This window comes from Bombina bombina, chromosome 5 (genome assembly GCF_027579735.1).
Source record: "Bombina bombina isolate aBomBom1 chromosome 5, aBomBom1.pri, whole genome shotgun sequence".
In the NCBI taxonomy this organism is placed as follows: Eukaryota; Metazoa; Chordata; class Amphibia; order Anura; family Bombinatoridae; genus Bombina; species Bombina bombina.
In genome coordinates this window covers 1,093,854,667-1,093,926,755 of record NC_069503.1, presented here as the reverse complement: position 1 = coordinate 1,093,926,755, position 72,089 = coordinate 1,093,854,667, and positions in this window count along the sequence as shown.

The window sequence follows — 72,089 nt, the reverse complement described above, 5'->3', positions numbered from 1 at the left end:
AATGATAAAAACACTGTTAGATGCATTCTTGAGCCTGCTTACTTGCCTTTCAACAAAGAAGCACCAAGATAATGAAGTTAATTTGATAACAGAAGTAAATCCCTTTAAACTATATTTTTTCTGAGATAAATTAGATTACTTAAAGGGACACTGAAGTTATATTTATCTGCAGCAAATATCATCCATTGAGCAATGTAATGCAAAATATCTATACAAAATACAGTTTTGTTAGCACAATTTATAAGGCTTTATAAATCAAGAGCAGTTAATAGGTATACCACTTGAAAAGTCTGATGGAATTAATGGTCTTCTTTGCTGTGTCCAGTTGCAGGAGTAGAACAAACACAATTTTCAAAAGGTATTTTATTGCAAAATAGGCTAATTAATGATTATATTGCAATGTGTGTTTTTTTTTCTTTATTATACATTTTATGCTGGGTAAATGTAAGTTTAATGAGCCTCTAAAGAGATGTATATGTCAAAAACTCAACTTTGTTTACATTGGGAAGCAGTTGTAAAATGGGCCTTCTAATAGTGGCAACAGACAGCTGAATATCTGAAACATTATTTCCCTTAATAATTTAGGTTCCAAGAGTACAGACTTAGAGCTCGTTTCCATTGAGCCGTAATTAGGTTTGCGTGCACTCGCAAACAGATAAATAAGCTGTCGGAAGCAATTTAGTTTATCGACTGCTTCCAACGGCCCGTTATAATCCAATTTCGGACTCCGGCTGCCGAAAACATTATAGTGTCCCATACAAAGTATAGGAAGCAGCTAATCTTTAAATAATACCCAGGCTGCAGATATATTAACAAAAATAACACCCAGCTCAACTAGGTGTAAAACTGGAAAAAGGTGCTCTTTGAGACCTTTTTCTCATTGAAATATAACCTGGCATGTCAAAACCCTTCTATCCGCCATCCCCCCACATCGCAACTTATAATAAATGTATTAACCTCTAAACCACAATGCCCCACAACGCAAACTAGCTATTAAAACTATTAACCCCTAATCTGCCATTAACCAACATCGCAATTAACTTAAGAAATCTATTAACCCCTAAACCGCCATTAACCCACATCACAATTAACCTAATAAATCTATTAACCCCTAAAACGCCAACAATCCATATTGTAATTAACCAAATAAATCTATTAACCCCTAAACCACCAAACCCCACAACGCAAATAACTAATCACTAAGCGCCCTAACCTAAAAACAACCTAAATTAACCTCATTACATAAATTAAAATAATCCTAAATTACAATTAAAATTAAAAAACTAACATTACATTAAAAATAAAAAATTTAAATTAAGCTAAAATTACAGAAAATAAAAAGTCTAACATAAAATAATAAACAAAATTATCAAAAATAAAAAAATAAACCTAATCCCTATGAAAATAAAAAAGCCCCTCCAAAATAAAACCCCCCTAGTCTAATACTAAACTACCAATAGCCCTTAAAAAGGCCTTTTGTAGGGCATTGCCCTAAGTTAAACAGCTTGTTTACCTTTAAAAAAAATTAAGTTCCCCCTAACAGTAAAACTCCCCACCTACAAAACCCCCCCAAAAAAAAAAAAAAAACTAACACTAAAAAATCCTAAACTACCCATTGCCCCTAAAGGGGCATTTGTATGGACATTGCCCTTAAAAGTTCAATCAACTCTTTTACTGCCCTTAAAAGAGCATGCAGCTCTTTTACAGCGCCCAAATCCCTAATCTAAAAAATAAAAAAACGCCAAAAATTGAAAAAACCTAACTCTAACCACTAGATAGGTACTCACGGTTCCTGAAATCCGGCGGTAAAGTCTTCTTCCAAGCGACGACCTCTTTTATCTTCATCTAGGACCACAGGACTGAAGACTGGCGACCACGTAACTGAAGACCGGTGACCGCGGAACTGAAGATTGGCGACCTCGGAGCCATGGAGCGTGGAGGATCCTCTTCATACTATCGCCGCCATACACTGTATAGTGAATTCAAGGTACGCAATTAAATATGGCATCTCTTGCATTCCTATTGGCTGATTTGATTTTTAGATTAGGGATTTGGGCGCTGTAAAAGAGCTGAATGCCCTTTTAAGGGCAATGTCCATACAAATGCCCCTTTAGGGGCAATGGGCAAATTAGGATTTTTTTTAGTGTTAGTTTTTTTTTATTTTGGGGGGTTTGGTGGGTGGGGGTTTTACTGTTAGGGGTAAAAGAGCTGTTTAACTTAGGGCAATGCCCTACAAAAGGCCCTTTAAAGGGCTATTGGTAGGGGGGGTTATTTTAATAGAGATAAGGTTTATTTTTTTATTTTTGATAATTTTGTTTACTATTTTATGTAAAGTTAGACTTTTTTATTTTCTGTAATTTTAGCTTAATTTAAATTTAGTTTTTTTATTTTTAAAAAATATTAGATTTTTCATTTTAATTGTAATTTAGGATTATTTTAATTTATGTAATTGTAATTGTGGCGTTTGGCGGTTTAGGGGTAAATAGTTTAAATAGATAGTTTGTGATGTGGGGCATTGCAGATTAGGGGTTAATAGTTTAAATAGATAGTGTCAGGGGTTTTCTCCTGTTTTGTTTGACATGTGCTGCTGGCAGCCATTTTACTCACCTCTCTTCCTGACTATGGTGCATTGTGGGGGATGCTGCTAATTTCCTGCACTTCCTTTAATGGCCAGACTGGTGTACATCATCCGTGTGAGAGATAGGATGCAGTCTCAGAATTGTGATGTCATCACTTATTATTTAAAGGGCCTCTGTTCAGTATGCTTTGCCTTTGTGTTGTCTCAGACCTGTTTGTGAGAAATCCTGTGTATTACCTGGCTGCCTGACGGCCTTCCTGATTCCTGATCCCTGGCTTGTTCCTGACTCTGCTGTTTTCCTTGTTGCTGATTCCGGCTCGTCTGACTATTCGCTTTGGCTCCTGACTCGGTTCATCTGACTACCAGCTCTGGTTTTGACTCCTGGCTTATTATTTGACTTGTGGACTTTTTATTACTTTTTGCTATTAATAAAGGTGTGATTCTTTTTGCACTTCTCATCTCAGTCTGATTCCTGGCACCCTGACATTACGCAAAGGCCATGAATCCTGATGGTGCTAATAATCCACCTTTACCTGCCATCATTTCCAGGATGGATGTACAGGATCACTGCTTGGATCAATTTGCACTAGCCCTGCAAACCCTGCTGACTCGCACTGCACATTTTGACCAAAGTGTCCCGCAAGTTACGGCTGCTCCTGTTTCCGCTGCTGCACCTATGCCTACCATGAGCATGTCGGGTTCTGCACCTCTACCTCAGCAATATGGAGGCAATCCTATTCAGTGCAGAGGGTTTTTGAACCAGGTGGGCATTTACTTTGGGATGTTACCTCAGGCGTTTCCCTCTATGGAAGAGCTAAGGTGGGATTTCTCATCTCGTTACTCTCTGACACAGCTCTTGCCTGGGTTAATCCCTTGTGGGAGACAAATAAACCTGTGATTTCAAATTACCCTGAATTTGTGGCCTCCTTTCAAAGGGTATTTGATGTTCCGGCTCGCTCCTCCTCTGCTGCTAAACTACTCATGTCCATTCAGCAAGGTACAAGATCTGCTGCTCAGTATGCTATTGAGTTCCGTACACTTGCTGCAGAGGTAGGTTGGAACAATGAAGCCCTTGTTGCTGCCTTCTTTCATGGGCTCTCTGATGCGATTAAAGACGAAGTTGCTGCCAGAAATTTACCAGAGGATCTCGAGGCATTGGTGTCTTTTTTTATCCTATTTGACATCAGACTCAGAGAGAGGCCCTCTTTCAAGGAGCGCTTGCAGAAGCCTCCTGTTCCATTGTCTCCTACATGTTTGCTCCCACCCATGCCTCCCTTTCCTCCCATGCCTCCTGGTCCTGAGACACCAGGTACTGCTGAGCCGATGCAGTTGGGATTCACGCGTCTCTCCACGGTGGAGAGGGCCTTTAGGAGGAGGGAGGGGCTCTGCCTCTATTGTGGGTTACAGGGCCACCTTTTGAAGTCTTGTCCTACACGGCTGTGAAACGCTCACACCTAAGGTCCTGTTGGGGGCAGACATTGGGTGGTTTATTCTCGTCCCCGGAACCGCTTAAGGAGAAACCTTTGGTCACAGTTGTCCTTTCCTGGGTGGACTCCTCCATAGTCACTCAGGCTCTTGTTGACTCCGGTGCTGCGGGCTATTTCATTGACAGTGCTTTTGTATCAAAGCATAATGATTGAACTCAGGCGCCTGACCAAATGGAGGCAAAGGTAATTCTGACAATGACAGTAAATTAATGATTGATAAATAAAAATGATTTATTTAATACAAATACTAGTTAACAACTTCATGGATCCATGCTAAAATACAAATGCTAAAATAAACACAAGTAAAATTCTAAAATTGATTGCACAATGAATAAATGATAAATGATGATAAAATCTGAATAAGTCTTTTAGGTGAATCTTCAATGCCAAACCTTGAGTTTAAGACCTAGCTGAGGTAAGGTTCCAATGGGTGGTATCCTCTATGTCCAATATAAAACTAATAAGTAAGTGATAAAACAGTGAAGGTAAAAATGTTGAAGTGTAGGTGATGCAATCCAAATGAAATCCAAGTTTACAATGTGTCCAAAAAACAGTGAAAAAAGCAAAATCAATTCAGCAAAAAGGCAAAAATAAATAAAAATAAAAATAAAAAATAAAAAATGAACCTTCAAAAAATACAATATGAGTGTAAAACAAAAGTGACCAAAAAATAATGCTAAACTGCTCCTGATATTAATCCGTGAATGCCAGGTGTACAAAACAGAAATAGATCCGTGAATGTCTAATGTGGAGAGCAGATGAATAACAAATCTATTTCTGTTTTGTACACCTGGCATTCACGGATTAAGATCAGGAGCAGTTTAGCATTATTTGTTGGTCACTTTTGTTTTACACTCCTATTGTATTGGATTTCATCTGGATTCCATCACCTACACTTCAACATTTTTACCTTCACTGTTTTATCACTTACTTATTGGTTTTATATGGACATAGAGGATAACACCCGTTGGAACCTTACCTCAGCTAGGTCTTAAACTCAAGGTTTGGCATTGAAGATTCACCTAAAAGACTTATTCAGATTTTATCATCATTTATCATTTATTCATTGTGCAATCAATTTTAGAATTTTACTTGTGTTTATTTTAGCATTTGTATTTTAGCATGGATCCATGAAGTTGTTAACTAGTATTTGTATTAAATAAATAATTTTTATTGATCAATTATTAATTTACTGTCATCGTTGGCATTACCTTTGCCTCCGTTTGGTCAGGCGCCTGGGTTCAATCATTATTCTCTTATCATTTGGTGGTAGCTAGGTATCACCACCCCTAGGCTATTAGGTACCACTAGTTGGCGCTAAGTTCACTCCCCCTTCTTTTGTATCAAAGCACTCCATTCCTGTTTTGCCTCGGTCCGTTCCGCTTGCTATTGAGGCTATTGATGGCAGGCCCCTTCAGCCCGCACTCGTTACTCATGAATCTGCTCCGTTGTCCATGGCTGTTGGGGCTCTCCATTTTGAAACCCTCCAGTTCCAGGTGATAAACTCTCCGCATTTTCCGGTTGTTCTGGGTTATCCCTGGCTCCAAAAACACAATTCCAGTCTCGACTGGCGCAGGTCCGAAATTTTGTCATGGTCCCCGCAATGTATTTCCACTTGTCTTCAGGAACCAGTTAAAGTCTTGTGCACTTCTTCGGTATCTCAATTGCCAGAGGAGTACCAAGAGTTCCTAGATGTTTTTGACAAGATGCGTGCCGGTACGTTGCCTCCTCACCAGTCTTACGATTGTGCCATAGACCTGCATTTAATAAATAAATAATCTATTAATTCATTAAATAAGCTTTATTAATAGATTATTTAATAATAAATAATCTATTAATAAAGGTGTGATTATTTTTGCACTTCTCGTCTCAGTCTGATTCCTGGCACCCTGACAGATAGTTTGCGAAGTGGGGCATTGCGGATTAGGGGTCAATAGTTTAAATAGATTGTTTGCGTTGTGGGGGGATGTCGGTTTAAGCGTTTATACATTAGTTATTGTGGTGGGGGGTTGTGGTTGAGAGGTAGATATCGCGCATGCACATGACGGGTAAAATATATACGGCGCTGCACTTGTATGTGGTGCCGTATATGTGATTGAGTGTAGTGTAAGGTCGGGTTACCATAGTAACCTATTAATGTTTTAGAAATCCGGCATCAGGTGGAATCTTAACACAATGCTAACTTACACCTACACGAAAAGAGCGACCGCTCACAAAGTGGACACCTTTTCAATGGAAACCTGGTACTAAAATGGAGCCGTAAATTACTTTTAGCTGTCGGCTGCTTCGGTAGCTTACGGCTCTATTTTTAACGGCTCAATGGAAATGAGCCCTTTAAAAGGACAGTAAACATCTTGAGATTCTTCTATAAAATGTTTAGCACTGAGTAATGAAAAAACTTTGCAATATATATTCATTATTTATTTTGCACCTTTGTCATGGAATTTAGCTCTCAAAATTGAGCAGTTTCATATTTTCAGAACTTGAAATGCAACTGCAGACTTCTTAGGCTAAACATAATACATATAGGTCCCTAACTTTAATTTATCAGGTAACAACTGCAAAGCAATTCATTTTATACTAACTATACGATAGTGAATTGCCTTATTGACTAAAGCCCAGATTTGATCCTCAAAATACGGCAAATCTTAGGTGGAGTTTGGCTATTGAAAACTAATTGGAGTAAAAAGGATTTTAATTTGTTTTAATAACGTTAAAACTTGGCTGATATGTTATTCTATAGCAACACAACAGTAATGTCTTGTAATTACAAGGTGTGCACTGTCCCTTTAATTCCTTCTTTAATTTCAGATATACATAAAAGTAGAAATAAACTTGATGTTCGATTTATTTTTCTTTCAAGAGTTAGATCAGTCTCTCTTTATATTAGAGTATGGACAATACAGAATGTGTGGTTTCAGATTTTAGATGCCATTCTTCTTTTTTTTTTTAAATCACATACAAATACATTTTTATTTATTTATCATAAAATAATAATTCTCATAAAGAATAAACCATAATTTGTGATCTATGAATGACATCATAAAAATGTACGAGCTATTTCAAGTGATTTTAACCTTTGTCCAGATTTGTAGGATTACCACTGGATCGGAGGTCTGTCAAAGTTCCTGCCCGCCAATTTCATAGGACCTGATTGTCTAAAGCTCTCTGGATTTGTGAGATCTACCCAATAAAATGTCTTAATTCTCTAACGTTTTTAGCTTGAGAACAGTGTGTCTCACAACGGGGTATTCCCTGTTTTTGGTAAGTACAATATGGCTCACAAAAAAATATCATAATTTAAAAATAGTATAAAACAAATAAAATATTGGGAAATAAAATGCATAGTAAAAAATTGTATTGTTTAATCACATATAAAATTCTAACAACATTGTTCAGCAAAAATGGTATTTTATAGAAAAATTTAAAATTGTTATGAAATTCTGCAGGAGAAAAAATATTTAAGGCTCACAGTACATAATAAAATTACATATGCAAAAAAAAAAGCTGTGAAATTTGTATTTATAATATGAAATTCAAAGCGTATTGATTACCTTTTTGTAAAATGAAATGCCCTCCCGCATTTTCACCCTACATTTTCCTGCATTTTCATCCTGCAAATCTCACGTTTTCTTGCAAACTGAAAAGTGCAGAGACTGTGTCAAAATATGCAAAACACCTATTAACATAATAGAAAAACACATTGATATGAAAATACAGGCGATTGTAAGGTACTATAAACTGAGCTCAGAGTAGTCTGGTCTGTATTGGCTACAGGATTTAAAAAAAATTGGGTGCCCCCCCCCCCCCCAATGAGGTATTCCCTCCATTTAAGTATGTGAAGACGATGCATACATTGCATAAGGGTTAAAAAAAAATAGTAAATTAAAAATCATATAAATGCACAAATGAAACATTGAAATACAAATATTTTTACATTTTTTTATTTTTAATATCATTAAAAATCGTAGCACTCTGCTAGTGGGCTGAATAGGGACGTTCCATGGACATAGCTGAAATTTCTTCACCAGGTGAATATTTCTCCCACAGATGTTTTTTATCTGTCTATCTGTCTCCTTTCCTGTATCTCTCCGTTTGTTCATCCGTTGCTCTATCGCTATATATGTGTGGTATGTGTGTGTTTTAATTTCAGTTTAGCCTTTTTATAATTAATTTGAGATGTCAGGACAGATTTATAACTCTGGGTTGTAAGATTTTCATTTATAAAACTAATCTTTACCCAAGGAACACTTGGCACACTCTGACAGCTGACAGAAGATATGTTTGCTTTTTTACCACAACAAATAAAGTTATTTGGCTTTTTCCATCTGAAGTAATTTGCCTACTCCAATAGGCAATTTTATACTTTATATATATATATATATATATATATATATATATATATATATATATATATATATATATATATATATATGTATTATTTTTCTACAGAAATCACCTTGTCATCATTTTGTAAATCTCTTAAACCAAACATGCCAATTAAAGGAAAAGGTGAGCTGGAAAATTCTGGTCATCTTCACATAAATTTTGAGAGTTCCTATAATGCATCTCATTGAGTTATTCAAAGACTGCTTTGAGCATTTTCATTTTTAATATATTTTTCAATTTGGAATCCCTGCTGAAAGATCAGTTTTTGCTACTGGGATAAAGATGAAAAATACGTTTGCATTTACAACACTGCCACAATATGAATTTTGTGATTTGTAGCATGCACGCTTTGGTGAAAGTTAGATTTTTCATTATATCAGACACTGGGATTAAACACTAAAATATCAATGAGTATCAAGAGTGTGCTTTTTAGAGAGGTTTTTCTCATGTCTGCATTAAATAAAAGAAAATTAGTTACTTTATGTTATATCAGGACAGATAGTGTTGTCCAATTTAAAGCAATATGCAGTAAGGATAGAGAATAAAAACTAAGGGCTAGATTACAAGTGGAGCGCTATTTTAACATGCGCCTGTATAGGGGCAAATTTGCCCGTTTATGTGCGCACGTTAAATAACCAGCCATTACAACTGGCTGGATAATGCTTCTGTGAGCTTGAGGTAGCAATTAGTGCTCTGAAAATGATGCAGTTAGCTCCAATTAGTTTTCCTTTTAACCACTTAATGACCACAACGTATCCTGTACGTTGCTGGTCATTAAGGGTTTTCTTGGATATAATGGCGCAGGTCCTACTGCGTTATAATGCCCTCCCTCCTTTCTGCTGACCACTCAAAGTAGCATGGTTTTGCTGCTGGCAGCGAGTCTGCACTATTAAAAATCCAATGCCCATAGAAAGACTAGGGACATACAAGGTACGTTGCTGGTCCTCAAGGAGTTAAAGAGGCATATTAGACAAACATTTTTGTGAATGAATGGCCAGCATTTAAATATGTCAAAATATATTTGCATTAAAAAAAGGAGATGCTAAAGCTGTTTACATTGATATTAATTGGCAAAATGTCAGAGTTTAGATCAAGCAAAATGCATGGAATTTTTGAAATTAAGTACTGCTCCACCAAAGAATATAATTATTATCTGTTATATCATAATATTAATTCTGTAGGGGGGAGGAATTTACTTTGAGAATTTCTTTGCTTTGCCATGGTGGTTTGGTAACAAACTCTGGGATTAACACACTTTTTGCCACTGGATGTTGTGTCTGTAATTACAGTGAGTCTGCTTTGCAAGCAATGAAAATGAAGGTGCCGTGTTTGTAAAGAACTTGTGCAGTGAGTGTGTTGTGCATGCAGTGACAGTGAGGGTGCTGTGTGTGCAGTGAAGGTGTTGTGCAAACAGTGACATTGAGGATGCTGTGTGTGCAGGCAGGGTGTTGTGCAAGCAGTAACCGTGATGGTGCTGTGTGTGCAGTGAGGGTGCTGTGTATGCAGTGACATTGAGGGTGCTGTGTGTGCAGTCAGGGCGTTGTGCAAGCAGTAACAGTGATGGTCCTGTATGTGCAGTGAGGGTGCTGTGTATGCAGGGACAATGAGGGCTCTGTGTGTTCAGTGAGGGTGTTGTGCAAGCAGTGACAATTGGGGTGCTGTGTGTGCAGTGAGGGTGTTGTGTTTGCAGTGAGGATGCTGTGCAAGCAGGGACAGTGAAGGTGCTTTGTGTGCAGTGAGGGTGTTGTGCATGTAGTGACAGTGAGGGTTTGGTGTGTGCAGTGAGGGTGTTGTGCAAACAGTGACAGGGTGTTGTGTGTGCAGTGAGGGTGTTGTGCAAACAGTGACAGTTAGGGTGCTTTGTGTGCAGTGAGGGTGTTGTGCATGTAGTGACAGTGAGGTTTCGGTGTGTTCATTGAGGGTTTTGTGCAAGCAGTGACTTTGAGTGTGTGCAGTGAGAGTGCTGTGTGCATTACAAGTTCTCTGTGTACAGTGAGAGTACTGTGTGTGCATTCAGTTATGTGTGTGCAGTGAGAGTGCTGTGTGTGCATTAAAGGGGCATTAAACCCAAATTTTTTCTTTCATTATTCAGATAGAGAATACGATTTTAAACAACATTCCAATTTACTTTTATTATCTAATTTGCTTTATTCTTTAGATATCCTTTGTTTAACAAATAGAAATGCACATGGGTGAGCCAATCACACGAGGCAGCCACCAATCAGCAGCTTCTGAGCCTATCTAGATATGCTTTTCAGCAAAGAATATCAAGAGAATGAAGCAAATTAGATAATAGAAATAAATTAGAAAGTTCTTTAAAATTGCTTGCTCTTTCTAAATCTTGAAAGAAAACATTTGTGTTTAATGTCCCTTTAAGAGTTCTGTGTGTGCAGTGATAAGGCAGTGATTGCAGTGAGAGTGCTGTGTGTGCAGTGAAAGTGCTGTGTGTGGAGTAAGTGTGCCTTGTGTACAGTGAAAATACTGAGTGCAGTGAGAGTGAAGGTATTGGGAACGTAGTGAAAATCAGGATGTCCTGTGTGAAGTGATAGTAAAAGTGCAGTCTGTGCAGTGACAGTGTGCTGCTACTGCCCTGAGTTACCCCACAGCTTCCAGATCCTGAACAGTGTCTGAGAAATGCTGAGAGGTTTGCATTGGCATTAAGTATCGGGGTGCCACTAAGGCTGGCATTCTGAGTGATGCAGGTGTCATCTGCACTAATGTTCTTGGGCTACATCTATGCTAAAGGGTCATGGGCTAATTACAGTGTTTATACAGAGTTAAAGTGTATTTATATTAAAGGGAATACATTTGCTGTGCATTAGAAGCCTAGAGGTGATAAGTATGACAAGTGTGAGCTTCCTGTTAAAATGTTATGTTACATAGTAGTCCTTAGGCTGCTGCTATACCCTGGGAACAGTAATATAAGATGCACAGGATACAGAAACAGTTGCAATATTTACATTTCTTAGGGATCCAAGTTGCCTTCATCTTGGTTGAGGGAAGCTATGGAAAATATTACTAAACATAGTTTGATTTATTGTTGTCTGGTTTTCTTATAATGGGCAAGTGCTAACTAAGACCTAAGACTAAATTAAAGCTTTATACAGTATCTTATAAATGACTGCTGATTTTTTAACCAAAGTAATTAAATTTGCAGAGGATATTAAAAAAAAACTTATGAAATTGCTGTTTTTTTTTAAATTGTAAAGACATAAATAACAACAAACAAACAAAAGTCCAGAGAAAACAAAAATGTACTTATTAGGAACATTTTAAATAATAATAATAAAAATACAACCCTCTGATGGCATAAGTCTGCACACATTTTGCATGTATTACAATAGCAAATCTTTGAGAAAAAGTCTCTAATAACGTTGCACATCTAGACATTATTGTTTTTTATGTTGTTACTTTTCAAAAACCTGCAAATTACAAAAGGGTGTGTAGACTTGTTCTATCTACTGCATGCCAGATTCCAAATTATATAAACATTGATACATTTGCTGAAGGTTAGAGTGATAATTTCCTAAACTACGGAATTACTATTTTCTTTTTTTCTTGTTCCTTCTTTAGGTAGCGCAAAATATTTTAAAAATTTAAATTTAAAAGGAACATAACAGTCTAAGTTGAAATACGCATGAGTGATAAATATATATATATATATTTATATATATATATATATTTATTTTTATTTTTTTTTAAATAATTGTAGTAACAAGAAATGTTTCCAGTAAAAGTTATCAGTGATATCACTGTGTAAGGGCATATGTACATATAATGCTGGAGGTGAGTAATTTGTCAATGCAAATTGAAAATGCACCCATGAACATTGCAGTTTTAACTATTATGCCCCTTTAAAATACCTTCCTATCCCCTAAATTACAAGTTGTGTGGTACAGTGCAGTACAGCTATACCGCTGAAAAATTGACCTTTGCGCATGGAATATGCAGGTCTCCTGTATTACAAATCGCTGCGTTACAGCTATACCGTAAGCGTTTTAGCCTTAATGCAACTCTCCATTACGCTCTCAAAAAATGGCTTTTGAGTGCAGGATTTTCATAGCGCCTGTATTACAGGTTGTGCGGTCCAGCTAAAATACTTGCGTTATAGTCTATACCACCGCAATCCCTTCCGCTATCTGAGACCAGTAGTTATGGATTTTGCAAAACAAAAATGTTTCACAAAACTCATAACTAAAATGTTACAAAGTACACTAATACCCATAAGCTACCTATTAAACCCTAAACCGCCACCCGCATCGCAAATACTATATTAAACCTATTAACCCCTAATTTGCTGACCCCCCACATAACCATAACTAAATAAACCTATTAACCCCTTAACTGGCACCTGCTCACATCGCTAGCACCTAAATAAAGTTATTAACCCCTAAACCGCCGGCCTCCCACATTGCTACTACTATAATAAACCTATTAACCTGGAAAATGCCAGCCCCCACATCACTTCTAATAAAATACATTTATTAACCCCTAAACGCCCGACCCCCCATATCTTAACTACTAACCTAGACCTATTAACCCCTAAACCGCCAGCCCCCCATATTGCAAAACACTAAAGTATTAACCCCTAAACCTAAAACACCCCTATCTTTAAATTAAAATTACAATATAACTATCTTAAAATAAATACAAACTTCCCTGTGAAATAAAAAAAAACTAAGATTAAACTATAAATTAACCTAACATTACTATATCAAAAAAATAAAATAAAAATAAACACTAAAAAAAATTAAAAAACTAAAAAAACCTAACTATACAAAACAAATACACTAAAATTACGAAAAAATAACAAAAAAACTAGCATTACCAAAAATAACAAACACTAAAATTACGCAAATTAAAAAAACACTAAAATAATAAATTAAATTATCCAAAATAATACAAATTAAACCAAATCTAATAGCCCTATAAAAACAAAAAAGCCCCCACAAATAAAAAACCCATATTCTATCAGTAAACTACCAATAGTCCTTGAAAGGGCATTTTGTAGGGCATTGTCCTTAGTTAAACAGCTCTTTTTGAGGGGGAAATTACAAATTTCCCCCTCAAAGTAAACCCCCTAAAGGGGCATTTGTATGGACATTGCCCTTAAAAGGGCATTCAGCTCTTTTGTGCCCAATAAAATAAAAAAAATCCCTAATCTAAAAAAAATCCCTAATCTAAAAAAAATCCCACCCAAAAAAACCTAAATCGAAACCCCAAATAGATACTCTCCGTTCGCAAGGTACAGCCAATAGGATGAGAGCTGCTTAAATCATATTGACTGTTCAAATTATTCAATAGGATTTAAGCAGATTTCATCCTATTGGCTGATTTGAATTATTCAGCCAATAGGAATGCAACAGTACCCCAATATAAAAGGGGTACCTTGCATTCAATCCTCAGTGTGCGGTGTCGATTGTACGAAGAGGATCCTCCACGCTGGATGGCTCTGTGGTCGCCGGTCCTGTTCCGCAGTCACCTCCGCCTTCGCCCTGGATTAAGATAGAAGAGTTCCCCACATTGGATCAAGATGTTGTCGCCTGGAAGAAGACCTTCTCCGCCAGACTTCAGGAACGGTGAGTACCTATTTGGGGGTTAGAATAAGATTTTTGTTTTTTAGACTTAGGTTTTATTATTTTGGGGGGATGGTTGGGTGGAGAGGGTTTACTTTTAGGGGGGAATTTGCAATGTTTGTAGGTAAAAAAGCTGTTTAACTTAGGGCAATGCCCTATAAAAGACCCTTTTAAGAGCTATTGGTAATTTATTGATAGATTAGGGGGTGTTTTTATTTTGGAGGGGTTTGTTTTTATAGGGCTATTAGATTAGGTTTAATTTTTATTATTTAGCATAATTTCATTTATTATTTTTTGTAATCTTAGTGTTTTTTTTATTTTGCGTAATTTTATTGTTTGTTATTTTTGGTAATGTTAGTTTTTTGTTATTTTTCGTAATTTTAGTTGTTGTTTTTTTGTAATGTTATTTTTTTCTAAAAAAAAAAAATTGTAGTGTTTTTTAATTTGTATTTTTTTTAAAATATAGTAATGTTAAGTTAATTTATAGTTTAATCTTATTTTTTTATTTCACAGGTAAGATTTATTTATTTTAAAATAGTTATATTGTAATTTTAATTTAAAGTATAAAGGATAGTAAGGTTTATGGGTTAATAGTTTAATTTAGTGTGTTGCGATGTGGGGGACCGGCGGTTTATAGTTTAATAACTTAAATTAGCGTTAGTGATGCCGGGGGGGGGGGCGGAGGATTAGGGGTATAAGACTAGGGGTTTATGTTAGGGTTCTTTTACCTTACTTTCTTTTCCCCATAGACATCAATGGTGATTGCGTTATAGTGACCGCAATTCCGCGATCGCAGGTGTTTAGTTTTTTTTTAACACTTACTCCCCATTGATGTCTATGGGGGAAAATGTGCACAAGCACGTCAAGTCAGGCCTTGGGTTTTGTGCGGTATGGAGCTTATCGCACCATACCACACAACAAAAGAAGGTTTTTCAGTAACTTGTAATGGCAGCGCTATGGATAGCGCAATACTGGTAATTTTTTTTAGTTATTTAAGCACCCGGTTTAGCGCATAATTGGGTGTATATATGCAGTAAAATTTAAATAAAAATAACTATACAGATGTAATTTTAAGTATCAAGGAGACCAAAACACAAATTATGTAACCTAGGTTTTCAAAATGCTGCAAATTGTCTAAACCAACTTAAAATGAAGCATTTACAGTTTACAGGGACCATGGAACAAACACAGGTTTTACACAAAAGCAAGAAGTGTTCATGTCCTTTTGAATAACATAATCACACTCACCTAGATTAGTTTTGCGTTATGAGTAGTGATGTCGCAAACCTAAAAATTTCGGTTCACGAACGGCGGACTCAAACTTCCGCAACTATTCGCGAACCGGCGAACTGGGCGAACCGCCATTGACTTCAATAGGCAGGCGAACTTTAAAACCAACAGGGACTCTTTCTGGCCACAATAGTGATGGAAAAGTTGTTTCAAGGGGACTAACACCTGGACTGTGGCATGCTGGAGGGGGATCCATGGCAAAACTCCCATGGAAAATTACATAGTTGATGCAGAGTCTGGTTTTAAGCCATAAAGGGCATAAATCACCTAACATTCCTAAATAGTTTGGAATAACGTGCTTTAAAACATCAGGTATGATGTTGTATCGATCAGGTAGTGTGAGGGTTACGCCCGCTTCACAGTGATAGACCAAACTCCCCGATTAAAGTGACAGTCTACACCAGAATTTTTATTGTTTTAAAAGATAGATGATCCCTTTATTACCCATTTCCCAGTTTTGCATAACTAACACATTTATAATAATATACTTTTAACCTCTGTGATTATCTTGTATCTAAGCCTCTGCAAACTGCCCCTTTTTTCAGTTCTTTTGACAGACTTGCAGTCTAGCCAATCAGTGCCTGCTCCCAGATAACTTCTCGTGCATGAGCACAGTGTTATCTATATGAAATACATGACCTAACACCCTCTAGTAGTGAAAAACTGTTAAAATGCAATCTGAAAGAGGTGGGCTTCAAGGTCTAAGAAATTAGCATATGAACCTCCTAGGTTAAGCTTTCAACTTAGAATACCAAGAGAACAAAGCAAAATTGGTGATAAAAGTAAATTGGTAAATTGTTTAAAATTACATGCTCTATCTGAATCCTGAAAGTTTATTTTGGCCTAGACTGTCCCTTTAACGCACCGCAAACAACCGCAAACAGTCCATTTGCACAACCGCAAACTCCCCATTTGCACAAGGTTGGATACCAAGCTAGCCATGTCCCGTTCCTTGTCCTCACTGATGTCATTGAAGGTCTGTTCCTCCACCCAGCCACGTACAACACCAAGGGTCCCCAAAAGGTGACAACAAGCCCCCTGGGACGCCTGCTGTGCTTGGTCTTCCACCTCCTCAAAGCCACCTTCCTCCTCTGATTGGTGGCACTAGTTGGCAAGTGTGCCTGGCACACACGCTGGCAGGCAGGCAACTGCAATTAGATTGCACTAGCAGACTGATGTTTCACAGTCAAAAAAGTTTTATTTTTAAATATTTACACTACTGTTACAACAAATATGAGTGGTGGCACTAACTTGGCAAGTGGGCCTGGCACACATGCTGGCAGGCAGGCAGGCAACTGCAATTAGATTACACTAGCAGACTGATGTTTCACAGTCAAAAAAATTTTGTAAAAAATATTTACACTACTGTTACAACAAATATGAGTGGTGGCACTAACTTGGCAAGTGGGCCTGGCACACACGCTGGCAGGCAGGCAACTGCAATTAGATTACACTAGCAGACTGATGTTTCACAGTCAAAAAAGTTTTTTTTTAAAATATTTACACTACTGTTACAACAAATATGAGTGGTGGCACTAACTTGGCAAGTGGGCCTGGCACACACGCTGGCAGGCAGGCAACTGCAATTAGATTACACTAGCAGACTGATGTTTCACAGTCAAAAAAGTTTTTTTTTTAAATATTTACACTACTGTTACAACAAATATGAGTGGTGGCACTAACTTGGCAAGTGGGCCTGGCACACACGCTGGCAGGCAGGCAACTGCAATTAGATTACACTAGCAGACTGATGTTTCACAGTCAAAAAAGTTTTTTAAAAAAATATTTACACTACTGTTACAACAAATATGAGTGGTGGCACTAACTTGGCAAGTGGGCCTGGCACACACACTGGCAGGCAGGCAACTGCAATTAGATTACACTAGCAGATTGATGTTTCACAGTCAAAAACGTTTTTTAAAAAAATATTTACACTACTGTTACAACAAATATGAGTGGTGGCACTAACGTGGCAAGTGAGCCTTGCACACACACTGGCAGGCAGGCAACTGCAATTAGATTACACTAGCAGACTGATGTTTCACAGTCAAAAATGTTTTTTTTTTTAAATATTTACACTACTGTTTCAACAAATATGAGTGGTGGCACTAACTTGGCAAGTGGGCCTGGCACACACGCTGGCAGGCAGGAAACTGCAATTAGATTACACTAGCAGACTGATGTTTCACAGTCAAAAAAGTTTTTTTTATAAATATTTACACTACTGTTATAACAAATATGATTGGTGGCACTAGTTGGCAAGTGGGCCTGGCACACACGCTGGCAGGCAGGCAACTGCAATTAGATTACACTAGCAGACTGATGTTTCACAGTCAAAATTACACAGGTAAAAAAAAAAAAAAAAAGATGTTCTAGCCCTAAAAAGGGCTGCTTGGGGTGCTGTCCTTACAGCAGAGATCAGATTAGTCCTTCAGGACTGTAGTGGACACTGAATACACTAGCCTAGCTATGAATTTCCCTATAAAATCAGAAGCAGCTACACTATCCCTCCTCTCACGAAGAATGCAGGATCAGAATGAATCTAAAATGGCTGCTGTCCAGGAGCTGGGAGGGTCTGGGAGGGAGTGTCTGCTGCTGATTGGCTGAAATGTGTCTGCAGACTGTGAGATACAGGGTCAAAGTTTAAATTTTTTTCTTTTTGAGGGGGTCTACTATCTGCAGAGACGTGGGACAGCTATGGGGGCAAAATTTGCACCCTTATATGCCAATCTCTACATGGGATGGTGGGAGCTGTCCCACGTCTATGCGGATAGTAACCCCTTCAGGAACCATATTGTCTACTTTGGTCGCTACATAGATGACCTGTTGTTGGTGTGGGATGGAGGTGAACAATCAGTGAATTCTTTTTTGGAATATTTGAATTGTAATAATTATAATTTGAGTTTCTTAGGTTGCCAAAACACACATGAGATTGTCTTTTTGGATATGAAATTATCAGCACATGAGCATGAAATTATGACTGATCTGTATAGGAAACCTACAAGTGGGAATACTATACTTAATTATAGATCTTGTCATCCCAGACATACCCTCAATGCAATTCCTAAAAGTCAGTTCATTAGAACTAAACGTATCTGTTCAAATGATACATTTTATCATGAACAAAGTCAGGTTCTCCATAAGAGACTTTCAATAGAGGCTACAATGACAAACTTCTTAATGAGGTAAAAAGCAAAGTGGATGAGATTCCTCGCGAATCGTTGTTGGTATACAAAAACAAAGAGAGGAGCAACACCAAAACTAATTCGACACAAGATAACATTATTTTTAGCACGGCATATAGCTTAGAATTTAAACAAATATGTGATATTATTAAAGAAAGCTTGCCTATTCACCAAAGTGATACAGTGCTAGAACAGGTTATTTAAAAAGGTGTCAAATATGTATCTAAAAAAGCTAAGAGTATACAAAATTTTGTTGCTCCCTCTTATTTACCTGAAATTAGAACTAGTACATGGCTAGGTAATAGAGTTGGCTTCTTTAAATGCAGGAGCACACGCTGTAAGACATGCGACTATGTGATAAGGGGGAAAATTTTGCATCACACTCTACTGGCAAGGAATATAAAATTAGATTTAATCTTACATGCAATTCGACACATGTTGTATATCTTATGACCTGTAAAGATTGCAAAATTCAATACTTGGGTAGAACAAAGAGAAGGTTAAGAGACTGTGTCCTTGAACACATCAGGGACATTGAAGACCCTGATGTTTTCACATCAGTTGCATCCCATTTTAAATTTAACCATTTTGGTGGCTCCTCTCTGACCACCTTTCAGGCCATTGATCATGTCCCTTTTTCTAAACGTGGGGGCAACAGAGAATTTGTCCTTAGCAAAAAAGAGGTTAAATGGATTTTCTATATGAATACACGAACTCCTCTTGGCCTCAATGTTGAAGCTGATGTTAACCTTTTTGTTTAATTAGACACTATACATTTTTGAGTCTCTTTATATATTCATTAGGAACATATATTTATTTGTCCCTCTAATAACAACTTTATTCTTTCTTTTGAGGCTCTCAAAACTCCCCCCCCCTCCCTTTCCTTTTTTCTGTGTATAAATCCACTGTATCTTGAGTTTCAATTTAGCAAAAGGCAGTTGTTTTTCTTTTTTCTGGGTAGTCCATAAACAAGTTATTACATCAGTACATTTACATATATCTAGAATTTATTTCTTGTATATATTTGTTAATTAATTAATGCACTTCACTAAAGTTAAAAGAAAAGGATCTCTGTTGCTCTTTATTATGTATAAGTATACATTGCATTCCTTATTCTTGTATAATATACTACAGGAAAAGTAATAGAGTAGTTATTTTAATACATATTTTCCTTGTGTACCTGTCTACACCCGGTGCTCTTGTGGGTTAAATTTATTTTACAGATGTCTTTAATTGTTAATTGATATACCTTTAAGAGCACCGGTTGGCAGACTTGCTTACTTACAGTGATCAAGTGCGGGAGACCCGCATGAAACGCGTATGCACTTATCTGCTATACAGTTGGATCAGGTCCTCTGACCAACTGACTTGTTTTTACCCTTGTGTTTGCTTTTAAGCGCTGAAATAAAATTTGAATCAGTTTTACTTACCTGGACTTGTGGATTCTTGCAGCGGTTAGCCGGAACTTCTCTGTACCTTCAAAGTTTACTCAATGATGACAAATAGGAGGCGGATCGAACATCGCATATGTTCGCCCGCCACTGCGAACGCGAACAAGCTATGTTTGCCGGGAACTATTCGCCGGCGAACTATTCACGACATCACTAGTTATGAGTCAAATAGCAGTGTTGTGGCCCATAACGCATCATTTTCCCTAATGCAGCCATTACAAGTCTTGTCGGTATAGGTGTACCGCAAGCCTTTTAGCCTGTACCACAATGTCAGTCCAGCACTCCTAAAAATTAAGTTTTTTCATGGGATTCCCATTGCGCCGGTATTACGAGTTTTGCGGTGAGGCTAAAAAGTGAGCGTTATAGCCTAAAATGACAAGATTTGTAACGCCATCTAAAGTCAATAGTTATGAGTGTTACGCTACAAAGCTGTAAGATAAAACTCATAACTAAAGTTTTAAAAAGTACACTAACACCCATAAACTACCTATTAACCCCTAGACCGAGGCTTTCCCGCATCGCAAACACTATAATAAATGTATTAACCCCTAATCTGCCGCTCCCGATATCGCCGCCACTAAAAAAAAATATTAACCCCTATTCCGCCGCTCTCCGACATCGTCACCACTATAATAAACATATTAACCCCTAAACCACAATCCTCCCGCATTGCAAACACTATTTAAATATTATTAACCCCTAACCTGCCATCTGCACACATCGCTTCCCTATACTAAAGTTATTAAGCCCTACACTGCCGCCACTATACTAAACCTATTAACCCCTAAACCGTAAGCCCCCCCACAACAAAATATACTAAACTAAACTATTAACCCCTAAACCGAAAGCCCCCCACATTGAAATAAACTAAATTAAACTATTTACCCCTAAACCTAACAACCCCCTAACTTTATATAAAAATTACAATTTCCCTATCTTAAATTAAATTAAAACTACCAATTAAATTAAACTAAATTACACATTAAAAAACATCCTAACACTACTCTAAAGTATCTAATTACAAAAAATAAAAAATAACAAGTTTCAAAAAATAACAAACACTAAATTACAAAAAATAAATAAAATTATACAAAATAAAAAAGAATTACACCTAATCTAATAGCCCTATCAAAATAAAAAAGCCCACCCAAAATAAAAAAAAAACATAGCCTACAATAAACTACCAAAAGTATCAGCTCTTTTACCTGTAAAAAAACACAAAGACATCATCATCCAATAGAATGAGAGCTTCTTAAATCCTATTGGCTGGTTTGAACAGCCAATAGGATTTTAGCATCTCCAATTCCTATTGGCAGATTCAAATTTTTCAGCCACTAGGAATGCAAGGGATGCCATCTTGGATGGCGTCCATTGCATTGAAGATTCAGTGTATGGCGGCGACCGTATGAAGAGGATGCTCCGCACTGGATGTCTTCAGGATGGACCCGCTCCGCGCCTCCGTGATCAAGATAGAAGATGCCGTCTGGATGAAGATTGAAAAGGCCGCCTGGATGGAGACTTCTCGCCGCTTGGATCAGGACGTCGCCGCCGGGATGAAGATTGAAGAGGCTGTCTGGATGAAGACTTCTCGCTGCCTGGATTAGGACTTCAACTCCGGGATGAAGATCGTTCAAGCGGGACTTCAAAAACTGTAAGTGGATCATCAGGGGGTTAGTGTTAGGCTTTTTTAAGGGTTTATTGTGTGGGTTTTATTTTTTTAGTTTAGGGTCTGGGCAGTAAAAGAGCTAAATGCCCTGGGCACTGCCCATACAAATGCCCTTTTCAGGGCAATAGGTAGCTTAGGTTTTTTTATAATTAGGTTTTTTTTATTTTGGGGGGTTGGTTTTGTGGTGGGTTTTACTGTTGGGGGGTTTTTGTGGTTTTTTTACAGGTAAAAGAGCTGATATCTTTGGGGCAATGCCCCATAAAAGGCCCTTTTAAGGGCCATTGGTAGTTTATTGTAGGCTAGAGGTTTTTTTTATTTTGGGTGGGCTTTTTTTATTTTGATAGGGCTGTTAGATTAGGTGTAATTCTTTTTTATTTTGGATGATTTCATTTTTTATTTTGAGTAATGTATATTTTTAGGGGGTGTTTTATTTTTTGTAGCAAAAGAGCTGTTTAACTTAGGGCAATCCCTTACAAAATACCCTTTTAAGGGCCCCCCAAAGGCCCTTTTAAGGGCCCTTTGTAGTTTGGGGGTGTGGGGGTTTGTATAGTGTTAGGGGGTGTTTGTATATTTTTTGGAGCAAAATAGTTGTTTATCTCAGGGCAATGTCCTACAAAAGGCCCTTTTAAGGGCCCCTCAAAAGGCCCTTTTAAGATTAGGCTTTTTTTATTTTGGTGTGTTTTTTTTAAGGGTTTTAGAATAGAAATAATCTTTATTTTTTTGGATAATTTTGTTTGTTTTCTTTGTAATGGTAGGTTTTTGTATTTTTTGTAATGGTAGGTTTTTTTATTTTTTGTAATGTTAGGTTCTACTGTATGGCAGGTTAGGTTTTATTTGACAGTTAAGTTTGTATTTATTTTAACTAGGTAGTTAGTAAATAATTAATAACTATTTACTAACTAGTCTACCTAGTTAAAATAAATACAAACTTACCTGTGAAATAAAAATAAAACCTAAGCTAGCTACAATAAAACTATTAGTTAAATTGTAGGTAGCCTAGGTTTTATTTCACAGGTAAGTATTTCGTTTTAACTAGGTATTATGTAGTTATTAATAATTGTAAATTTAATTTAGATCTATTTTAATTATTTTAAAGTTAGGCGGTGTTAGGGTTAGGGTTAGGTTTAGGGCTAGGGGTTAATCGTTTAATTTAGATTGTTGCGATGTGGGGGGCTGGCAGTTTGGGGGTTAATAGGTTTATTTAGTTAATAATTGTAAGTTTAATTTAGATCTAGCTTAATTATGTTAAAGTTAGGGGGTGTCAGGGTTATGTTAGGGTTAGGGCTAGGGCTACTTTAGGGTTAGGGTTGCGTTATGTTTAGGGGTTAATAGCTTAATGTATGTTGTTGTGATGTGGGGGCTGGCGGGTTAGGGGTTAATAGGTTTATTTAGTGGTAGTGATGTGGGAGGCCAGAGGTTTAGGGGTTAATAGCTTTATTTAAGTGGCGGCGATATCGGGGGAGGCGGAATGTTGTTAATAACTTTAATATAGTTGCGGCGATGTTGGAGTGCGGCAGAATAAGGGTTAATAACTTTAGTATAGTGGCGGTGATATCAGAAGTGGCAGATTAGGGGTTAAAAACTGTAGGCAGGTGTCAGCAATGTCAGGGGCAGAAGTTTAGGGGGTGTTTAGACTCGGGTTTTATGTTAGGGTGTTAGGTTTAAGCTGTCTTTTCTTTTTCCCCATAGACATCAATGGGGCTGCGTTATGGAGCTTTTGTTTCCGCAATCGCAGGTGTTAGACTTTTTTTTGCCAGCTCTACCCATTGATGTCTATGGGGAAAGCATGCACGAGCACATCAAAACACTGCTGCTTTTGTGTGCGGTATAAAGCTCAACGCAGCCAGTTTTTTTAAACTTGTAATGGCAGCGCTATAGGGGGTTAAATAACGCAACTTTTATGGCGTTCTTTACTTTTCTTATAGCGGTCAAAACTCGTAATCTAGGTGAAAGTGAATAAGGCACTTGAGAAGTTGTCCGCACACCTTTGCTGCATACGGGTAGCAGATCTGTTTATGCTCTGGCCCATATGCATCATTACACAACCAAACGCCTGAGAGAAGGGTCTGTCAATCATCCCAAGTGAGAGAGTTTGTGGTGATTTCTTTTTGCCACCTCAGAGGTGGTGAAGAGTGTAAGAAGCAGCGGTCTAATAAACGCTTCTTACAATTTGGGAGCAGGCTTGCACGTGTCAACCAGCCCCGCACGTGCTCCTGGGAAGCTTACACTGCTTCATACATGGAGCCCTCAGTGTAAACTGGTTATATAAATATTATATATGCATATTTTATATATATTTTTATATATAAGTATAAATACTATATATAAGGGCTATGTAAAGACCTATATATAGCGAGGGAATACAGCACTCTTTTAAATAATCAAATATATTTTATTAAGTACAACGTTTGATGCATGATGTGTGAGACTTAATACATACACACATTCACACACAACATGTTAAAACAGTATAAACTTGCTGGCCAGCACATGTAGGGTTATTGATGAACATCTTTTTAAAGCAACAGGGGATAAGAATAATCATGAACGTGATAAAGCAGGACTGGGATAGTGTGGATACTACCAAGGGTTAATAAGCACCAACGGTATCCCTGTCTATATCCAAGACAGATACTAAACAGTAGCAAAAAAGTTGGCTTATAAATACTCCCCAAATATTTGATGCATTAAGTAAACAGACAAAAGGCAGTTTAAACTTGCGGTTTCAGCATTGGCTCTTTTCCAAGCCTAGGCCAAACGTATAGCCGGCAACAAAGTATGTTCATATGAGACACAGTTACTGTAACTTATTGCAAAGTATCCAGAAACAACTGTTGTCAATTAAGAAACTGCTTTTTTCGTCTTGTGCTCTGTGGCATTGACCTTTAAGACTCATGGTTAGCTTTTTTGACAGTCTCTCCACTGCAGTAAGCATGTCAGGCTTCCACCTTTGGCGTTTCACTTGATGCCGCCTCTGTACATCACAAACACTGTTGTCAGACCAATTACCGGATTAGCTCTCAAAGGACCCCAGTTTCACAGGTCGTCCTCAGCTGCCTGTTCTCCTCAAATCGTCACTCCAGTCAGACGTAATCACCCGCATGTCACAGTTCTCCTTCCTCGGTACACTTATGATCAGTAGGTTGTGCACAAGTCAGCATACAGGGAGTTAGGATTTCTCCTTAGCGGTTAGGTCAGGGTGCACTAATGATACACCTGGCAGCAGCAGAGATACTTTCTTGATCCAATGCTTTTGACGCTTTTGTCTGTTATTTCAATAAAGTACTATAATGCAAATTCATACTGAGATCAAAAGGAGCTTGCCAACACACGCTTCTCCCCCATTTGCTCCAATATACAGGGGCTTCGTCATGGCTAATTAGTATGATACAATTTAAAATACACATATGTCACAACTCATGTATATGCAAAACATATAAAAAGAACAACCTTTATACAATGCTATATACAAATGTGCGTATATACTTTCAGCTTTCACTTTGTCTGGGTACGAACATAGGGACATGTTCTTAGAATGTATACTACTCAGCAGGATACTAAAGTAACCTTCTAGGATACCTTTAAAATGTATTGTATTTCTGCTATAGTTAACACCAATGTCTAGCCAAAATTAGAGCCCTATCTTGACGTGGTGAATTCTAACATCTAAGGGGATCTTTACTTTTTAGATATTCAAGCAAAGGAGGGAAATTCTAATTTCTCATTTAAACCGCTAGGATATTTTGTTTTTAAAGTAAAAATCCAGCGGTATTCTTTTTTGTAAAAGGGCTATATCATTGTTAACTCCCCTTCCATTGGCATTTCCTCGGTCTATTGCCATCACTTTTAGGTAGGAGGTACTGGAGCCATGACATGTCAGAAAATCCCTAGCCACGCTAGTATCTCTACCATGTAGGATATCAACCCTGTTTTCCTGGATCCTATCTTTCAGAACCCTTTTTGTTTTTCCTACATAGAACTTGGGACAGAAGCAGTGTAATAAATACACTACCCCTGTCGAGTTACAGTTAAAGAAATACTGGATATCAAACATCTTTTCCCCTCCTGCAGAATTTTTTTTAAACTTTTCTATATAGGGACAGTATACACATTGTCCACATGGGTAGTTGCCGTTTACTCCCTTATCCTTTCACAGCCAATCAGCCATAGATTGACTTTTTTGATACATGCTTTTTAATAGTTTATCTTTCAAATTTGGAGCTTTTAATGCTACCATTAGAGGATAACATCCTACCTTCTCTTTTATCCTCTCCTCAAATGTCAGGAGATGCCAATGTCTTGAATCACCATTTTGATGGCATTCCATTGACAGTTGTAAATCGAAATAATCCTAATTTTCTCATTCGGGGGTGGGGGTGGTTTTCTGGTTCTTTTTATATAGAACATAATCCCTCTCTGTTTTCCTCACTTTGTTCATTGCCCTTTTTATGCATTTTTGAGAGTATCCTCTATCCTCAAATCTTAATTTCATCTGAGCTGCATGTTTATCATATTTAGTGTTGGATGAACAGGTCCTCTTAAGTCTGAGGAACTGGCCATAGGGAATTCCTTTCTTTAAATTCTCAGGATGACTACTGGTGGCAAGCAAAATGCTATCTGTAGCTGTTTTTTTTTTTTTTTTTGATAATCTTCAGTTACAATACTGTGACCCTCCTTACTGATAAAAATGTCTGAAAATGGTAAACTTTTCTCACTGACTTTTACACGTCAAGAAAATATTTTTTGTAATTTTTATTTAATTTCTTGACAAATTCCATCAAATCGGATTGGGGACCATCCCACAGAAGAAGGATATCGTCTACATACCATATTCATAAAAAAAATATTTTATTAAAAAATGTTGCCAGATTGTTAAAAAATTTCCAGTTCCCATGCTTCAAGATGGAAGCTGGAGCACACACTGCCCCCATTGCTGCTCCTCTCAGCTGACTGTACATATTGTTCTCAAACATAAACAAATTATTATGCAACACAAAGTGGAGTGAAATCTTGATTCTAGGAAGTGTCTAGCAGCCTCTATTTCAATCATATGTGGGATAGAAGAATCCAATGATACCAGCAGTGTGTTACTCCCAATACTTATTCCATCAAGTTTTCTGAGGAGATCTGTGGTATTTTTGACATATGAAGGAAGAGTCAGAAAAAAATGTCTTAAAAAAGATCAATATAGTTTCCTATACCTTCTGTGACAGTCCCTATCCCCGACACTATAGGGTGTCCGGGGGGACATTTCATATTTTTTTGCAATTTTTGTATGGTACACACAAATCTGAACTAAAAATATACCCTTTGATTACTAGTCCTGAGGAAGAAAAGCTCCTTAACCCCAGACATGGTAGAAATAATGGAAATTCAAACCAGAACCAAATAAAAATGTTCCCTGTTAAGAAAGAGATATGTCTGTAATTAGAAATCATGTCAGCAGACAAGATTCTAATTATAATGCGCTTCTAGAAAGAACCACTAAAGCCATACTCTAGCATTAATGAGTGACAAAAATAGAAAACTTTTGCACATTTAAACAACATCATAGGTTAAAAAAGTTCTAACTGGCAGAATCAAAAGAAAACTGCCCTGAAAGATAAAGATCAAGCAACAGCCACATGAGCAATATATCACTGGACTGAAAATAAAACTGGCTGCAAATAAACCCTCTTAAAAATGAAATAAACTTCCTAACTAAAAGGACTATATAGGAAGTACTGTCTTCCAAAGAAATGCTACAATACATAGCCAGAGTAAAAATGGCCCCAACATTTTTTGGACTAGCTTCCAAAAACTCATTAATAGAAGCCTTGAGAAGAAATAAAAGGATTACCTTACTTAGTCCAATATCTGGACATAATCTCAGAAACTATAAAAGAGACAAGAAACACACCAAGGAATTAAATAGTATATAACAATTAACTGGTATATCCCCATCTACTTTTGGATCATGCATCCTCTAAAGTAAGTAAGAAAGCAAATATTCCCATAAAAAGAGAATGAATATGCTTAACATAAAATAAAATAAAAGGACGTCAGTAAAAAAAATCTGAGTAAGACTCTTTCTTGATCAACAAAGAAAAAAAAAACCTTTAAGGACACAGCGGCCTCATAACTAAAAATAATAACCTTAGCAGGCTAAGAATTTTGAACTGATCTTTTACAGTTGAAAGAGGTGTGGCTACCATCATTTCAGCATTGTTGTTCGAATGAAGTTTATAATTCCAGGAGAAAAAGTAGTATATTCTTCAAAGAAAATGAGCAATTATGCCATCTGAACCAAGGACAGTAGTAGTAATTACATGTATTGCATAAGATTTATAAAGGAAATACTGTAGCATATAATAGCATATAATAATATAAAAATTTAATACTGTAGTAAAATGTTTAAATTACTCAGCTTCAAAGGCAGATTTAGGGACAGAATTATAAGGCTCCATAAAACTGTCCCAAGGCTTTGTACGTAAATAACAATATATATATATAGTGATAACCTAAAGGCTTATAGAGTGCCAAGTGAATAAAAATATACTCACATACCTGCAGAACTCAGGCTCCAGATCCTACCCTGATGCCTTCTTCAGTGTCGGCACACACAGAGGGAGAGTCAAGTGCTTGGAGACCACCTCGTCAAAGCGGCAACAAACTAGATACTGTAGTAACTCTGAACTCAGGAATAAGCCGCGATCTGAAACCACCAGTTATAAAATAGCAAGGCTTTATTGACAATCCTTAAAAGCATATGATCCTTTACAAGCATAACAAATAGTCATCAAGTGATCAATCAAAGCATAGCTGTATGCCTTTCAGGCTCCGCCCAGCCCTTGCTCACAGAGCGTACAGCTATGCCTCAATTGATCACTTGATCACTATTTATCTTTGTTATTCTTTTAAAGGATCCTATGTTTTAATAATTGTCAAAAAAGCCTTGTGGTTTTATAACTGGTGGTTTCGGATCACGGCTTATTCCTGAATACAGAGTTAATTTGCTACAGTAAAAAAAAAACAGTACTTACCTAAAGATACCCTGCTACTGGAGGAAACTAGTAGGAAGCCAAGACCAGTGCTGAAACATAACCGTAGATGAATTGGAATAGGAGTATATTTGCAAAGCTACAAGCAAAGGCAAAGGACAAGTCCCTGCGACCCCCATGGTAAAGCTTATGACTAAATCCCCACTGGTGAAATATATTGTCATGATTTTGTCCGTTCATCGCCGTGTCACCGCGGCTCCCGGATCTTCTCTGTGTAAATGACGTCACGTTGCTTAGCAATGTGACGCATCCTCTGACACACCCCTCTGATGACGTCGCCGCTCCTGCCTTTAAACCACGGCGGGAGATCTTACTCGGGGCCCGTTTGTTTGTTTCCCTTGGAGTTTGTGAGTACTTTACCAAGATCTGTTTTCTATTCTTGTGTACCGACTACTGCCTGCCTGACCTTGCTTTTGCCTTATCCCTGCTACTGATGTTTGGATACCGACTTCTGCCTGCCTGACCTTGCTTATGCCTTATCCCTCAATCTTTTCTTGGATATATTTTCCTATTTACTACCTGCTTAAAGGGACATTTACTTTTACAAGCTGCAAAAGAGAACTTTGCCTTTTTGTTTGTTACAAGCCTGCTTAAAGGGACATTTACTTTTTCAAGCTGCAAAAGAGAACTTTGTCTTTCTGTTTGTTACAAGCCTGCTTAAAGGGACATTTACTTTTACAAGCTGCAAAAGAGAACTTTGCCTTTTTGTTTGTTACAAGTCTGCTTAAAGGGACATTTACTTTTACAAGCTGCAAATAAGAGCATTATCTTTATATTTTCCTAACCTGCTTATAGGGACGTTTTTTCTTTTGTGGCTTTCCTGCGTACTGGAACAATTATTATTTTTTGTAACCAATCTCATCTGTTTCCTGAGTGGGTCACGTCCTGGTTATTTCTCAGTGTGCTAGCGTGTGTTTTACTATTCACGCTAGCAGTTGGGTTGCACCCCGGACTGATTCCTAAACGGCTGGCATTACAAACGGGCCATAAATGGACCCCACTGAATTATCCATGGCCGTGGCTCACCAGGGACAGCTACTGGGATCTCATGCCACCCACTTGCAGTCTCTGGACACTAAACTTGATCAAATAACTGCTTTATTACAAAATTTGGTTGCTACTGCACCTCCCAATCCTAATCCCAATCCTAATCCTTTTGATGCATTACCTCCTTCGATTCCTAACAACCAGTCTCAGGTACAACTGAGTCCCAGGATACCTCTTCCGGATAAATATGATGGGAATCCTGAAGAATGTAGGGGCTTTCTGAATCAGTGCCGTCTCCATTTCCGAAATAGCCCTACTCTTTTTGCTACTCCCTCTTCTAGAATCACATTTATATTTCCTTAATGAAAGGAAAAGCTTTGGCTTGGGTATCACCTTTGCTAGAAAAGAATGACCCTATACTTTTGGATGTAGATACATTTCTCTCTGTGTTTTCAAATGTATTTGATAAACCTGGAAGGTCATCCGCTGCTGAAGCTACTCTCTTGGATTTACGCCAAGGTAGTCAACCAGTTTCTCAATACGCTATTGAGTTCCGCACCCTTGCCTCTGAAACTACTTGGAATCAGGGAGCACTTAGAGCCGCTTTTCGTAAAGGACTTTCTGAGCGCCTCAAGGATGAATTGGTGTATCGGGAACTTCCAGAATCCTTGGAAGCCTTGATAAATCTTTGTATCAGTCTCGACGCCAGATTTCGTGAACGCCAACAAGAAAGGGATAGAACACAGAGGTCTTCAACTCGAACTCCTTTTCGTTTGGCTCCTCGTTTTTCTAATCCAGTCACTCTTGCCTCTCCTACTCCTGATCAGGCTGAACCCATGGAAGTGGGAAGTATAAAATTAACAGAGACTGAACGCTTGAGAAGACGTTCTCTTGGCTTGTGTTTGTACTGTGGCCTTAAAGGGCATTTATTAAGGGATTGTCCTACCAGGCCAGTAAAAGCCAGGGCTTAACTCTTGTCTAGGGAACTGAGTTAAGCCAAAAAAGTAGTCATTCCCTATACAAGAAACTCTTTGTTCCAGTAACCCTTCAAATTGGACATAGTAAGATTCATACCCAAGCTCTTATCGACTCTGGTGCTGGAGGAGTGTTCATTGACTCTACATTCGTTTCTACTCACTCTATACCCTTACTAAAGAAAGAGTATTCAATTTCAGTCTCTACGGTCAGTGGAGATCCTTTGGGTTCCGGATATATTCAGTTTGCTACTCAACCTTTACTTCTCACCGTAGGAATACTTAATTCCGAGACAATTTGTTTTGATGTCATTCCCACTATTCAATTTCCCATTATCTTGGGACTACCCTGGCTCCAAGTACACAATCTTACTTTTTCTTGGACTTTCGGTGAACTCACCTCCTGGGGATCTACATGCCAGACTAAATGTCTTCAAAAGATCACCAAGTTACCACTCACTATTGCTCTCACCATCGAAACTCCGGACTCTCTACCTATGCCTTATCATGACTTTGCAGATGTTTTCTCCAAAAAGGAAGCTGAACGTCTTCCTCCTCACCGCCCTTTTGATTGCCCCATTGATCTCCTTCCCGGGGCTACCTATCCTCGAGGCAAGACATATCCACTTTCTAAACCTGAAAACGTGGCTTTGGAAGAATATATTAAAGACAATCTGGCTAGAGGATTTATCCGACCCTCCTCTTCCCCTGTAGGGGCTGGTTTCTTTTTTGTAGGAAAAAAGGATGGCGGATTACGACCCTGTATTGATTACAGAGGACTAAATCAGATTACCATCAAGAACAGTTATCCTCTACCCCTTATTCCTGAACTTTTTACTTATCTTCAGGGAGCCACCATATTTACCAAACTTGATCTACGTGGTGCATGCAATCTTATCCGTATACGCAAAGGAGATGAGTGGAAGACTGCTTTTAACACTCGATTTGGGCGTTACGAATATCTGGTCATGCCTTTTGGGCTATGCAATGCTCCAGCGGTTTTTCAACATTTTGTAAACGAGATCTTTCGTGATTTTTTGAATATCTTTGTCATCATATACCTTGACGATATCTTAATTTTTTCTCAGAACCACCAAGATCATGTGCACCACGTCAAGAAAGTACTTCAACGTTTAAGAGATTACCATCTGTTTGCTAAACTGGAGAAATGTTCTTTCCATCAAAAATCCATACCCTTTCTGGGTTATGTAATATCGGCATCTGGATTTGAAATGGATCCTACTAAACTTTCTGCCATCTTGGATTGGCCTAGACCTGACTCTCTGAAGGCTTTGCAACGTTTTCTGGGCTTCGCCAACTATTACAGGAAGTTCATCAAGGATTTTGCTACTATTACTTCTCCCCTTACTTTTCTCACTAGAAAGGGACAAAATTGTAAAAGATGGCCTCCTGAGGCTATACAGGCTTTTGAGTCTCTCAAAGAAGCTTTTTCTTCTGCACCTATTCTCCGTCACCCAAATCCAGATTTTCAGTTTATCCTAGAAGTTGATGCTTCCTCTGTTGCTGCTGGAGCTGTTCTTTCTCAACGAATACCGGAGACTGGAAGGATTCATCCTGTTGGTTTTTTTCTCTAAAAAATTCACTCCTTCTGAATTTAACTATGACGTAGGGAATAAAGAGTTGCTTGCCATTAAAATGGCCTTGGACGAATGGAGGCATTGGCTGGAAGGTACTTCTTTGCCGTTTACCATACTCACTGATCATAAAAACCTTCTTTATCTCCAAACGGCCAAACGATTGAATTCCAGGCAAGCACGCTGGTCATTATTCTTCTCCCGGTTTCACTATAATTTGTCCTACATACCTGGTTCAAAAAATATTAAAGCAGACGCCCTTTCCAGACAATTTCAAGATACCCCAATTCCTGAGTCTGGTACCATTCTCCAACCTCATGAAGTCATAGCCCAGCTAACAACTTCTTGGTTACAAGATTTACATTCTGCTCAAAGGAATCTTCCTTTGTCCTGTAAACCTCCTGATGGTTTACTCTTTGTTCCTGAACGCCTTCGTTCCAAGATTCTATTTTGGGCTCATGATAGTCCCCTTTCTGGACATCCTGGCATCAGTATCACCACTCGAAATCTCAAACAGCATGTTTGGTGGCCTACTCTCTCTCAAGATGTTAAAGATTACGTCTCAGTATGCACACAATGTGCCATGAACAAGACTCCTCGCCAACTTCCTTCAGGATTGCTCCAACCGTTGCCCATACCTCATCAGCCTTGGACTCATGTATCCATGGACTTTATTTCCGACCTTCCTTTGTCAGCTGGAAACAACACTATTTGGGTGGTGGTCGACAGGTTCACTAAGACTGCTCATTTTGTTCCCTTACCAGGATTACCGTCTGCCAAAAGACTTTCTGAACTTTTTATTTCACATATTGTAAGAATCCATGGATTTCCTCTGGATATTGTTTCAGATAGAGGGGTACAGTTTGTTTCCCGATTTTGGAGATCACTTTGTGAACACTTTGGAACCACAATATCTCTGTCTACTTCTCATCATCCACAATCTAATGGCCAGACTGAAAGGGTAAACCAGTGTCTTGAAACATATCTTAGACATTATGTGGATCATTATCACTCTAACTGGACTTCTTACCTTCCTTTAGCTGAATTGGCTCATAACGCCCGGTATAATTCCTCCCTTCAGACCTCTCCTTTTCATGTGGCTTACGGATATCAGCCCAGAACATTTCCTTTGCATACTTCTTCTTCCACAGTGAATACTGCTTCTGATATTACTGCCCGAAGATTAACTCGACATTGGCGGAGAATACATCGTATCCTTACTGTAGCTTCTAAACGTTACAAGTTCTTTTCAGATCTTCGACGAAAGAAGGCTCCCAAGTATCGTCCTGGTGATAAAGTTTGGATTTCCTCTCGTTTTCTTCACCTGAAACAACCTTCTACCAAACTGGGACCACGATACGTGGGTCCTTTCCGAATACTGGGTCAAGTGTGTTCCACTGCTTACCGGGTGGCTTTACCCAAGACTCTCAAAGTCCATCCGGTATTCCACGTTTCTCTTCTAAAACCTGTGATGTCTAACAGGTATTCTAAACCTCTTTCTAAACCTCCACCTCTGTTTGTCCATGGACACCCTGAGTTTGAGATCAGCCATATTCTGGATTCCAAGCTCCGTGGCAAGAAATTGTATTATCTCATTCATTGGAAAGGTTATCCAATCACGGAACGATCCTGGGAGCCGGCTCATCAAGTAAATGCTCCTACTTTAATCAAGGCCTTCCACAAGACTCATCCTGATAGGCCTGGTCCTGTCCCCCGGAGGGGTCCTTGAGGAGGGGGGTGCTGTCATGATTTTGTCCGTTCATCGCCGTGTCACCGCGGCTCCCGGATCTTCTCTGTGTAAATGACGTCACATTGCTTAGCAACGTGACGCATCCTCTGACACACCCCTCTGATGACGTCGCCGCTCCTGCCTTTAAACCACGGCGGGAGATCTTACTCGGGGCCCGTTTGTTTGTTTCCCTTGGAGTTTGTGAGTACTTTACCAAGATCTGTTTTCTATTCTTGTGTACCGACTTCTGCCTGCCTGACCTAGCCTTTTGCCTTAACCCTGCTACTGATTTTTGGATACCGACTACTGCCTGCCTGACCTTGCTTTTGCCTTATCCCTGCTACTGATGTTTGGATACCGACTTCTGCCTGCCTGACCTTGCTTGTGCCTTATCCCTCAATCTTTTCTTGGATATATTTTCCTATTTACTACCTGCTTAAAGGGACATTTACTTTTACAAGCTGCAAAAGAGAACTTTGCCTTTTTGTTTGTTACAAGCCTGCTTAAAGGGACATTTACTTTTTCAAGCTGCAAAAGAGAACTTTGTCTTTCTGTTTGTTACAAGCCTGCTTAAAGGGACATTTACTTTTACAAGCTGCAAAAGAGAACTTTGCCTTTTTGTTTGTTACAAGCCTGCTTAAAGGGACATTTACTTTTTCAAGCTGCAAAAGAGAACTTTGTCTTTCTGTTTGTTACAAGCCTGCTTAAAGGGACATTTACTTTTACAAGCTGCAAAAGAGAACTTTGCCTTTTTGTTTGTTACAAGTCTGCTTAAAGGGACATTTACTTTTACAAGCTGCAAATAAGAGCATTATCTTTATATTTTCCTAACCTGCTTATAGGGACGTTTTTTCTTTTGTGGCTTTCCTGCGTACTGGAACAATTATTATTTTTTGTAACCAATCTCATCTGTTTCCTGAGTGGGTCACGTCCTGGTTATTTCTCAGTGTGCTAGCGTGTGTTTTACTATTCACGCTAGCAGTTGGGTTGCACCCCGGACTGATTCCTAAACGGCTGACATATATGTCACTTCCAATAATCCAAATACATCCCTCTGACAAACAACTTGTACTCTGAGTGGAATTGGGCCTCAAATCTATCTAAGAACCCTTTTCTCTGAAGAATTAAAAGCACATCTTCATTCTTCAGACTGGGGTACCTGTGAAGTGGGAGGGGTTTTATAGAGTTATTGGGGTTTGCCTCCTCCTAGTGGTAGGGAAGAGTAATTCCCAGGAGTAATGGATCATGGGATCTCTTCACCTGTATGAAAAAAAACCTTTGTGTTTAAAAGCTTACGTTTTAGAACACCAAAGCTGCAAAACGTGTCACAGTATTCAAGAGAATGACAAATGTGATACATAATTCAAGTGATTGTTTCTCAGGTTTCATGTAGTCAGATCTTACTGTTTTGAAGCTTTTTGGGGGGATCAGTCTAATTCTCTGATGCCTAATGATGCCTTTAAAATTGTTTACTTTTCAAAAACTTTTTGAGTTTGACAGCTATGGACTCTTCTCTTCAAGATTGTGATTCCTTCTCTCTGTCAAGAGTCTCTGCTTAATGGGTTTTAAGTTATTAGAATTCTTAAGCTGCATTGTTACCTTCTAAAGTAATCAGAACTGTTATGCAACTGTTATGCAATACTAATGAGCTCAGTAGATAGTCCCCACATTTTATCCTGTGGACTTATTGGGCTTCATTTATCATTGCTTTGTGAAATCCAACTTTCAGTTCTCCTATAAGTTCTACGCAGCTTGCCCTCGGCGAGGTGCACCAGTGCACCAATATTTATCATAAAAGGGGTTGTATTATAACGCTAATTTCCAAAGTCGAGATGCGGCGTATTAATGATAAATCAAGACCGGATCAGGTCTTGGAGTGCAGTTCCCTTCCATGTTTTGTATTTTCTATGGGTGATTACAGCCACCTGTGCACCCCTTCTTTTTTCTCAGTTTGTTTGGCTTTGTGAGCTCGCATGATGATGTGGCTGTGTTAGGGACTCAGGCGATGGAAAGGACCTTGACGTGGTGCCTGAGCTTTCCCATTTGGCCAGATGCGGTGACTAACCTTTCCAGTTGTGATTTTATCTTAGCTGTGAGCTAGCTGGTGAGTGCTGGGTGTTTCTATGTGTTGTATTACTTTTTATTTATAATCTCCCTTGTTTCTTGCACCCATTCCGGACTGGAGTTAACTGCCTGTGGCTCTGGTGACATCACAGCTTTTTGGAGTGCTATTTAGCACCCAGGGCTGGATGTTACTAAGTCACGGGATGTGTACCTGATCTGGTCTTGGAGTGCAGTTCCCTTACATTTTTTGTATTTTCTATGGGTGATTACAGCCACCTGTGCACCCCTTCTTTGTTCTCAGTTTGTTTGGCTTTGTGAGCTCGCATGATGGTGTGGCTGTGTTAGGGACTCAGGCGATGGAAAGGACCTTGACGTGGTGCCTGAGCTTTCCCATTTGGCCAGATGCGGTGACTAACCTTTCCAGTTGTGATTTTATCTTAGCTGTGAGCTAGCTGGTGAGTGCTGGGTGTTTCTATGTGTTGTATTTTATTAAAATAGTGGACCCCAAGGTCCCTACATTTTATCACCTTCCTAAGGTCCACAAATGTCTAACCAGGCCCCCGGGACGTCCAATTGTCTCTGGTATTGGCTCACTTTGTTACAATCTTTCTAAGTATGTCGATTATTTCTTACAGCCTCTGGTTAAAAGGACCAGAGCTTTTTTGAAGGACACTGCAGAGACAATTGGACATTTCGAGGGTCTGGATTGGGAGAACAATTTTAGATGGGCCACTTATGATGTCTCATCGTTATATACTATGATTCCCCATGAACAAGGCCTTAAGGCAGTTGAGTTGGCTTTCTTGAACTATAATATCCCTGAAATCCATTTACAATTTATTTTACAATCCATTAGTTTTATTTTAACCCATAATTATTTTGAGTTTAGGGACAAATATTATTTACAGCTAAGGGGGACAGCAATGGGGACTACCTTTGCTCCCTCTTATGCTAATTTATTTATGGATTGTTTTGAGAGGTGTCACATTTGGAATAATAATCCATTTGAGTCAAATATGGTGAAATATTTCCGGTACATCGATGATGTGATCATCCTCTGGGGGGGGGACTGAAGAAGCCTTAGTAGAGTTCAGTGAATACATTAATAAAAACAATTTTAATCTTAAATTTAGTGGGAATAGTTCAGATAGTAAAATAGAATTTTTAGATATTGAACTTTCGGTGGATAATACTAACAATAAAGTTATGGTACGAAATTTTAGAAAAATAGTGGACAGAAATAGCTTTGTTGATGCTGGAAGTGCCCATTTGAAGAGCTGGAAGGATAATATCCCTACTAGCCAGTTTATCCGCATTAGGCGGAATTGTACTAATATACTTGATTTCAATGAGGAAGCTATCCATTTAGAACATAAATTTTTAAGAAAAGGATATAGTAGGGAACTACTAGAAGAAGCAAAAAATAAAGCTTTACAACTTAACCGTACTGACCTTTTGAAAAACAAGAGGAAATTGGACAATAAGTCTGATCCTATCAATGGGAGCAATAACAACTTTGGAGAAACTAGATTTATTACTAGATACAATGAAGGGGCACCGATAGTTACTAAAATACTTAATAAACATTGGGAGATCCTGAAGTTGGATCCAATTTTGGGGAAGGAGATTGGGGATAAACCTAAAATCACGTTTAGGAAAAATAGGAATTTAAAATCTTTCCTAGCTCCTAGTAAATTACGTAATAAGAATTTTGCCACTAATAATATCACGGGTGGGGGGTTGTGTAACTGGCTATCAGCCACTAGGGGCACTTTTAAATGCCACAAACCTAATTGTACTATGTGTTCATATGTGAAAAGGGGTGATACTTTTTTTAATTTTGATGGGTCTGAACAATTTAATATGCAATATAGATGCAATTGCCAGACAGTGTACTCAGTCTATTTACTATCCTGTAAATGTAATTTAATTTACATAGGGCGCACTAAAAGGAAAACTAGTAAAAGATTTAGTGAGCACCTTTATAACATTAGGACACAATTTGATAAACATAGTGTGCCGGTCCATTTTAGCAATTGTCATGACAGTAGTACAGAGGGTCTTCACATTCAAATTATTGACTGGATACCTCCAGGAGTCCCCAATAGATTATTAAAATTAAGACAGAAAGAGACTGAATGGATCTATAGGCTGAAAAGTCTGGCTCCACTAGGTCTTAATATAGATTTGGATATCCTGGCTTTCACATAATAAGGACCTATCTGTCTAGTAGTACATATAAATATAGAATAAAAGTACATGGTACAGATGTTTTTTATAAAAAAAGTTCACATATATATGTCCCCTAATGTGGTATGTCATGTAGTAGGGATCTTGCTGTTATAGCCTATTTATATATTTATTTATTTAAAATGAAAGTGCTCTTTATCTTATGACATCATCGTCATTTTTTAGATTCCGATCTTTTAGAATTGAATTGTACTGAAGATTCTCTATATCTATTTTTCTCTTAAAATATCTTTTTATCTCTTTTATTTGTAATAAAGGTCACAATGTTTGTTTTTAAAGTTTTTTACCATTATTTGGTTTATCAATTATTGTGGATTATTTATTAAATATGTATATCTTATGCTTATGCTATGTCTATATCTGCTGGATGAAATTTGTGCAATCTAATGGATTATTGTTTTTTTTTATGCAACTTGTGGCAAGGAAAACTGACGCCATAAATATGGTTCTTATGATTCCACTTACCTAATTAACGTGGACCTTTATAAGGGACTTCTTCTATGCTTGGATCATTTACTCTTGAAAAAGCCGGTGTGTGTGAACCGGCGAAACGCGTTGAGGCTTTTTGATCCAGTAGGACATCCGTAGGTGGAGGGGAGTGTCGTCAGGCGGTGATCCTGTGACGTATACAGCGCATAGGTGCCGTTTACCCGGGAGTTTTGAATCAGACGCCGGATACAATTCAACCGCTACTAAAGACGCTAAGCCTGAACCTGGAGGGTCCTCATCTTGTATTTTAACCACTGCTATTTATCAACTTACATCTTGTAAGTGTATTTTTACCTGTGTGCAGATCTGGATGTTATTAAAATCTACCTTGAATCGAGTTGCGCTGTCCCTTTTTTGTCTTCATTACTTTTTATTTGTAATCTCCCTTGTTTCTTGCACCCATTCCGGACTGGAGTTAACTGCCTGTGGCTCTGGTGACATCACAGCTTTTTTGGAGTGCTATTTAGCACCCAGGGCTGGATGTTACTAAGTCACGGGATGTGTACCTGATCTGGTCTTGGAGTGCAGTTCCCTTACATTTTTTGTATTTTCTATGGGTGATTACAGCCACCTGTGCACCCCTTCTTTGTTCTCAGTTTGTTTGGCTTTGTGAGCTCGCATGATGGTGTGGCTGTGTTAGGGACTCAGGCGATGGAAAGGACCTTGACGTGGTGCCTGAGCTTTCCCATTTGGCCAGATGCGGTGACTAACCTTTCCAGTTGTGATTTTATCTTAGCTGTGAGCTAGCTGGTGAGTGCTGGGTGTTTCTATGTGTTATATATATATATATATATATATATATATATATATAAAGTCCCGAAAATAAAGAGCACTCACCAGGGCTTAATATCATAAAGCAACCAAAGCTTTTATTTTACAAAGTAATGTTTCGAGGATTTTAACCCCGTCCTCAGAATTTACAAAAGTGTACATACCTTAAGCCTTTTAAACCCTCCACCGACTATCGTCACCGCAATACCGGAAGTCACCCAGCGTCCTGTCCGCACAACTGCGCGGCGTTCTCTAAAAACAAACCAGAGTGAATACAAATGGTTACAAGGTGGATGTGCATCATTACACTTATGTCATTAGCCCTTAACATCTTAAAAATGCGTGCTATAAACATTAATTCTTGCAACAGTTAAATACATTAATCATGAAATCATGGGTGTTCATTTGGAATTCAGAGGCAATTTCTTCAGATATACATGAGCCATTTATCACTCTCCCTTATGACACCGCAAAACATCTCACTATGGTATACCCAGTTATACTGATCTTAATTGATCATAAATATAAAGTGTTAGTTTCTTATTTTCATCTCACACCTGATAATAATGCAGAATACTAATCAAAATATGGTGCTGTCAACATGTTTAATCTAAACATTGTCATATATAAGCTAAAAACCTTTCACCCCAGAACAATTCATACTTAGAAAATTCTTATTATAAAGATACTTATTATAAAAAAACAGTGCCAATCCAAGTGGGTATTCAGTCCACCTGGCACAAGAGTACCCAAATTAAAAATCCACCTGGATGCGCACTGTAGTAGAAGCCTATTTCTATCCCCACCCCTGGTTAGGGGTGGAATGTGATCAATAATCACATATCTCAAATCTGCTACCATATGGCCAGTCAGTGCAAAATGCCCGTGCAACGGGTTGTTCAGACCCCATATTTTTTATGGCTAATCGAATGGCTGCACGATGATTGGCCATACGGGTGCATAGGTCATCTATGGTCTTTCCGACATAGAATAACCCACACGGACAATGTAGTAAGTACACAATGTGTGTGGTCGTGCAGGTTACCCTATGTCAGATAGCATATCTGCGATTAGTAGCTGGATGAACAAAAAATTTAGCATTAGTGAAACCATTGCACATAGTGCAACCTGGTTATTTATAACATCCAGGTTTTGTTGTTTGTAACCAGTTCGATTTTTCATAGCTCTGAGTAGGGTCCACCTTCACCAAAATATCCCATAGTGATCAAGATCTTCTATACCCTACTTGGGGGTGTAGTGAACCCTTGAACGGTAGATTTTTATCACTCTCTACTATGTTCCAGTTCTTTTTTACCAATCGTTGTAGATTCTGCTTATCTGAAGTGTATGTAGTAGTAAGTATCATTCTTCTTTTCATGTCACCTGACATCACAGCCTGTAAGGCTGTCTCCTGATCCATCGAGACAGATCTCTTGAAATGTTGATCAATATGCTTCTCTTGATAGCCCCTCTGCAGGAACCTCATTTTCATCTCTGTTAGCTGTTGCTGGGCATTACATTGTTTGCTGTTATTTCTCATGACCCTCTTAAATTGAGAAATTGGAAGAGCTTTCTTTAATGATGGAGGGAGACAACTTGTAGCCTGCAACAACGAATTCCTATCAGTATCCTTTTTGTACAAAAAAGTAACCATAATACCATCTTCAAGAAATATTCTCAGGTCGAGAAAATCCACTGCTGTGGAACTCTTGGTCATCTTGAATTGTAGATTGGGGGTAACAGTATTCAATTTCAGAAACCAATCTTCTAATTCATCCTCTGTACCTGACCATAGAATGATCAAATCATCTATGTAATGTTTAAAAAATTTGATATGTTGGTGTACAAATAAATCAGTATCCCTCTCCTCAAATTCTGCCATATATAAATTGGCGTACGATGGGGCCATATTCGACCCCATCACCATCCCCTGTAGCTGTAGAAAAAATGATTTTTCGAATTTGAAGTAGTTTCTACTGAGGCATAGTTCCAGTAATTCCAAAATCAGCTCTACTGGTGGTCCCACGTATGGGTACCTGTTCAGTTGTTTTCGAACTGCCATTATCCCCTGATCGTGTGGGATGGAGGTGTATAAACTAACAACATCTAATGTTGCTAGTATAATTGACTGGTCGATTTTGGGGAACAATTTTATTTCCTTGATAAGACTAATAGAGTCCAAAAGAAATGAGGGCATGTTCCGTACACATGGCTGCAGGATGCTATCCAAAAATATTGCTATTGGCTGCAGAAGGGATCCTATAGAGGACACCATCGGTCTTCCCGGTGGACTCGTAGGATGTTTGTGAACTTTTGGAAACGTATAAAATGCAGGTATCCGAGGATACTCTACCTTCATAAAGACTCTCTCATGCTTGTTCAGCCAACCATTCCGAAAGGCTCGATCCAAAACTTCCTCAATCTGTTTTTTAAACAGTTTAGTTGGATTACAGGTTAGTTGTTTGTATGTGGAAGTGTCATTCAAATGTGAGAATATTTCTTGCTGGTAATATGTATAGTCCATTATGACCAGTGACCCTCCTTTATCGGCCTCCCTAAAAATCAAATCCTTGTTCTTGCTGAGATTGTCCAATGTCCATCTCTCTTGTTTGGTTAGATTGTTTCTGCATCCTGGTTTAGCCATTGTGCACATCCTCTTAGTATCATCCAGCAGGAGTCTACTATATGTTTTTATGCTGGGATTTGAGCTGGAGCAATCATAAATGCTCTTAGGTATTAATCTAGTAGTATTAGTTAGATCCATATTGGTATCCTTTGGTTCTATGCCAAAATGTTCCTTGAGTCTTAGGTTTCGTTCGAATTTTTGCATATCAATATACATTTCAAATGGCTTATAAAAAGATGTAGGGATAAAAGACAAACCCTTGTTTAGTATCTTAGTCTCCAAAGATGACAATTGGTAAGAACTCAGATTAATCACTATATCATTTATTACATCCTGTGTCTGGTTCTTGGTGGTCTTCCTCTTGCCACCCCCTCTTCTGATGTGCGTCCGGTGCCTCCCAAGTTTTTGACTTGCTCATAACACCTCCATCTGCTGTTCTCTGTGGTACTTCAGCCGTTGTTATACCGTCTGAGTCAGTACTATTGCCAGATGAATCTATTGTCGTCATATTCCTGGGCTTGTAGAATCGTGATCTCCTTGGTCTATTTTCAAAGGTCCGCTGTCTTTCCTCTGCCAAGAGTAACCATCTATAGACCTTTTTATCTTTATAATCAGACTCCACGGCAGTCCCATTTGCAATTTTTAAAGGTTAGCAATTCTGTTTCATAGTCTTGTACCTGTTTGGTCAATTTGTCAAGCCATTTATTCTCTTGGTATGCTTCCAGAGTTGTTTTATATGTTTGTTCAAATTGCTGTATTTCCACATCAACCTTATCCAATAACATCCTTACCTCTTCTATAACCAAAAGCATCAGATCTAGAGCGCATTTATTTAAAATGCTGCACCACTTGATGCAAAAAGCAGGATTGTTTCTGCCTATGGTAGGGATGTTTTTGACTCTAAACCCTAAATGCACTCACTCCATGTAACCACAGCTGCCTGGGGTGCATCCAATTCCGCAAAGTGCTAATTCAAAGTCCCGAAAATAAAGAGCACTCACCAGGGCTTAATATCATAAAGCAACCAAAGCTTTTATTTTACAAAGTAACGTTTCGAGGATTCTAACCACATCCTCAGACTTTACAAAAGTGTATATACCTTAAGCCTTTTAAACCCTCCACCGACTATCGTCGCCGCAATACCGGAAGTCACCCGGCGTCCTGTCCACACAACTGCGCATGTACAGAGCGTCGGCATGGCAACCGGCCGCGGCGTTCTCTAAAAACAAACCAGAGTGAATACAAATAGTTACAATGTGGATGTGCATCATAGTGAGATGTGTTGCTGTGTCATAAGGGAGCGTGATAAATGGCTCATGTGTATCTGAAGAAATTGCCTCTGAATTCCAAATGAACACCCATGATTTCATGATTAATGTATTTAACTGTTGCAAGAATTAATGTTTATAGCATGCATTTTTAAGATGTTGAGGGCTAATGACATAAGTGTAATGATGCACATCCACATTGTAACCATTTGTATTCACTCAGGTTTGTTTTTAGAGAACGCCACGGCCGGTTGCCATGCCGATTCTCTGTACATGCGCAGTTGTGGGGACAGGACGCCAGGTGACTTCCGGTATTGCGGCGACTATAGTCTGTGGAGGGTTTAAAAGGCTTAAGGTATGTACACTTTTGTAAAGTCTGGACGGGGTTAAAATCCTCGAAACGTTACTTTGTAAAATAAAAGCTTTGGTTGCTTTATGATATTAAGCCCTGGTGAGTGCTCTTTATTTTCGCGACTTTGAATTACCACTTTGCGGCATTGGATGCACCCCAGGCAGCTGTGGTTACATGAAGTGAGTGCGGAGTTCATCTGGAATTTTTGTACTACTATTTAACTCTTGCACCCTATATAATAAGACTTCTCTACCTCTGACTATTTCAGTTAACTATTGTTAATGTTTTTTTAACACACTATACAATATGGATTACAATATGGAATCAACACCAACAGTACTGGGTGAAGTGGAGGCTACAGATGATACCATACAGGGTGCTACTACCTTTAATTATACAGAGGATGATGCGGATAGAATCCGATTTGCCACCTTTCCCAATAGGGATATAAAGGAACATCCATCCCATTTGTATGCAAAGTGGTTGAAACTTAAAAAAAGAAAAATTGATTTAACACTACATGGAACTTTTCTATCGGCTTACCATAGAAAACTCTTTATTCCAAGAGGGTTTAGAGTCCAAAACATCCCTACCATAGGCAGAAACAAACCTGCTTTTTGCATCAAGTGGTGCAGAATTTTAAATAAATGCGCTCTAGATCTGATGCTTTTGGTTATAGAAGAGGTAAGGATGTTATTGGATAAGGTTGATGTGGAAATACAGCAATTTGAACAAACATATAAAACAACTCTGGAAGCAGACCAAGAGAATAAATGGCTTGACAAATTGACCAGACTTTGAAACAGAATTGCTAACCTTTAAAAATCGCAAATGGGACGCCTGATTATAAAGATAAAAAGGTCTATAGATGGTTACTCTCGGCAGAGGAAAGACAGAGGACCTTTGAAAATAGACCAAAGAGATCACGATTCTACAAGCCCAGGAATATGACGACAATAGATTCATCTGGCAATAGTACTGACTCAGACGGTATAACAACAACTGAAGTACCACAGAGAACAGCAGATGGAGGGGTTATGTCCAGGTCAAAAAACTTGGGAGGCACCGGACGCACATCAGAAGAGGGGGTGGCAAGAGGAAGCCCACCAAGAGCCATACGCAGGATGCAATACATGGTATAGTGATTAATCTGAGTTCTTAACAATTGTCATCATTGGAGACTAACGGCTAGATTTAGAGTTTGGCGTCAGCCGTCAAAACCAGCGTTAGAGGCTCCTAACGCTGGTTTTGGGCTACCGCTGGTATTTAGAGTCGTGTAAGTAAGGGTCTAACGCTCACTTTCCAGCCGCGACTTTTCCATACCGCAGATCCCCCTACGCCATTTGCGTATCCTATCTTTTCAATGGGATCTTTCTAACGCCGATATTTAGAGTCTTGGCTGAAGTGAGCGTTAGAAATCTAACGACAAAACTCCAGCCGCAGAAAAAAGTCAGTAGTTAAGAGCTTTCTGGGCTAACGCCGGTTCATAAAGCTCTTAACTACTGTGCTCTAAAGTACACTAACATCCCTAAACTATCTATGTACCCCTAAACGGAGGTCCCCCCACATCGCCGCCACTCGATTAAATTTTTTTAACCCCTAATCTGCCGACCGCACACCGCCGCCACCTACGTTATACTTATGTACCCCTAATCTGCTGCCCCTAACACCGCCGACCCCTATATTATATTTATTAACCCCTAATCTGCCCCCCACAACGTCGCCGCCAGCTACCTACAATAATTAACCCCTAATCTGCTAACCGCACCTCACCGCTACTATAATAAAGTTATTAACCCCTAATCCGCCTCACTCCCGCCTCAATAGCCCTATAATAAATAGTATTAACCCCTAATCTGCCCTCCCTAACATCACCTACACCTAACTTCAAGTATTAACCCCTAATCTGCTGACCGCACCTCACCGCTACTATAATAAAGTTATTAACCCCTAATCCGCCTCACTCCAGCCTCAATAACCCTATAATAAATAGTATTAACCCCTAATCTGCCCTCCCTAACATCACCGACACCTAACTTCAATTATCAACCCCTAATCTGCCGACCGGATCTTGCCGCTACTCTAATAAATGGATTAACCCCTAAAGCTAAGTCTAACCCTAACACTAACACCCCCCTAAGTTAAATATAATTTAAATCTAACGAAATAAATTAACTCTTATTAAATAAATTATTCCTATTTAAAGCTAAATACTTACCTGTAAAATAAACCCTAATATAGCTACAATATAACAAATAATTATATTGTAGCTATTTTAGGATTAATATTTATTTTACAGGCAACTTTGTATTTATTTTAACCAGGTACAATAGCTATTAAATAGTTAAGAACTATTTAATAGCTAAAATAGTTAAAATAAATACAAAATTGCCTGTAAAATAAATACTAACATAAGTTCCGATCAGCCAATAGAATGCAAGCTCAATCTGATTGGCTTATCCAATCACCAATCGGATTGAACTTGAATCTGATTGGCTGATTCCATCAGCCAGTCAGAATTTTCCTACCTTAATTCCGATTGGCTGATAGAATCCTATCAACCAATCGGAATTCGAGGGACGCCATCTTGGATGACGTCCCTTAAAGAAACCTTCATTCTTCAGTTGGACGTCGGAAGAAGAGGATGGATCCGTGCTGGAGGTCTTCAAGATGGAGCCGTTCGTCATCGGATGAAGATAGAAGATACCGCTTGGATCAAGATGGTTGCCGGTCCGGATCTCCTCTTCTTCCCGGATAGGATGAAGACTTTGGAGCCTCTTCTGGACCTCTTCAGCCGCCGCTTGATAGAAGACTTCAGCCGGTGTCATGAACTCCTCAGTTCCACCTTAACTTATGTTACTACATCTCACATACCACCTTAAGAATCAATTATCTGGCTCTCTTTTCCTTTAAAAGCTTTCCATTTCCCATACACCTTTGCTGGTTTATTGAAGGTTGATACCCACTCACTCTCCAGCCTTTCTTGTTACTTGTCTAAAACAGAGTATCACTTGTTCTGTGATTAGCTCTGTCTCCTTCAACTGAAGCTACTTCTCATCTAAAGCAGAAGTCACCTGTTGCACCTGCAGCACGCACGCCGCTCTAACAACTTCCAGCTTAACAGACACAGGCCGCAATCTGCAGAGAGGATCAGAGAAGCTGCACGCACAAAGCTGCTAGAGCCAGGTTCCGTATACAAGTGTTAGCATTGCCGTTAAGACTGTGAACTTATCTTTACCGTATGGTGTAATGTTTAACAGCGCAGCAAGCTGATACAGTATTCTTAACACTGTTTACAAATCTTTACTGCAAGGTGTATTATTTAAAGGCCCAGCAAGCTGAAACAGTAAACTTAACACTGTGAACTTATCTTTACCACAAGGTGTATTATTTAAAGGGCCAGCAAGCTGAAACAGTAAACTTAACACTGTGAACTTATCTTTACCACAAGGTGTATTATTTAAAGTGCCAGCAAGCTGAAACATTATACTCCACACTGTGAACTTATCTTTACCGCAATGTGTATTATTTAAAGGCACAGTATTACCTTAAAGGGGACCTCACTTATCTGTCACAAACCTATATAAACTGCTACTTATTATCTAAAAGTTTACATAGTACAAACTTATCTCTGGACCCAGATATAATTCACCTGATCTTACTACTTATAATTTTGAGGTGAATATTCTGGGCTACATTAATCCAGGTGATTAAGACTCTGTCTCCTCACTAGCAGACAGACTTAATCACATGATACATACAAACTATTTACCAGAGAATACTCATAATCAGACTAAAGAAACAGCAATCGAATTGCTGATCATTACATAATAAACCAGCCTTAAAATCTATATTTGATAATGGAGCCCAGTGACCTGACATCACAAATCCATACCCTAAATCAGCGTTTGGATAGTCTGACACAGGCTTTTAGAGAGCTGCAGGTAGAAAACCAGAGTCTCAATGTCTGTTTAAGGGAAGCATTGTCAAATAGGAATTCTGGAACTGATCATCAAGCAGAACCCCAAGTCTCCTACCCGGAGAAATTTTCTGGAGATCGTTCCACATTTAGGCAGTTTAGGAATGCATGCCTCTTGCTTTTTGACCTCCGTCCTAGGACATATGCAACGGATAGGTCCAAGGTTCTAACCATACTCTCCTATCTCAGGGGAGAACCCAGGGCCTGGGCCGACTTCTTTTATGAGACCCAGGACCCCATTCTAAATTCCCTGGATGCTTTCCTAAAGGCATTATCAGGCCTCTACGATGACCCCTACCGTCAAATAACTGCAGAAAGTAAACTCAGGAACTTAAAGCAGTCTAAAGCACCGGTAGAAGAGTACATTACCAGATTTAGAATCTGGGCTAGAGATTCCCTCTGGAATGAGGTATCTCTAAAAAACCAATACCGTCTCGGACTTGCAGAGGAGATCAAGGATGAGCTCGCCAGGATTGGTATACCGGATCGTCTTGACGACCTTTATGCCCTCACGATTACAATTGACAGACGCCTTAGAGAGAGGAAGCAGGAAAGAAGCCCATCTACAGCACCTGTTCGCAGGGTACTGCCAACTCCTCCAACCGTTGGTCCACCGTCCGACCAACCCATGGACATCAGTTTTATTAGGGGTCCACTTACCCCGCAGGAAAAGGCTAGACGCCGAACTGCGAATTTATGTATGTACTGCGCAGGTACTGGTCATGCAGTTAAGGAGTGCCCTCTATTACTAAAGCAGAAGATAGGTAAGATCCATAACATAAAACATTGTTTCCACACAAAAACCACTGCTACAGCTTACCTTACCATTCCCTTGCTTTTGCAGTGGGATCGACACAGGATAGAGTGTAACGCAATCATCGATACAGGTGCTTGCGCCAACTTTATTGATTTACGTTTGGTTGAATTAAATAAAATACCCTTTCAGTTTAAAAGCACACCTTTGCCTATAAAAGTCATTGATGGTTCGCATTTAGCATCTGGTCCAGTGTCTCAACAGACTATTCCTTTACTCGTTTCCTCTCCACCTGGTCACACTGAAACTATCTCCTTTGATATTATTTCTTCTCCCATTTACCCTATTGTTCTGGGAATCACTTGGCTTCAACTACACCAACCTGTGGTACATTGGGATACCCTCACCATTTCATTCTCCTCTCCCTACTGTGTCTCAACTTGTTTTCCAAACACTCACTTGTTCACTACTTCCTCATCTCCTATTCCTACACAATATCTTGACTTCTCTGCTGTCTTCAATAAAACAGAAGCCGAGTCGTTGCCCCCACATAGGCCTTACGATTGCCCCATAGACTTACTTCCCGGGGCAACCATTCCCTATGGCCACATCTATCCTCTTTCTAGACCTGAATTGGCTCATTTAAAAACCTATATCACTGATAATCTATAAAAAGGTTTTATTCGCCCTTCCACCTCCCCTGCCGGTGCCGGCATTTTTTTAGTGAAAAACAAGGATGGGTCTTTACGTCCGATAATAGATTATCGGGAATTAAACAAGCGTACTAAAAAGAACAGGTACCCTTTGCCTCTCATTCCCGAGTTAATTGAGAGGTTAAGAGGCGCCACTATTTTTACTAAACTTGATCTTAGGGGCGCCTACAACCTTGTAAGAATAAGGTCCGGAGACGAGTGGCTGACTGCATTTAGGACCAGCTATGGTCTTTTCGAATATACAGTTATGCCATTCGGGTTGTGTAATGCTCCGGCAACATTCCAGAATTTCATTAATGATATCTTTAGGGACATCCTCGACACTTTCCTGGTGGTCTATCTAGACGATATTCTTATCTATTCTTCCTCTTTCTCTGAACATGTCAAACACGTCAGGTTAGTGTTATCCAGATTACAGACACATAAGCTGTATGTCAAGTTAGATAAGTGTCTCTTCCATGTAAATGAAGTATCATTTCTTGGCTATCGCATTAGCAATAGCAGGATATCTATGGAGGATAGTAAAATCTCTGCCATCACCACTTGGCCTATACCTTCCAACATAAAAGAAGTCCAGCGGTTCTTAGGCTTCGCCAATTTTTACAGGCGCTTTATCTGCAATTTTGCAGCCATTGCTAGGCCACTCACTAACCTGACTAGGACCTCTAAGCCATTCATCTGGACTCCAGAAACTCAAAAGGCATTTGAACTCCTTAAATCTCTATTTGTTACTTCCCCAGTACTGCACATTCCCAACAGCAAAGCACAATTCGTATTGGAAGTGGATGCGTCCGAATACGCCATCGGATCTATTCTATCCCAGAGACTCTTACCAAAAGATCCTTTACACCCAGTGTGTTACTTCTCCAGACTCCTTACACCTGCTGAACTCAACTATCCAGTGGGGGAAAAGGAGCTTCTCGCAATTAAGACTTCATTTGACCAGTGGAGACATTTGCTGGAGGGTGCAGAACATCCAATAGTAATTTATACGGACCATAAAAACCTACAATATCTTCAAACTAGTCGTACTTTGTCAGCTCGTCAGCTCAGGTGGAGCTTGTACTTTTCACGATTCAATTTCACCATCACATATCGTCCTGGTTCAAGAAACGGTAAGGCGGACGCTCTGTCTCGAAAAGATATTAAGCCTTCCACTGCTCATCCCAACTCAACAATAGTTCCCGTTACATCCATAATTGGTGTACTCTCACCTGATAGCACTGAATTAAAGAACCAACAACAACTGGATACAACAAAGGCTACTTACCCTCTCACCCCTGATCAAAATGGTATCCTCTGTAATAAGTCAAGATATTACATACCACCATCTCTCCGGACAAAAGTGTTATCTATAACTCATAATTCCTCCTTAGCTGGTCATTTGGGAATACATAAGACCTATGACCTTCTACAAAGGCACTTCTGGTGGCCTTCTATGAGACACTCAGTAAAACAATATATAAGTTCCTGTTCCACCTGTCAAACCTGTAAACCATCTCATCAACTCCCTCTGGGCCTATTGCAAAACATACCCTTACCAGACTATCCGTGGGCATACGTCTCTATGGATTTTATCGTTGATCTTCCAAGCTCCTGTGGCATGACTGTCATCTTTGTCGTAGTTGACCTGTTCTCTAGAATGGCCCACTTCATTCCTACAGCTTCACTTCCTACAGCACAGCAGACTGCAGATCTATTTATCAAAGAGATTGTTCGACTGCATGGCCTTCCAGTATCTGTACTCAGTGACAGAGGGTCGCAATTTACATCCAAGTTTTGGAGATCCCTATGTCAATCTCTTGGCATTCAGCAACACCTGACTACATTGTACCACCCGCAAACAAATGGGCTATGTGAACGTACCAACCAATGGTTGGAGCAATACCTGAGATGTTTTTGCTCCCATAAACACGACTCTTGGGCTTCGCTCCTTCCCCAGGCTGAATTTTCTTTCAATAACACTACTAATTCATCCACAGGATTTTCACCCTTTTATGTCAACTCAGGAAGGCACCCTCGTTTTCACCCGCTACCTCCTGCAAACAGTCCCTGTCCACAAGTAAATGACTTGGTCAACTCCATTAAACAGACCTATACTGTCATACAAGAGAACATCAAGCAAGCACAAGCCACCCAGAAACGATACTACGACCTATGCCAATCGTCCCCAACCCGCCTACAAAGTGGGTGACTTAGTTTGGCTCGCCACCAAAAATCTTAAATTACCTACACCCTGTAGGAAATTCAATAAACTGTTTGTGGGACCCTTCCCGATAGTGGCTATAAGCAACCCTGTCACTGTTACCCTACAACTCCCAGCAACTTACCGTATACATCCCACATTTCATGTGTCACTTGTCAAACCCTGTGATCCCTCTACCCATGTCTCTCCATCTCCTCTGGAATCTCCTACACCTGACGCCGAATACGAAGTACATTCTATAGTCGACTCCCGAAGGTATCACGGTGAACTCCAATACCTTGTCCGCTGGTCGGGGTATGACTCATCTGAGGATTCCTGGGAGCCAGCATCCAATCTATCGGCTCCCCGTCTGGTGTCTGTGTTCCACCGTAGGCATCCTGATCGTCCAGTGCCTTGACACCTCCTTGAGGTTCTTTTGAGGGGGGGATGTGTCATGAACTCCTCAGTTCCACCTTAACTTATGTTACTACATCTCACATACCACCTTAAGAATCAATTATCTGGCTCTCCATTTCCCATACACCTTTGCTGGTTTATTGAAGGTTGATACCCACTCACTCTCCAGCCTTTCTTGTTACTTGTCTAAAACAGAGTATCACTTGTTCTGTGATTAGCTCTGTCTCCTTCAACTGAAGCTACTTCTCATCTAAAGCAGAAGTCACCTGTTGCAACTGCAGCACGCACGCCGCTCTAACAACTTCCAGCTTAACAGACACAGGCCGCAATCTGCAGAGAGGATCAGAGAAGCTGCACGCACACAGCTGCTAGAGCCAGGTTCCGTATACAAGTGTTAGCATTGCCGTTAAGACTGTGAACTTATCTTTACCGTATGGTGTAATGTTTAACAGCGCAGCAAGCTGATACAGTATTCTTAACACTGTTTACAAATCTTTACTGCAAGGTGTATTATTTAAAGGCCCAGCAAGCTGAAACAGTAAACTTAACACTGTGAACTTATCTTTACCACAAGGTGTATTATTTAAAGGGCCAGCAAGCTGAAACAGTAAACTTAACACTGTGAACTTATCTTTACCACAAGGTGTATTATTTAAAGTGCCAGCAAGCTGAAACATTATACTCCACACTGTGAACTTATCTTTACCGCAATGTGTATTATTTAAAGGCACAGTATTACCTTAAAGGGGACCTCACTTATCTGTCACAAACCTATATAAACTGCTACTTATTATCTAAAAGTTTACATAGTACAAACTTATCTCTGGACCCAGATATAATTCACCTGATCTTACTACTTATAATTTTGAGGTGAATATTCCGGGCTACATTAATCCAGGTGATTAAGACTCTGTCTCCTCACTAGCAGACAGACTTAATCACATGATACATACAAACTATTTACCAGAGAATACTCATAATCAGACTAAAGAAACAGCAATCGAATTGCTGATCATTACAGCCGGATTATGAATCGCCAGCCCCCGCTTGGGCTTTGATGAAGACTTCGGAGGCTTGGATCAAGACTTCGGAGGACGGATCGGTGAACGTGGCATGGTGAAGATAAGGTAGGAAGATCTTCAGGAGCTTAGTGTTAGGTTTATTTAAGGGGGGTTTGGGTTAGATTAGGGGTATGTGGGTGGTGGGTTGTAATGTGTGGGGGGGTATTGTATGTTTTTTTTTTACAGGCAAAAGAGCTGAATTATTTGGGGCATGCCCCGCAAATGGCCCTTTTCAGGGCTGGTAAGGTAAAAGAGCTTTGAACTTTTTTAATTTAGAATAGGGTAGGGCATTTTTTTATTTTGGGGGTCTTTGTTATTTTATTAGGGGGCCAGGTTCACCGATCCGTCCTCCGAAGTCTTGATCCAAGCCTCCGAAGTCTTCATCAAAGCCCAAGCGGGGGCTGGCGATCCATAATCCAGCTGAAGTCTTCTATCAAGCGGCGGCTGAAGAGGTCCAGAAGAGGCTCCAAAGTCTTCATCCTATCCAGGAAGAAGAGGAGATCCGGACCGGCAACCATCTTGATCCAAGCGGTATCTTCTATCTTCATCCGATGACGAACGGCTCCATCTTGAAGACCTCCAGCACGGATCCATCCTCTTCTTCCGACGTCCAACTGAAGAATGAAGGTTCCTTTAAGGGACGTCATCCAAGATGGCATCCTTCGAATTCCGATTGGCTGATAGGATTCTATCAGCCAATCGGAATTAAGATAGGAAAATTCTGATTGGCTGATGGAATCAGCCAATCAGATTCAAGTTCAATCCGATTGGTGATTGGATCAGCCAATCAGATTGAGCTTGCATTCTATTGGCTGATCGGAACTTATGTTAGTATTTATTTTACAGGCAATTTTGTAATTATTTTAACTATTTTAGCTATTAAATAGTTCTTAACTATTTAATAGCTATTGTACCTGGTTAAAATAAATACAAAGTTGCCTGTAAAATAAATATTAATCCTAAAATAGCTACAATATAATTATTTGTTATATTGTAGCTATATTAGGGTTTATTTTACAGGTAAGTATTTAGCTTTAAATAGGAATAATTTATTTAATAAGAGTTAATTTATTTCATTAGATTTAAATTATATTTAACTTAGGGGGGTGTTAGTGTTAGGTTAGAATTAGCTTTAGTGGTTAATCCATTTATTAGAGTAGCGGCGAGATCCGGTCGGCAGATTAGGGGTTAATAATTGAAGTTAGGTGTCGGCGATGTTAGGGAGGGCAGATTAGGGGTTAATACTATTTATTATAGGGTTATTGAGGCGGGAGTGAGGCGGATTAGGGGTTAATAACTTTATTATAGAAGTGGGGAGGTGCGGTAGGCAGATTAGGGGTTAATACTTGAAGTTAGGTGTCGGTGATGTTAGGGAGGGCAGATTAGGGGTTAATACTATTTATTATAGGGTTATTGAGGCGGGAGTGAGGCGGATTAGGGGTTAATAACTTTATTATAGTAGCGGTGAGGTGCGGTCGGCAGATTAGGGGTTAATTATTGTAGGTAGCTGGCGGCGACGTTGTGGGGGGCAGATTAGGGGTTAATAAATATAATATAAGGGTCGGCGGTGTTAGGGGCAGCAGATTAGGGGTTCATAGGGATAACGCAGGTTGCGGCGGTGTACAGAGCGGCAGATTAGGGGTTAATAATAAAATGCAGGGGTCAGCGATAGCGGGGGCGGCAGAATAGGGGTTAATAAGTGTAAGGTTAGGGGTGTTTAGACTCGGGGTTCATGTTAGGGTGTTAGGTGCAGACTTAGGAAGAGTTTCCCCATAAGAAACAATGGGGCTGCGTTAGGAGCTGAACGCTGCTTTTTTGCAGGTGTTAGGTTTTTTTCAGCTCAAACTGTCCCATTGTTTCCTATGGGGGAATCGTGCACGAGCACGTTTTTGAAGCTGGCCGCGTCCGTAAGCACCGCTGGTATTGAGAGTTGCAGTTGCGGTAAATATGCTATACGCTCCTTTTTTGGAGCCTAACGCAGCCCTTCTGTGAACTCTAAATACCAGCGGTATTTAAAAGGTGCGGCCAGAAAAAAGCACGCATAGCTAACGCACCCCTTTGGCCGCAAAACTCCAAATCTAGGCCTAAGATACTAAACAAGGGTCTGTCTTTTATCCCTACATCTTTTTATAAGCCATTTGAAATGTATATTGATATGCAAAAATTTGAACGAAACCTAAGACTCAAGGAACATTTTGGCATAGAACCAAAGGATACCAATATGGATCTGACTAATACTACTAGATTAAAACCTAAGAACACTTATGATTGCTCCAGCTCAAATCCCAGCATAAAAACATATAGTAGACTCTTACTGGATGATACTAAGAGGATGTGCACAATGGCTAAACCAGGATGCAGAAACAATCTAACCAAAGAAGAGAGACGGACATTGCACAATCTCAGCAAGAACAAGGACTTGATTTTTAGGGAGGCCGATAAAGGAGGAGCACTGGTCATAATGGACTATACATATAACCAGCAAGAAATATTCTCACAGTTGAATGACACTTCCACATACAAACAACTAACCTGTAATCCAACTAAACTGTTTAAAAAACAGATTGAGGAAGTTTTGGATCAAGCCTTTGGGAATGGTTGCCTGAACAAGCATGAGAGAGGCTTTATGAAGGTAGAGTATCCTCGGATACCTGCATTTTATATGCTTCCAAAGGTTCACAAGCATCCTACGAGTCCACCGGGAAGACCGATAGTGTCCTCTATAGGATCCCTTCTGCAGCCAATAGCAATATGTTTGGATAGCATCCTGCAGCCATGTGTACAGAACATGCCCTCATTTCTTTTGGACTCTATTAGTCTTATCATCCCACACGATCCCACACCTCCATCCCACACGATCAGGGGATAATGGCGGTTCGAAAACAACTGAACAGGTACCCATACATGGGACCACCAGTAGAGCTGATTTTGGAATTACTGGAACTATGCCTCAGTAGAAATTACTTCAAATTCGAAAAATCATTTTTTCTACAGCTACAGGGGACGGCGATGGGGTTGAATATGGCCCCATCGTACACCAATTTATATATGGCAGAATTTGAGGAGAGGGATACTGATTTATTTGTACACCAACATATCAAATATTTCAAATATTACATAGATGATTTGATCATTCTATGGTCAGGTACAGAGGATGAATTAGAAGATTGGTTTCTGAAATTGAATACTGTTATCCCCAATCTACAATTCAAGGTGACCAAGAGTTCCACAGCAGTGGATTTTCTCGACCTGAGAATATTTCTTGAAGATGGTATGTTGGCTACAACTTTGTACAAAAAGGAGACTGATAAGAATTTGTTGTTGGAGGCTACATGTTGTCACCCTCCATCATTAAAGAAAGCTCTTCCAATTTCTCAATTTAGGAGGGTCATGAGAAATAACAGCAAACAATGTAATGCCCAGCAACAGCTAACAGAGATGAAAATGAGGTTCCTGCAGAGGGGCTATCAAGAGAAGCATATTGATCAACATTTCAAGAGATTTGTCTCGATGGATCAGGAGACAGCCTTGCAAGCTGTGACGTCAGGAGACACGAAAAGAAGAATGATTCTTACTACTACATATACTTCAGATAAGCAGAATCTACAACGATTGGTAAAAAAGAACTGGAACATAGTAGAGAGCGATAAAAATCTACTGTTCAGGGGCATGTCTGGGCAGCATCCATGATAGGATGCAATATTAGTAACTCCGGGTGAGATCTGGACAATCCGCCGATTTTGAACAGATTTATGCTACATCTCTGGATAACCAGGACATTTACATGTGTATCACGCTATGTTGAACCGATTGATATCAGTTTTGTAGACCCTATGATCCTGAAGTGCTGATCCGGACCATCAAGTCCTTAGGCGGCGGCCTCAATATAAGACCTCGGCACCCCCCCCCCGGTTATCCGAGTAAAGCAGTCACAGTTGTACTGCCGGAGGATACTCCTCCCATCACAACTTACACCACCTAAAGCAGTCTATTGTGGGAGCCGCCAAGCTTATAAACGTATATTTATATTGTGGAGCTGCTTGAAATCTCCTCCGGAAAATGGAGGCCCTGGCCAGGTGGGAAGCTGAGATGACACAGCTCATTAAAGATCACTATAACAGTTTAGAACTCGAGCTATGTAACCTATTCTTAAATTCAATACCTAAATTCACTGGTCTAACGACAAGAATGACTGAGCGGATAAAGGAGCCAACCTATCTAACTACCAGGGGGCTCAACACCCAACCTCAGCCTGTAATACTGGATGATAGTGACCAACCCTTTACAGCACCTCCAGAGGCCCTGCAGAATGCAGACGTTTCCTTGCAACACCCCTCTATTGCGGCTCATCTACCTGTTAACCCGGCTGCAGATAAAAAATATACCGCCTGTGGTGCTGTGGTCAAGGGGCGACCTGGCACCTCGATGGATTAGACGCAGCAGATGGAGGGTGAGGCAGTTGGCCTTGATGGTTCCTGTATTTCACGTAGTTGCTTGCCGACCCAGGGGGTTACAAAGAAGGGGACCGGATCACCCAGGGAGAGCAGCAGCAAGTCGGTGTTTCTCTTTCTCTACGAAGCGCCCAAATTCCTTTTACTGCAGAGGGTCACAGACTTGAGTTTGTGGACAGATCCCGGGTGGCCCTCTGCAGACAGCGATACTACAAAGAGCTCCTTTACACATCTTGTGCCCACCTTCTCCCACGGCTTGGAGTGGGGTAGAGCCAGCTACTTTTCATCAACGGGCTCCATACCCTAGTGAACATTCCTCAGGATAAGCGGTATGGAGCGGGATAGGTGAGGCGGGAGGTCTAGGGCTTGGGACTTATAATAGAAAAAGCCCAATTTGAGAAACTTCAGTTTGAGCCCTTATACATATCTAGATTGGGTCTTTGGGCAAAAAAAAAGAACTATTATGTTTATGAGGACTCTGTCTGAGACTTCATAATAGTTGTAGATGATCTGTATCTAGATATTTGGTTCCTATATATTACTTGTACATCTTAGCTTAATGCTGACTTTTGTTTCTATTTATTTATTTTCCGTTTCTTGTATTTTTGTCACCCAAATGACTTGTGTATTCTTTTTATGGGCCTCTAGACAAACTTTAATAATACCTGTGTGTTTTTGTTTTTTTTTGTCAATTACTGTGCTCATTCTAATCTTGTACTGGTTAGTAGATATACTAGGTTATACAGTACCATAGCAATTAGACCATGCTTAGATCCCCCCCTGGCTTTCTTAGTTCATTCAGAGTCTTTATTTTGACATCTAAAATCTATTCCTTATGTACTCACGAGAAACTATATACCCATATAGGAGCAGGGTTATCTATCTCTAAATATTGAAGTGCTGACCTACAATAAGAAGTATTAGTAATGTTCTAGCCTTGCTTTATTCATGTTAGCTTCTGCTCGGAATTTTTTGGACATAGAATATGCTAAAACAGTTGACTGCTGGTTTCACGTGAAAAAAACAGGTTATTTGCTCTTTTGAAAACTATTGAAAGCTAAATTACAACTTAATCTTAAACACTAGCTTTTCCAGTCCCCCTAGCATATTTATTTTTTTAATTCGCTCCTTCGCCCATAACTACTAATATCACAGCTCATAGCTATCTTCATATCTATATGCTATAATAGGCAATGTGTTATACTTTTTATTCTATTAGCTCTCCTTAATGCTGGCTCCCATATCATTATATCATTATATCATTAAATTTGCTAATATCTACTAATGGACCCACATGTGGTCCTCCTTTTCATTCATTATCCCTCATACCCCCTTCTTAATTTTAGCTAACAGCAGTCCAAAAGTGGCTGTTTTTTATTTATTTTTTTCAAAAGGGCGAAATTGTTAATTGTCATTGAGATCTCCATATAAAGGGATTTATATATAGTAAAAATGAGGTTTCTGACATGTAATTATACTTCTTATTGCATGCATTCACATTGTGTTTCCCAGGATTATTATGCTATGCTCTACTAATGTGCTGCTGATTATCGCACTGTAAGACATTTTTGATGTTTATGTGTTTGTAAGTTAAACCTCAATAAAAATCATTAAAAAAAAATAAAAAAAAAATCTACTGTTCAAGGGTTCACTACACCCCCAAGTAGGGTATAGAAGATCTCGATCACTATGGGATATTTTGGTGAAGGTGGACCCTACTCAGAGCTATGAAAAATCGAACAAACAACAAAACCTGGATGTTATAAATGTGCAGGTTGCACTACGTGCAATGGTTTGTCTAATGCTAAATTTTTTGTTCATCCAGCTACTAATCGCAGATATGCTATCCGACATAGGGTAACCTACATGACCACACACATTGTGTACTTACTACATTGTCCTTGTGGGTTATTCTATGTCAGAAAGACCATAGATGACCTATGCACCCGTATGGCCAATCATCGTGCAGCCATTCAATTAGCCATAAAAAATATGGGGTCTGAACAACCCGTCGCACGGGCATTTTGCACTGACTGGCCATATGGTAGCAGATTTGAGATATGTGATTATTGATCACATTCCACCCCTAACCAGGGGTGGGGATAGAAATAGGCTTCTACTACAGTGCGAATCCAGGTGGATTTTTAATTTGGGTACTCTTGTGCCAGGTGGACTGAATACCCACTGCCATGCTGACGCTCTGTACATGCGCAGTTGTGTGGACAGGATGACTTCCGGTATTGCGGCGACGATAGTCGGTGGAGGGTTTAAAAGGCTTAAGATATGTACACTTTTGTAAAGTCTGAGGACGGGGTTAAAATCCTCGAAACGTTACTTTGTAAAATAAAAGCTTTGGTTGCTTTATGATATTAAGCCCTGGTGAGTGCTCTTTATTTTCGGGACTTTGAATTAGCACTTTGCGGCATTGGATGCACCCCAGGCAGCTGTGGTTACATAGAGTGAGTGCGGAGTTCATCTGGAATTTATATATATAGATATATATATATATAGATAGATAGATAGATAGATAGATAGATAGATAGATAGATAGATAGATAGATAGATAGATAGATAGATAGATATAAAAAAAGATATAGAGAAAGAGAGAGTTAAATATAGAATGATATAGAAAATGAAAAAAATAATACATTATTATTTGTGTCATTTTCTATTCCCTCTTAGTTACTTTACTTAAGTTTAACACATTAATAAAACCATGGATTTTGTTTTTTATTTTTGTTTGGAATGATAATAGGTTGTATTTTTAGCTGTGTTTCGCCTTCTGTTCCTGATTGCACCTGTTCTTCCTCTTGCCCCTCCTCTTCATCTTGCTCCACCTCTTCCTCTTGCTCCAAATCTTCATCCTCTTGAACTTCTTGTTCAATATCAATATTATTATTCTGCACTTCTGCCTCATCTGACTCATCACGCAGAATTTCTTCATTGTTTAGATTCTTTTCATCTACTTAGATAAATAGTTATATCATTTTCAATTAATTTTAAATATAATCTAGATTTAAACCAAATTTAAATTATACAAAATATTAAAAAAATACCTGGAATGTATGGAATTTCCGGTTCTTCAGCATCATTAGAGTCATTATTGTTTAATGACCTCACCGACGATTTGGCCTCCCATGTCTTCCTTTAATAAAAATAAAAAAATATAAAAAAATTATAAATTGATTTTGATTTAGGATTTCAATGTTGATTTATTTATGTCATACCTGTTCTATCAGTCCCATCATTGCCCATGAATACCATGGACAGTGGGTCTGATTTCCCCCCAGAACTAGAAGAAGTTGTCTCAATGGGGCAAAGGTACCTAGGTGCTCTTCTTGTTTTGACTTTAAATAAAAGAAAATAGAAAGACAAATTAAATTAGAAATGTTATGATTTATACTATTAATAAATATTTCCAAAATGTTAATTTAAATTCATTAACTAAATGAATTGTCTTCAAATAGAGCAAATACTTTATTGATTCAATCAACAATTCTATTCTTTCAAGACTAATCTGTTAATCCTATTACTGTCTTAGTTTTTGTTCACATTTAGACAATTACACAATAGATTGGTTAGTTCAATGGATACATTTTGAAGAGTGAAAATAAAAATTACAAGACACAGAAAGACTTAATTTTGTTATATAGTGATGTAAGGCATGTATTCTTCAATTGTAATGAAGAAATTCACTACTTAGAATATCTAAAAAGATATCTAAAAAGCATCAATCGAATTGATAATAACAATAACCAAAATTTAGAAAAAATTGACATAAGTCTAAATTTCTTCTTATAAGAAAACATTATTAATTTAGTATAATGCTTACATTTTTTCAGGTAAATCCTGATCAGAGTCCGCAGTTTAGATTGCCTCCTGTACAAATCGTTGTACCTTTTCAGGCATTGCTTTCTTGAATGATTTTGGCCAGAGACTCTCCTCACTCGACGTACCATCTCACAAAAAAATCCTATTTATTCTGTCCTGCTTCAAAGTAAAAATATACCCTTCCTTTTTTTAGAGAAATATTTCTCCATTGTATATGAGATTATCAATAATTCTCCTATTGAAAATTATTTTGAACATGGCATTTTCTATGGATCTATCTATGCTTCTAAAATGAACTAACGGAACTCATTTTGTTTAAAAACTGCACAATTTTGAGAATTAAGGCATATCGTTAAATAGATATATATTTTTATTGGTTTTCACATTGACTTTACAATAAACATACATTGTATTGTACTTCTGCTATTTCCTAAAGTGCAATCTATCTTTATTTAGATAAAAGTTAAATAAAATAAAATAAAAATAAAATGGAAAACACTGTATTCAATGTTATAGAAAATGTAACATAGGGATCTTTCAAGAACAAAATAAATCTGTATATGCCCCTTTTCAACAACTAAATAGATACATTGATTTGAAACCGTTATAAAGAAAACTTTATTTTGGGTCAAAACATTAGATCTTTTTTGCATACTTTAATAGCTCAATTTTACAATGGCATCTGTCCAAGCTGGAAAGACCAAAATAGGGAGAAGTATAATGTTCACGCATTGGCAGAATTGTATTTTGGTTGAATTGGTTATCGAAAATTACTATGAAATTATTGGTTACCAAACAAGAACGGTAAACCCACAGAGAAAGAGAGCTATTTGGTCCCAAATAAGTTGATTGGTTTCGGCAGAAGTTTTCTGAAGGATGTAAGGGCCTGTCGGAAGAGGGTAACCAATATAAGAAAAAACATTAATAAAAAGGTATGCAGAGAAAAGCAATCTGCTAAAGTAACTGGTGGAGGCCCCGGATATAGGGCAGAATTAACGGACTTTGAACAGCTGCTTTATTCACGGATGGGTGATGCTGTGGTGGTTGACCTGGATGTTCCCTCGGACAATATGGATTTTAGAAGTCAGTTAATAATATTGTTGTTTAAAAAAAATGAATATTATTTCTTAATTTTTATTTTAATACATTTATATTTATCTCATTAGAACAACATGATGATTGACGTAGGAAGAAGAGGTAGATGCACAGGAAGATCAACCTTTTGACCACGAAAACGCCTCACAAGAACCACAACCATCCACCTCACATGAAATAGCGTAAAGAGAAGAAGGCGTCAGTAAGTGAAACTATTGACTTTTATTATTATGTAATATTTTTTTTTTTAAATATATAGTTTGTAGATGATAGCAATGAAACTATTGACTATTTTAATTTACGGTTTAATAATTTGTAGTATTAGAAAAATTAGATTAACCCTTTGAAAGTTTAAATGGAAGAACATTTGAATTAGAATAACTATAGAAAAATAATAGTTTTTCTTTCTAAACATTTTTAATTGTTTTTTTCAAACAATATGGATTGCAATTCACATTCTTAATAATAATTGATTTCATGTTTGGAATATGTACTAAATGAAAGTACATATTAAAAAAATGTTTTACTTAAATTTGTATTGTAATGTATATTTTTTGATAACAAACTGTAGATATTTTATTCTGAAAAGAAGGGGTTGTTTCAATACTGAGATTGAAAGGTGTACACTTATTAGCACTCACATCTGAGAAAATGTGGCTATAGATTAGAACATGTAGTTCCAAAGGGGAAACGGTCTATGCCGTAAGGATTAAAATATAACCTTTATTAGGATTTCTTAAAAATATGTTCCACAAAACAAACACAAACATATATAAATAAAAATGCAAAATGTTGAGGAGGATACTGTATGCTGGATATATGTGCTAAGCGTGGGCAAATGCACTGAGAAATATCTCTTGGCCCAGGATTGAAGTATTCCTGATCAAGAGGATATCTCCTTATTTAAGCAGCTTTAGTATATAATATAGTGCTTGTTAATATAAGTATATATACTTCTTAAATATTCGATTTTGCTCCTAATTTTGTACTTCTATTATTCTTAGTCACGAGGATATTCTTTTATTATAGTAAATCTGATATACAGTATAGTGCTTGTGAATACAAGTATATGTGCTTTATATACCATTAACTTCGTTTGTGCAACAATCCACCTTTCATTCATACAATTGGCTGTTTAGCTGTTCTATATTGTATTGGTGTGATTAAGTCACTGCTGCAGCGTTCTGCTATAGTTAGCTATATTTATGGTCTATTGGCTTAAATGCACATTAATTTCACCATTCATTCACATATTTTTGGCTGATCGCCATTCAAAATTATAACGCTATGGTTCAAATAACGTGGCTAAGTGCTATATCCTTTTTTAACATTCGCTAATTAAAAGTTTGTTAGGCTCTAAGCCAAACTTTTAATTAGCGAATGTTGAAAAAGGATTGTTGCACAAACGAAGTTAATGGTCTAGCTATATAAAAGGTAAAGCTAACTGTAGTGCATTGCATTACAATAGCATGCGATGCTAGTAGAACTTAATTATTCTATACTGCTTATGTGAAGCTCTTGGGCATTTGAGCATGAAGGAACGGCAAATTATCTTACAGCAAAGTTAAAGGGCCAGTTATATAAAACAATAAGCCAACTGTAGCACATTGCATAACAATAGCTTGGGATGCCATTAGTATTTAATCATTCTATACTGTTCGTGTGAAACCCCTGGGTATTTGCGTTAAATATCCTTAGAAAAACATAACATAATAACTTATGTAAAAATCCACACTGTATGGATTCGTATAACCGCTATATTCAAATGGCAACATTTGTATCAATTAATGAAAATTACACACAGCCTTGAAATTGTAACACGTACATGTTAAGACAGTGGTGTTCTTTCATCCAACACAATTGGGGCACACCACATAGATGTGTAACTCAATTCATTATTATAATTATATTTCGAATATAGCTAAACTTACCATTATAATTTAAGGCAAATATCGGTACATGATACTAACTGTATGTCCAGGAATTAACGGCTTATAAGCACTAACATCAATGTGTATTATGTATTAAAAATAATGTACCTACACAACTTAACCCGAAAGGGGAACTATATTGTATAAATGTCCTTAAGGGCATAAAGAAGCGGGTACTCTGCTCTATAATTTAGTGTGACCAGAGCCAATAATATTTTAAAATAACGGCCATAATCTCACAACTACAATTTAGACAGCAAACCATGCTCCACTAACCAAAAGAGCAATTTAATGACTATAATATTGGATTAGTAGAATTAAGGACACCATTAGCTGTGAAGCACAGTTATTATCTTATTAGAAGCACAAAATCAGAAAAATTGAATGCGCATGCTCAAGAAGCACATATACTTGTATTCACAAGCACTATACTGTATATCAGATTTAATATAATAAAAGAATATCCTCGTGACTAAGAATAATAGAAGTACAAAATTAGGAGCAAAATCGAATATTTAAGAAGTATATATACTTATATTAACAAGCACTATATTATATACTAAAGCCGCTTAAATAAGGAGATATCCTCTTGATCAGGAATACTTCAATCCTGGGCCAAGAGATATTTCTCAGTGCATTTGCCCACGCTTAGCACATATCCAGCATACAGTATCCTCCTCAACATTTTGCGTTTTTATTTATATATGTTTGTGTTTGTTTTGTGGAACATATTTTTAAGAAATCCTAATAAAGGTTATATTTTAATCCTTACGGCATAGACCGTTTCCCCTTTGGAACTACATGTTCTAATCTATAGCCACATTTTCTCAGATGTGAGTACTAATACGTGTACACCTTTCAATTTCAGTATTGAAACAACCCCTTCTTTTCAGAATAAAACAGTACACAGCACCTAACTCTCAGTATTATAGTAAGGTATATTACCTGTCTTAATTACTACAGAGCATCTCTAGAATACCGGATAGTAGTGCCATTTAGTCCCCTTCTTTTTGTTAGATATTTTTTTCTATGTAAACTATAACGTTATTTTAAAATACCAGATTTATTTATATTATGTGATTATTTTTTCTTAGAAATTATAGTGACTAGTTTGATATTGAATGTATGCATGAACTGAAGTTGCAAGCCTAGAGCAGTGATGTTGAAATTTAGTATAAACAATCTTTATACGGTACATTATACATGTACATTTATTAAACTACATTTGTGCATAATCATCATGTTCAATTTTTTGGTTAAAACATCATTAATTAAAAAATTAAACATCACAGCTTTAGAGGCTGTTAAAGGGACTTTAAAGCCGTTATGTTTCTATATTTTTTCATATATCAGATATAATTTTAACAAAGAATATAATTCCATGTTATCCATATTTTAGATTAATATTGTTATATTTGTTTAAAAATCAGTAAAGTCTGCATTGTATTCTAGTCTGCAAGTTTCTTCTGCTATATTACAAAGTAATCAGCTCTTTTACCTGTAAAAAAGAATTACAACCCCCCCAACATTAAAACCCACCACCCACACAACAAACCCTACTCTAAAACCCACCCAATTCCTCCTTAAAAAAACCTAACACTAACCCCTTGAAGATCACCCTACCTTGAGAAGTCTTCACCCAACCGGGACGAAGTCCTCCACGAAGCCGGCAGAAGTGGTCCTCCAGACAGGCAGAAGTGGTCCTCCAGATGGGAAGAAGTCTTCATCCAGACGGCATCTTCTATCTTCATCCATGCGGCGCGGAGCGGCTTCATCTTCAAGACATCCGATGCGGAGCATCCTCATCTTTTGACGTCTTCTGGCTGAATGAATGTTCCTTCAAATGACGTCATTCAAGATGGCGTCTCTTGAATTCCGATTGGCTGATAGAATTCTATCAGCCAATTGGAATTCAAGGGACGCCATCTTGGATGACGTCATTTAAAGGAACATTCAGCCAGAAGATGTCGAAAGAAGAGGATGCTCCATGTCGGATGTCTTGAAGATGGAGCCGCTCCATGCCGGATGGATGAAGATAGAAGATGCCACCTGGATGAAGACTTCTGCCTGTCTGGAGGACCACTTCTGCCCGTCTGGAGGACCACTTCTTCCGGCTTCATGGAGGACTTCGGCCTGGTTGGGTGAAGACTTCTCAAGGTAGGGTGATCTTCAAGGGGTTAGTGTTAGGTTTTTTTTAAGGGGGGATTGGGTGGGTTTTAGAGTAGGGTTGGTTATGTGGGTGGTGGGTTTTAATGTTGGGGGGTTGTAATTTTTTTTTACAGGTAAAAGAGCTGATTACTTTGGGGCAATGCCCTGCAAAAGGTCCTTTTAAGGGCTATTTGTAATTTAGATACTTTTTTTAAATTTAATTTAATTGTATTTGGTTTAGGGAATTAATTTAATTATAGTGTAGTGTTAGGTGTAATTGTAACGTAGGTTAGGTTTTATTTTACAGGTATATTTGTCTTTATTTTAAATAGGAAGTTATTAAATAGTTAATAACTATTTAATAACTATTGTACCTAGTTAAAATAAATACAAACTTGCCTGTAAAATAAAAATAAACCCTAAGCTAGCTACAATGTAACTATTAGTTATATTGTAGCTAGCTTAGGGTTTATTTTATAGGAAAGTATTTAGTTTTAAATAGGAATCATGTAGTTAATGATAGGAATATTTATTCATATTTATTTAAATTATATTTAAGTTAGGGGGTGTTAGGGTTAATAAATTTAATATAGTGTCAGTGACGTTGGGGGCGGCAGATTAGGGGTTAATAAATGTAGGTAGGTGGCAGCGGTATAGGAGGGGGCAGATTGGGTTTAATAAATATAATGTAGGTGGCGGCGGTGTAGGGGGCGGATGATTAGGGGTTAATAAGTATAATGTAGGTGGCGGTGGGCTCTGGGAGCGGCGGTTTAGGGGTTAATAATTGTATTTAGTTCCGGCGGGGTCCAGGAGCAGCAGTTTAAGGGTTAAACACTTTATTTAGTTGCGGCGGGGTCCAGGGAGTGGCGGTTTAGGGGTTAATACATTTATTAGAGTTGCGGCGGGGTCCGGGAGCGGCGGTATAGGGTGTAAACAGTATAGTATAGTGTGGGTGTTTAGTGACAGGGTACCAAGAAAGCTGTAAAAAAGCCGAAGAGCAGCGAGATTGATGACTGTTAGTTAACAACAGTTCGCTGCTCATCGCACCGTACTTGGTGCGCGGCTTTTTGACATCTTTTTTGGTAACTTTGGAGAATGTATTCAGGTCCGCGGCAGCGATGTTAAGCTACCTTAGGCAAGCGTATTGGTGCCGGCGAATACAAGAAAGTCAACGCTTTGATAAATTGATGCCATAATCTCGACAGCCAAAAGATTTTTAGATCATTGGGCCCTTAGAATCAGCTAAGGGGGAACAGGCAAAAGTCTTCAACTATTAGGCAGCGAGGTACAAAATCAGAATCCAAACAGTGGGTCAGAAGACAAGCAAAAGTTCAAATATGAATAATCCATCAAATAGACAAGTGAAGCACACCCAAACTAAACAGAAAATACATGGGCAAAGAAAAAGGCTGGTTTAATATAGGCTGAAGTTTACAACTAATATCTCACGGCTGCAGTAGGTGGAGCTATAAAAAAAACTAAAGACAAGTGGAGCAACAGCAAGATAATACTGATGAGTAAGAGCAATAGCCCAGCAACCTTGAGACCCTGCTTCAACTCAAGGTCAAGAATGTGCTCTCTTCTTCACCAGTTTCATTATTAATAGTTTTTATTATCCTATAATAAAAATGATGATGCATTATGAAGGCAGTTTCTTAAAAAATGTATAACACAGCATCCTGAGCTTTCCATTCCTGTAGCACAGATTCTTGCTTCTTTCTTCTGATATATTTTAAACAAAGTGCAGATGACCACGGGATATTACAGTTCAAATTGCTGGGTCCTTTTGAACAGAGAACACAGCAGTCTTACTGCAGGTCTTCTAAGTATTCAGAATTCACTTATCAGTGGACTACCATAGGAGAAGATGTGAAACAGCCTGTAAGGAATGTGCTCATATTAAGATTCTCCACACATGTCCTTCTGGTCTTTTTCCACTTCCTGTACCCTCTTGCCCTTTTATATACAATTTTCTGAGAAAGTGCTGGGAAAAGGGGTAAATTATCTGTATTTAGGACCCAAAATACTGTCACTATCGTTATTGGCTATGGCTGTAGTTGCTATTTTCGGTGGCAAATTTATAAGAGAAAAAAATGCACTAAACAAATGCTGAAAACAAAAATATGCACATACCTAATACTGATATATAGTATAACAAGGGCAACCCCAGAAAAAGATTAAGTTTAAGTTTCTTTTCTATTGTGCATTCTGGGTGTATTCAGAAGAGCGAGTGGGCTGATTCATCATTTATCAATGTGACTGTGTGAAGAATACATTGCAGGTTATCCATTGGTTCCTTGGGGTAATTTAGATCACTAAAGTCACTGCTGCATTGTCTTGCAAGTTCAAGACACAACCCATAAAAGCATTTTAAATATAGCTTACCTTGCTTCCTTTGTGTGACCAGTTTGGGGACTATATAAACAAGTACCTGCACGTATAAACCAATCAAAGTGCAGCATGTGCAAAGTGAAACTTCATTAGTGTGATCAGTTAGTGAACTATATAAACAAGTTCCTGCACATATCAACCAGTCAAAGTGCAGCATGTTTCTGCATTCCATAGCCTCTCTAGAGGTGGTGGAAACACTACAATTTTTAGTGTTAAATTAAAAGTAAAGCAGGCAAACTAAATAATACAAATTGCATTGCAAAGTTTAATTATGCAGAATTCTACATTTTCTGTAGAATTAAATCGTGAGTTTAGGGGGGAGTGGCTAAGAGGCGGCCATGATCAGTCGCATCTCATGAAGCTCCTGGGGCTATTCCTCTAATACAGCGGTTCCCAACCTTTTTTCTCTCCTGTACCCCTTGATTAGGCTTTTCATTTATGAGTACCCCCTCTCTTCATTACCCCCACCCATCCCTCAAAATAAAGGAAGCACTTTTTTATAGGGGAGGTAAGCTATACCTGAATTGCATACGACTGTACGTGTATCAACAGGATTAAAGCTCAGATCTTATTCTCAGGAGTCCTGCTGTGTGGCTGGTGCCCCTGGCAGCTGCCTGGTTGCTCCTAAACAAGGCCCTGGGGGGGAGTCAAAGTGTAATGATCATAAAAATAAATATTTAAATTTGTGAGATCAGATCGATATTAACCACCCAGCCACTATGAACGTTTTTAGTTGGAAGTGAAGCAATCTGAATCAAGCAAGCACTAGAAGCAGTACTTTACTTACCGGCACTGACTTAGACCTGCCTCGCCTGTGTGACTCGCAATCTCAACGGCTCTATCACACGTGTCCACGTAACTATGCTGCTGCAGTGCGGCTTCTATTTGTGCACTTGCAGTCAAAATTGTGTGCATGGGACAGAGGTGGGTGGAGCAGGAGGCTAAGCTGTCTGGTGACACAGGGTGATCATTAATATGTGGACCGGAGTCATCCACACCCGGTCCACATATTTCAGGAGCAGGGGCTCCCATCTGCCTATATGCCAGGCCAGGACTTCATTTGTCACTTTCCGGTTAAGTGCTCCTTCCTTCCACAGTTCCACGATGCTTATTAGTTGATGACCCATTGAGAGTGCCCCCCCGACCCTCTCCCTGCATCTTCCGCCATTACCAACAATATTTTTGCGTACCCCCAACCGGCCTGCCAAGTACCCCCAGGGGTACACGTACCCTAGGTTGGGTACCGCTGCTCTAATATATAATTTTCCTTGGGGTGCAGCTTTAATCTTACCCTATACTTATAAGATCCCACTACTACTCATCTGGTAGAACAGCAATTTACCAAGATTTATGCACAAGATCCCCCAGGAGCTGAAATAGCCAGCTACGAACTTAGGCCGTCACCACTTACTGGAGCCTACAACACCCTTCATCGGTTGCCCAAGCTACACAACCGCTCCACTGAGATCCGAGATTGTGATATGCTAATATTCTCTACTGGTGGAGCATGGCTCTAAAAGGGTTATAGCACCTGGAACACCATGGGGAATAACTAGTCAAATTGGGGGACAGCCTAGAAATTTTTACGTTTTTCCTTCTCTACCCCCCCCCTGGCTCGCCAGGTATTGCAGGCCTTTTTGATTGCCGACCTTATATAGCAGGATGGAGGAGTTCAGCTCCACTTTAGCCCTTCTACGAGACCATGATAGTAAGATGGATACAGGGTTCGCTGATCTTAGAGCTTCCATCAAAGGGGCCTACATGGAAGATGGCGCCCGACAACCCCTACCATCTAAGCATGACACTACTGCATCATCAGAGACCCACCTCACTATAACATGGTCCTTGAACGATAGACCCGAAGAGCCTAGACGGATCCCGGGACCAGTTGAGGAAGAAAGTTCAGGGGAAGTCCAGAAGTACAGCATCCACCTTCCTCACACACTGCATTTATAACAGCACAGCAAAACTGGTGATTGAGCCTAGCCCTGTTGTCCGACCTCAAGTGGTCCCCAACTATGATACGTATTTTGAGTCCCCAGCTATCCTCTCCAACTACAGACGGAGATCAGGAACTTATCTTCTCACCTTTGGTGCCCTGAGATATGGCTGGCTCCTGGACGGGACATTGTGGACTTTTTCACATCGGCCTGGTGAGATCAAGTAAGTGGGTAGCAATCTCGACAGTTGCTCTTACAAGATGACTCGCTACAAGGGACTACCAAGATCTCTCTTTAGTTTTAGGCAAAAACTTCAATAAAGAACAGGACGTATTTCACAGCAGGTCAGAACTAAACAGAGCTGGCATAGGCTAGATACAGAGATACTCCTAGGGTGCATATTATGTCTGCACTTACGTGTGAACTTGGTGAAGATCTTTTTAGTGTATATATATTTTTAGCATACAGCCAATAACCAGATTCTCAGTGTCTCATATGCAACATTAATGTTATATCTCTTTGTATTATACTGTATTTTTACTAGTATCATGATACAGATTTATTATGTTATAACGATGTAGTGGACACATACAGTCCCCCAACACATATCTTAGATATAAAATTCCCTACTTATAACCACCTAATGGGAACTACATGCAACACATGCTTTGGGATGTAATGATTGGGGACACTGATGTAAATTAGATTGACTACCTTACCTACTCTGAACTAGCTGTTGGCTCTGACCACAGTTACATTTTAACTCAGACCCAGTGGGCAGTTTGCTTGCATGACCTTTTATCCTCATTTCTCCCATGACCTCTCATAAGGAATGACTCACAATGCCATCCGCAATCTCTCCTTACCACTTAAGTTATATACCTAATAGGCATTACTGCTGTTGTTTGTTAAAAGGTTCACACTATTGGTTAAGGTCAATCACACACCTACTTTAGGATTTTAGACACGCACTAGCTGTTTCTATTTAGAGGTGGATTTCTTTTACTTCATATTATATATTGCCGCCCCATATACATCAGTATGCTCAGGAACGATAAAGACCTAGATTTGGAGTTTGGCGTTAGCCGTGAAAACCAGCGTTAGAGGCTCCTAACGCTGGTTTTAGGCTACCGCCGGTATTTGGAGTCACTCAAAATAGGGTCTAACGCTCACTTTTCAGCCGCGACTTTTCCATACCGCAGATCCCCTTACGTAAATTGCGTATCCTATCTTTTCAATGGGATCTTTCTAACTCCGGTATTTAGAGTCGTGTCTGAAGTGAGCGTTAGACATCTAACGACAAAACTCCAGCCGCAGGAAAAAAGTCAGTAGTTAAGAGCTTTCTGGGCTAACGCCGGTTTATAAAGCTCTTAACTACTGTACTCTAAAGTACACTAACACCCATAAACTACCTATGTACCCCTAA